This window comes from Cavia porcellus, unplaced genomic scaffold, assembly GCF_034190915.1.
Source record: "Cavia porcellus strain 051 isolate PalLab524CR breed Dunkin Hartley unplaced genomic scaffold, mCavPor4.1 scaffold_25, whole genome shotgun sequence".
NCBI lineage: Eukaryota > Metazoa > Chordata > Mammalia > Rodentia > Caviidae > Cavia > Cavia porcellus.
Genome location: NW_026947508.1, coordinates 40810280 through 40881979, shown reverse-complemented (window position 1 = coordinate 40881979; position 71700 = coordinate 40810280). Strand labels below are relative to the sequence as shown.

Genomic DNA, 71700 nt, shown 5'->3' with positions numbered 1-71700 from the left:
AATGCACCACTGTTATAGATTTGGGGAGCCAGACAATGGCTAACAAGTCCAGGATAAAAGGAGAATTCTTAATCTTTGAATTAGTAGAGGTTAGCAGTCCCCTTTCTTGGTAAATGACCCCATGCACATGAACAGTAGCAAACACGTAACAGCTATCTGTGTAGAGAGTTGCCCTTAGATCCTTAGCTAATTTTAGGGCCTCTGTAAGGGCAATGAACTTAGCTCTCTGAGTGGAGGTGCCTTGATCCAGGGTTGGGCCCAGAAGACCTGTGTATGTGTGGTCATGGTTGCCCCTGTCACCTGTTTACCTTCAGAGAGCTACTGTCATCATGAAAGTGTTTAACATCTGGACTTTCTAGTGGAAGATCAGTGAGGTCCTGATGAAGGCGGATAGTCACAGAGATCAGGTCCTGGCAATCATGAATAGGCACCTGCAGATCATCATCTGGCAATAGAGCTGTCGGATTTAAGATAGTAGCCATTTATCAGGTGGGGCCCTCAGAAGAATTTCAATCGCATGAGGCATTATAATCTGGAGTTTCTATACAAAGGTTAGCTTATTTGTCTTTTTTACTGTTAAGGCAGTAGTTACGATGGCTCTAAGGCAATTAGGCCAGCCCCAGGATTAAGTCTAGTCTTTTTGAGAGATATGCAACTGGGCAGCACCATGGTCCCAACATTTGAGTTAGTACTCCCTTAGCTATTCCTCGTTGTTCCGCAATGAACAGCAGGAGTGGGTGAACCCTGAAATTGTCAATCTTTTTCCGATAGGGCCCAAAGGGTCGTTTCCCCTTTCTTCAATTTGGCCTTTAACTTTGGACAATCCTTTTTCCAATGGCCCAATTCTTTGCACATTGTATTGCAATGTGCACAAAGTATGCACATTGATTCTTGTCTAGTGGCGCCCTCGTTTGTTGGTCTTTTCCCTTTTTGCCTTGAGTATAGCCTTCTGCTAGGATAGCCAAGATCTTAGTCAATTCCTTGCCTCGTGGGTCTTCCCTGTTGTCAAAGACCTTTTGAGCTATCTCTATCAACTGACCTACCATCATCCCTTTAAAACCCTCTAATTTTTGTAATTTTTGCTTAAGATCAGGGGCTGACTGAGAGACAAATGCTATATTAATAGCTCATTTATTTTCTGGTGCCTCTGGGTCTATAGGTGTATATATGATAGGCCTCTAGGAGGCACCCAAGGAAAGCTGACGGAGACTCAGAAGCCAATTATCTTACCTCAGTTACTTTTGATAGATTAGTCAGCTTCCAGGTGGCAACTCAGAGTGCCATAGGAAGGATCTGACAATACCATTTGAGAGCCTCCTTACCTCCATCTGTATTGGGGTTCCAGTTGGGGTGGGTGAAAGGGAAAACAGCTTCGAGCTTGTTAGATCCAAAGTGGGTTCCCTGTTAGTGTCAAGGACAGAACAGCGTGCCAAAGTGTGGATTCACTCTCATTCCTAAGTGAAGAGAGTCTGCAAAAGCTGTTGACAGTCATCCTAAGTCAGCCAATGGATGAGAGTACCGAAACCTAACCATTAGACCACTTGAGCAGGGTTCATAGCTGGCTTATGAGGGGGTCCGAAAATGACTTGACGGACCTGTTGAGAGACTTTTAAGTTAAAAGTTCCCTATGAAGGCCACCTGACACCAAAGGAAGGCCATTCCAGTTCACAGAAAGTTCTCAGCCTTTTAGTGTAGACAGAATCTCCATATCTGACAGCTCAATCCCTAAAATTCTTAAAATGATGAAGAACAAGTTATAAGGGTGACAAAGGGAAGGAAGCTGTCTGGCCCATAATAGTAGACATGCGAGACAAGGGTACAGGTGAATGAATACAGAATAGCAGAAGCCTGCCACAAAAACAAAGAATCACCCAAAGGGCTATGGAGACTGGAACAGGTCCTTGATTTTGCAACCAGGAGCTAGTTAAAATTGCCAGGTGGCCACTCTCCTGTTTGTAGATCATAGACCTGCTCCAGGAATTTAAAATAACCAATTTTTGCTAGCTGCAGTCTAGCCTAGGAAGAGCAAGCTTTTCAAATGAAATAACAAAAATCATCTAATTTAGTTAACGCAAGTTAATCAGCTGATATAAAAAAACCTCTAGGAGGTGGTTTACCTATAAGGTCCAGCTTAAATTGTAAGAATTCTCAGTAATGGATGAATCAGGGAAAGAACAAGAAGACAAAAGTATAGGAGAGCTAAGACAAGATCTCAGCGATGTCTTGCCAAGTGGGAGCAAGCCTGTAAACTTGACTCCCCAAGTGTGGTGCACCCAGCGGAGGTCAATTCCTCCCTCAAACGGCCCTAATTTTGGTGATGCCTCGCTGAAATGGGAGCAAGCCTGCAAACTTGACTCCCCAACTCATAGAAAGGAGAAAAATCATGGAGTGAAATGAAAGTAAGTACTTGCCGGTAGAAGGAAGCCACATTCAAAAAGATCCTAATGTCATCTGAAGAATAGGAGCCCCATAAAAGGTGGGATCCTGGACAGAGGAGCCCCCAAATAATATGGGCAGAAAAATGACGACTCCAAAAAATTTTAAAAAGTGCTTTATTAGCTGAACTCAGCTGCAACGCTGTCCCAGAAAAGCAGTCAGAGAACTGTGTGCCTGAGCCAGGGGCTGCAGGGAGTTATAAAGTAGCAAACTGCAAGAGAAGGGGTCAGGGTCTTAGGATCAGTTTGTCCCCATAAAAAGAACCAGGGAGGTGGAACAAGCAGTTACAGGAACCAGGGCGGGCAGGGAGGGGGTTACATGGTGGGTATGTTACAAGGTTGCAACTTAACTGGTGATTACACAAGTTTTATAGGAAGAGACCAAGTCATAATAACTATAGCACATTTTGGGTTTTTGAGTTTATAACATTAGAAAGTTGAGGGGCCATGATTCACTCCACCGTTTTCAAGCCCCTAAAACACAATCCATGTCCATTCATAAGACATATAAAAATAAAATAATAACTTTCTTATTTTTCTTTTAACCCCTTCCTCATACATTTACTTTTTTGTTGTTTTTTTTATTTTAAAGAAATTAAGACAAAAGAGAACATAACAAAGCGGATCAAAATACAACTATGTAAGCAACACAGCATTTCACCACAAGACAATCCGTAATTAACAGTAACTACTATAACGTCTCTTTCTTTGAAATAGTTGAGCATAACTTTATATCCATAGTATCAAACATAATAAAATAGGGTAAAACCATTCAACAGAATGAAAGTATTACAAAACATTCAGAAGGAAATAACAGAGAATGAGCAATGACTACTATATTATCTCATTTTCCATAGAAAATTTGTTTATAGGATCACACATAATAAAATCCAATAAAATATAATATAATAGAACCAATGGAAACAGAAGAACAAAATCATGGTAGGACTACAGAGTAAGATGATATTAAATCAGCACTGGCTATTATAATGTCTTGTTTTCTTCAAAATAGCTGTTCATACTATCACAGACAATAAAATCAAACAAACCAGGATAAAACCATTCCAAATAATAAATGCAAACAACATAAGGCTTCAAAGGAATGTAATGGGGAGTCATGATTACCATAAACTCATGTACACTTACCATTTCTAACACTAGGGAGACTATATGATATTTATACATGTTAGTTTGATTTATTTCACTTATGAGTATGATCTCCAGTTGCACCCATTCATTTATAAATATATCAATGTGATCATTCTTTATAGCTGAGTAGTACTCCATTGTATAAAAACACCACAACTTTTTTATCCATTCCTCAATTGATGGATATTTAGGTTGTTTCCAAGATCTGGCTATTACAAATTGTGCTGTTATAAACATGGGTGCACATATATCACTGTGGTATGATGGTTTCAGGTTTTCTGGGAATATGCCTAGAAATGGAATAGCTGGAACAAATGGGACTTCCAATCCCAGCTTTTTGAGAAATCTCCAGACTGATCTCCAGACTGATCTCCACAGTGGTTGCATCAGTCTACACTCGCACCAACAGTGCGGGAGAGTTCCTTTTTCCCCACAGCCTCTCCAGCATTTGTTGTTGGTATGCTTGATCCTGGCCATTTTTTCTGGAATGAGATGGAATCTCAGTGTTGTTTTAATTTGCATTTCTCTAATGAACAATGATGATGAACATTTTTTCATGTATTTACTTGCCATTTGTATTTCTTCTTCTGAGAACTGTGTATTCATCTCAGATACCCATTTTTGGACTGGATCTTTGAATTTCGGGGATCTGAATTTTTTTTAATGCTTTATATGTTTTAGACAGAAGTCCTTTGTCTGAGGAAGAGTTCACTAAGATTTTTTTCCCAGTTTGTGGGTTTTCTTTTCACTATGCTGGAGATTTCTTTTGACATGCAGAAACTTTTTTAAAAAATGTGATCCTAGTTATTGATTCTTGGAAGTATTTCCCATGTGGTTTGATTCCTATTCATGAGTTCTCAACCTACCCCTATGTCAAGATTTTTACCTAATTTGTCTTCCAACAGATTTAGTGTTTCTGTTTTAATATTCAGATCTTTGATCCATTTAGATTTTAGTTTAGAATATGAGGAGAAAGCATGGAAAAATGCATTATCATAACAAAACATACATAATATAAAACTTACCATCTCATTATTTTTGAGTGCATAGTTCTGTGGCACTAAGCACTTTCAAACTGTTGTGCATCCCATCACACCATCTATCCCTAGTGCTTTTACATCATCCTAAGTGGAAGTGGTACAGAAGACTACCAGTACTCGCTCCCCAACCCCCTAGTAGGTATTACTCTATTTACTGTCTAGAAATAAATGTCGTGCTTATCTTTTTTTATTATAAAAAGGAAAAATCAGAAGAAACAAAAAGCAAAAGAGATAAACAACAACAGAAAATGCAAAACAATAACAATATAGGTTTTCAAAACAGAATGAAAGAAATTTAACAAGGTTGTTGTATTGCACATTGTTTTTTAAAAGAAAGAAAAAACAGAAAAAAGGACAATACCGAATTTTTAAAAATTAACATCATAAAATAGCTAGTTGATACACTACTCACAGTCCTCTTATAAATGGTTGCCAAAGTCACAAAATGGAAGCATAAACAGTGACTAGACACTCAAACATTGACAGTGCAAACCCTTCTGTTCAGTGCTCCAACAGAAATTCATTAATATGGTCATCTATCTTACACACTATGCATACCATTATACCCTTTAGAGCACTTTCCTTCTCTTTCACTTTCACAATATCTATTTCACTTTTTAGATCCCATTTTTGTCAGTTCTTATTATTTTTTACACTAGGGAGACAGTATGCTATTTACTAATGTGAGTCTTGTTTATTTCACTAATGAGTATATTTTCAAGTTGCTTCCATTTACCTAGAAAGGCCTCAAGATCATCTTTTTGATAGCTGAGTAGTATTTCATTGTATAAAAATACTACATTTTTTTTCATCCACTCTGTGGTCAATGGGCATTTTGGTTATTTCCAAGATTTAACTATTACAAATTGTGCTGCTATGAACATGAGTACACACATATGTCTCTGACATGAACTTTTCAGTTTTTCTGAGAAAACACCCAGTAGTGGATAGCTGGATTGAATTGAACCTCCGATCCTATTTTTTTGAGGAATCTCCATACTGGTTTCCACAGTGGTTGCACCAGTCCTCACTCCCACCAACAGCAGAGCAGTGTTCCTTTTTCCCTGCAGCCTGGCCAACATTTGTTATCAGCTGTTTTCTTGATGGCAGCCATTCTTTCCGGGGTGAGGTGAAATCTCAAAGCTGTTTTAATTTGCATTTCTCGAATGGCCAGTGACGGTGAACATTTCTTCATGTATTTGTTTAATATTTGTATATATTCATCTGAGAACTGTGTGTTCATTTCCAATTTCCATTTTTGGAGAGGGTCTTTGAATTTGGGGTTTTTTCAGTATTTTATATATAGTTCTGGATATAAATCCTTTGAGGGATTGTTGGCTAAAATTTTTTCTCATTCCATAGGTTTCCTTTTCACTTTGTTGGTGATTTCTTTTGAAATGCAGAAACTTTTTAGTAATGTGAGATACAATTGTTGATTCTTTGAAGTATTTCCCCTGTGGTTTGCTTTTTATTCATGAATTCTCTGTCTACCCCTATGTCTCCAAGATTTGCGCCTACCTTGTCCTCCAGTAGACTTAGTGTTTCTGTTTTAATCTTTAGTCCCTTGATCCATATTTACTTTAGTTTAGTGTATGGTGATAGGCATGGGTCTATTTTCAGTCTTTGGCATCTGAAAATCCAATTTTTCCAATACTATTTAATAAAGAGGCGATCTTTTTTCCAGTGAACATGTTTAGCCCCTTTGTCAAATATAAGGTGGCTGATGTTTGTATCTTCTAATCTGTTCCATTGAACCTCAGGTCTACTTCTTTTCCAGCACCATGCTGATTTTATTATTGTGGCTTTGTAGTATAGTTTAAAGTCAGGAATTGAGATGCCTCCTGTCTTGCCTTTGTTGCCCAGAATTGCTTTTGCTATTTGAGGTTTCTTCTGTTTCCAAATGAGTTTTAAGAATATTTGCTCTAGATTTGGAATGTATGTTAATAGTATTTTGATTGGGATTGCATTAAATCTGTATAACAGTTTTGGGAGTATGGCCATTTTCACAATATTGGTTCTTCCTAACAAAGAACAAGGAATATCTTTCCACTTTATAATAACCCCTTCAATCTCTTTTTTAGGGTAGTATAGTTTTCAGCATATTTCCATATGGAAAGATGATATTTCTCTCTCAGTGAGTTTTTGTTTGTGTACAGGAATGCTATTGATTTTTTAGTGTTGACTTTGTATCCGGTTACTCTGCTGAATTTTTTTATTACCACTAGTAGTCTTTTAATGCAGTTTTTGGGGTCTTCTATGTAGAGTTTCGTATCATCTGCAAATAATGGTAATTTAACTTCTCCTACTTTTGTTCCTTTTATTTCTCCCTCTTGTCTGATTGCTCTAGCTAATATTTCTAGAACTATATTGAATAGAAGTGGGAATAGAGGACATCCTTGTCTGGTTCCTGATTTTAGAGCAAAGACTTTCAGTTTTTGTCCATTTAGTACAATGTTGGCTGTTGGTTTGTCATAAATGACCTTTATGAGATTGAGGTAAATACATCTATTCTGAGTTTCTGTAGGTTTCTTTTTATTATGAACAGATGTTGGACTTTATCAAAAGCTTTATCTCCATGTATTGAGATGATCATGTGACTTATTTTTGGCGCTATTAATGTGGTGTATTGCATTTATTGATTTGCGTATGTTGAACCTGCATTCCTGGAACAAGTCCCACTTGGTTGTGGTGTATAATCTTGATGATTTGCTGCATTCTATTTGCCAATATTTTACTGAGAATCTTTGCATCAATGTTCATTGGTGAGATTGCTCTATAGTTCTCCTTTTTGGTTGGGTCTTTCTCTGGCTTTAGTATCAGAGTGATATTTGCCTCCAAGGATGATTTAGGGAGGACTGCTTCTTTTTAAATTTCATTGAAGAGTTTAAGGAGTATTGACATTAAATCTTCTCTAAATTTCTTATAGATTTCAGCCATGAATCCATCAGGACCTTGGCATTTCTTTGTTGATACGTTTTTAATCATGTTTTTTATATCAGTAGCTGATATTGGGTTATTCAAAATTACTATATCTTCTTGATTGAGCTTTGATAGTTTGTATGTTTCTATAAATCTGTCCATTTCCTCTGTAATTTCCTCCTTATGGGAGTAGAGATTTTCAAAGTAGGTGTCTATGATTTTTTGCATTTCTGTGGGATCTGCAGTAATTTCCCTCTTTTTAGTCCTTCTTGCATGGATTTGAGATTTTTTTCTTTTTCTTGATGTTTGTCCAGAGGTTTATCAATTTTGTTTATTTTCTCACAAAACCAGCTCTTTGATTTGTTAATTCTTTGTATTATTTTTAGTTTCAATTGCATTAATTTCTGCTCTAATCTTAACAATTTCCTCTCTTCCATGAACTTTGGGTTTGACTTGCTTTTTCTTTTCTAGAAGCTTGAGATATAGCATTAGGTTGTTTGTTTGTGCTCATTCCATTTTCATTTTTTTATTTTAAAGAGATTAAGACAAAACATGACATAACAGATCAGATCAGAACAATGTAAGAAAAACAGTATTTCACCAGAAAACAACCCATAATTAACAGTAACTACCACGATGTCTCTTTGATATAGTTGAGTATAACTTCATATACAATAGTATCAAACATAACAAAATAGTATAAAAACATTCTAGAGTATGAGAGTATTACAAGGCTTTCAGAATCAAATAACAGAAAACAAACAATGGCTACTATATTATCCATAGGAAATTTGTTTATACTTTCACACATAATACAATCCAATAAGGCACAACATGATAGAGCTAATGGAAACAGAGAGCAAGAGCATGGTAGGACTTCAGAGTAAGATAATATTATATCAGTACTGGCTATTTATAATGACTTGTTTCCCTCAAATTAGCTCTTCGTACCATCACAGATAATAAAATCAAAAAAACCAGAACAAACACATTACAACTGCGATCATTATAAGGCTTCAAAACAATGTATTGGGGAATCATGATTACCCTAAATTCTTATGTAACCTTACTATTTCTTACACTAGGGATACTATATGGTATTTATACACGTGAGTTTGATTTATTTCACTTATGAGTATGGTCTCAACTTGTGCTCATTTATTACTAAATATTTCAATGTGATCATTCTTTTTTTAACAGAAAATGAACAATGGTTTCTATATTATCTCATCTATGAAAAATTTTGCTTATACTATCACATATAATAAAATTCAATAAGATGGAATATGATAAACCGATGGAGATAGAAGAACAAAAGCTTGGTGGGACTTCAAAACCAGATGATATTAAATCAGCACTAGCTATTATAATGTTTGTTTTCTTCAAAATAACAGTTCATACCATCACAGACAAAGTCAAACAACCCAGAATAAAACCATTCCTATTAGTGAATGAAAACATTATAAGGCTTCAAAGTAATATAATGGGGAATCATGTTTACCACATACTTTTATGTATTCTTACCATTACTTACACTAGGGAAACTATTCAGTAACTATACATGTGAGTTTAATTTATTTCGCTTATGAGTATGGTCTCAAGCTCCGTCCATTTATTTATAAGTATCTCAATTTGATCATTCTTTATAGCTGAGTAGTACTCCATTGTATAAAAATACCACAACTTTTTAATCCATTCCTCAGTTGATGGACACTTGGGTTATTTCCAAGATCTGGCTGTTACAAATTGTGCTGCTATAAACATGGGTGCACATATATCACTGTGGTGTGATGTTTTCAGTTCTTCTGGGATTATACCTAGAAGTGGAATAGCTGGGTGAAATAGGACCTCCAAATCCCTCCAAATTCCTCAGATTTTTGAGGAATGTCCAGACTGACCTCCATAGAGGTTGCACCAGTCTACACATGCACCAACAGTGCAGGAGAGTCCCTATTTCCTCACATCCTCTCTAGCACTTCTTGTTGGTAATTTTCTTCATCCTTCATTCTTTCATTCTTTCTGGAGTGAGATGGAATCTCAATGTTGTTTTAATTTGCATTTCTCTAATGACTAACGATGATGAACACTTTTTTCATTTATTTATTTTCCATTTGTATTTCTTCATCTCAGAACTGTGTATTCATCTCAGATGCCCACTTTTGAATTGGTTCCTTGAGTTTCAGGGATCTGATTTTTTAAAAATCTTTATAGGTTTTAGACAGAAGTCCTTTTTCTGAGGGAGAGTTCACTAAGATTTTTTTTCCCAGTTTCTGGATTTTCTTTTCACTATGCTGGAGACTTCTTTTGACATGCAGAACCTTTGTAGTAAGATGTGATACCAGTTATTAATTCTGGGAAGTAGTTCCTCTATGGCTTGTTTCCTGTTCATGAGTTCTCTACCTACCCCTATGTCTTCAAGATCTTTACCTATTTTGTCTTCCAACAGATTTAGTGTTTCCACTAATATCCAGATCTTTGATTCATTTAGATTTTAGTTTAGTATATGGTGATAGGCATGGGTCCAGTTTTAATTTTTGGCATACGGACAGCCAGTTTTTCCAGCACCATTTATTAAAGAGACTGTCATTTTTCAAGTGAACATGTTTGGTCCCTTTACCAAAGATAAGGTGGTTGAGTGTGTTGGTAGTTGTGGTTGTACCTTCTAGTCTTTTCTGTTGATCTTCAGATCTGTTTTTATTCCAGTACCATGTTGCTTTCATTACAGTAGCTTTGTAGTATAATTTCAAGTCAGGGATTGTGATGACTCCTGTCTTGCCTTTGCTACTTAGAATTGTCTTTCCTATTCTAGGTCTCTTCTGGTTCCAGATGAATTTTAGGAGTGATTTCTCTAGGTCTATGAGGTACGTTGATGGTATTTTCATTGGGATTGCATTGAATCTGTATAGCAATTTTGGGAGAATGGCAATTTTCACAATATTTATTCTTCCTATCCATGAACAGGGAGGTCTTTCCATTTTCTCAGATTTTCTTTGATTTCTTTTTCAGGGTATTATGTTTTTCCCTGTATAGACCTTTTACTTCTTTCATGAGATTAATTCCTAAGTATTTCAGTTTTTTGGATGCTAGTGTGAAGGGCATGGCTTCTCTTATTTCTCTCTCCATAATTTTGTTGTTAGTGTATAGAAATTTGCTATTGATTTTTGAGGATTGATTTTGTATCCAGCTACATTGTTGAATTTATTTATTATATCTACAAGTCTTTCAATGGAGTTTTGGTGGTCTTCTATGTAGAATATCATGTCATCTGCAGATAATGATAATTTAACTTCTGCTTTTCCTATCTTTACCCCTTTTTTTCTCTCTCTCTTGTCTAATTGCTCTGGCTACTATTTCCAGTCCTATATTGAACTGGAGCGGTGAGAAAAGACATCCTTGTCTTGTACCTGATTTTAAGGTAAATGATTTCAGTTTTGGGCCATTTAATATGATGCTGGTTGTTGGGTTTTCATAGATGGCCTTTATCATATTGAGGTAAAGACCATTCCAATTTTCTGTAAAGTTCTTATCATGGATGAGTGTTGGACCTTATCAAAAACTTTTTCTGCATCTATAGAAAAGATCATGTGATTCTTACTTTTGGTTTTATTGATATGATGGATTACATTTATTGATTTACATATGTTGAACCATCCCTGCATGCCTGGATGAATCCCACTTGGTCATGGTGTATTATCTTCTTGATGATTTGCTGCATCCTATTTGCCAATATTTTATTGAGGATTTTTGCATCTGTGTTCATTAGGGAGATTGGCCTGTAGTTCTCTTTTTGAGCTGGGTCTTTCTTAGGTTTTGGTCCTAGACTTATATTTGCTTCCAGGTTCATTTTCTTGATGTGACTATTTATTTTTATATATCTCCCTCATAGCACTGCTTTCATTGCATCCCAGAGGCTACAGTATGTTGTGTCTGCACATTCATTTTATTGTAGGTATTGTTTTATTTCTTCTTTGATTTCATCTGCAAACCACTGGTTGTTCTGAAGGTTGTTAGTTAATTTTCATGTATTTATGCAGGTTTTACAGGGGTTTTGCCTTTGACTTCCAATCTTAGTGCACTCTGCTCAGATATGATGCATGGGATAATTTCAGTCCCTTTGCATTTACTTAAGACTGTTTTATCAGTTACTATATGGTCTATTTTGGAGAATGTCCCGTGTGCAGCAGAGAAGAATGTATATTCTGATGTAATTGGGCGGAACACTCTGTAAACATCCACTAAGTCTATTTCTTCACAAGTATTATTCAGTTCTGTTATTTCTTTGCTGATGTTTTGTCTAGTTGATCTATCTCTTTGTGACAGTGGGATGTTAAAGACTCCTATTACAATTGTGTTCTTGTGTACTTGGTTTTTCATGTCTATTAGTGTTTGTCTTATATAATTGGGTGCTCCTGTGTTTGGTGTGTATATATTTATAATTGTTAATTCTTTTCTTGTAGTTTTCCACTTACAAGTATTTAGTGGCATTCTTTATCTCTTTTAATAATTTTAGACTTGAAGTTCACTTTGTCTGAAAACAGAATAATTACCCCTAATTTTTTTCTGGGTTCCTCCTGTTGCATGGAATACTATTTCCTTTTCTCTGACTTTTAATTTATGAGTTTCTTTAGAGTCAGATATGTTTCTTGTATACAGCACATTGTGGGATCCTGTTTCTTGATGCATTCTGTCAACCTGTTTCTTTTTAAAATTTTTATTTAAAGAGAAAAACAAAACTAAACGAAGTAAAACAGTAAAAGGCTAGAAGTAATACAGAATTTCTTTTTTTTAATTTTTTTTTATTTAAGAGGAAAAAGAGAAAAACACAAAACAAAATAAAGCGGTGTAAGGGTACACGTAATACAGAACTACAAAAAAAAATAACAGTGAGCTAATATATGGTCTGTTTTAGAAAATGATCCATGTACTGCTGAGAAGAATGTGTATTCTGATGTTGTTGGGTGAAACATTCTGTATATGTCTATCAAACCCATTTGTTCGCAGGTGTGATTCAGTTCTGTTATTTCTTTGCTCATTTTCTGTCTGGTTGATCTGTCCCTTGGTGTCAATGGCATATTAAGGTCTCCTGTTACAATTGTGTTACTGATAATTTGAGTTTTCATTTCTGTTAATAATTGTTTTATATAACTGGGTGCTCTGTAGTTTGGTACGTATATATTTAAGATAGTTATCTCTTCCTCTTGGAGTTTTCCCCTTGCGAGTATGTAGTGACCTTCTTTGTCCTTTATGGTCATTGTTGGTTTAAAGTTCACGTTGTCTGCAAACAGAATGGCTACTCCTGCCTTTTTTGGATTCCTGCTGCATGAAGAATTGTTTTCCATCCTTTGACTTTCAGTCTGTGAGTATCCTTCTGGGTTAGATGGGTTTCCTGTAAACAGCATATGATTGGATTTTGTTTCTTGATCCATTCTGCTAGTCTGTTTCTTTTGATTGGTGCATTGAGACCATTTACATTAATGGTTATTACTGTGAAATGCTGGTTAATTGTAGGAATGTTATCTCTCTGCTGTTGCATCTTTATCTTTCTGTTCTGTTTTATTATTTGCTTTAATTATTTGCGTTGCTTAGTGGTTTTTTCCTTTGTGTACCTAAACTGTCTTTCAATATTTTTTGCAGGGTTGGTTTGGTGTTCATGAAGTTCTTCAGCTGTTCTTTGTCATGGAAGTATCGTATTTCACCATCTATATTGAATGATAGTTTTGCAGGATATATCAGTCTTGGTTGGAAATCATTTTTCTTTAGGATCTGGAATACTTCACTCCATGCTCTTCTTGACTTTATCGTTTGTGCTGAGAAGTCTGCTGTGATTCTGATAGGTTTTCCTTTATAAGTGATCTGTCTTTTCTCTCTGACAGCTTTTAATAATCTATTCTTGTGTTGGATTTCTGGGATGGTGATTATTATATGTCTGGGTGTAGTTTCATTTTGGTTATTACTATTTGGAGTTCTATATGCTTCACTGATCCTGATGTCAGTTTCTGATCTCATGCTTGGGAAATTTTCAGCTATTACTTCTCTAAATATCCTCCTGACATCCTTCATGTTGCCTTCCTCTCTTTCATTAATCCCTATCATTCTTATGTTATTCTTCTTTGCATTGTCTTGCAGTTGTTGAATTATTGTTTCCTGATTCCTTGTTATTTTCAAAAGATCTTTTGTTTCCTGTTCACTAGCTGCAATCCTGTCTTCAAGGTGTGAAATTCTATCTTCACTTTCATTAAGGCAGTTTTTACAACTTTCAGTGGAGTTTTTTATTTCCTGTATATCTCTGTGCATCTGCATTATGTATTCTGTTTGTTTCTTATATTGCTCGTCTAGGGATTCTATCTTTTTGTTTAGTTCCTCCAATTTTTTATCTGTGATTTCTTTAGATATATTTAGAATCTCTTTCATTTCTTTTATCATTTCTTCTTTTATCTGGGAGATTATTTCGAGTTTGAATTTCTTTAAAGCTTCCTGGAGTTGCTTGTCAATTTCAGTAGCTATTGTGTCCGATATATGAGGTGGATGGGATATATTTTCTTCTATATACATCGCTCCTAGGGTTTCTTGAGATGGGCTGGAGGTTTGAGGTTGTAATTTGGTCTTTTGTTTTGTCATTTTCCTATATTTCTGTGTTTCAAGTGTTACTTGAAAGCTTTCTCAGGATCTGTTGAAGATCCCCTTCTATGTTTGCAGCTACTGAGACTCTGGCACCATGCTACCCCAAGCCATTGGGCCTGCAGAACCAGTGGCCCTCCTCTGCCTGCTCAGAACTCCACAGTTCCAGAGAAGCTGGTCCTCAGGGACACTGTGCGCCCACCTGCCCCTTGGAAGCTCCACAGTTCTTCAAGCACAGCCGGGTTAGTGTACTCACCACAGGCCATGGTGCCTCAGGAACCTGTGATCCCTCCCTGCTTGCAGAGATACCCACAGTCCTCCAGACACACGGAGAGGCTGATGCAGGCACCCCAGATCTGCCCAGCTGCTCCTCTGTACACTGATGGCTAGGCGTGGCTGCAAAACTGGCTGAGCTCGGCTGATAGTGTGGGCCCGCCCACCCGTCGGGAGCTCAGCAGTTCTCCAAGTGCAACCGGGATGGGGAGGCGGATGTATAAGCCTCAAACCCACCTCTCCCCTTCACTGCACCTGGAAGCCTGGAAGAACTCCAACAGTGAGGTGATCAATGACCTCAGTACAATTTTGGTGAGGCAATGAGTGGTCGTCCTCAGGCAGCAAAGTAGCCAAGTTTGAAGCCGCTGTTTCCAGAAATAGTGCCTGATTAATGTATGGCTTGGGAATTAGACATCCATCAGTCTGCTGGGGCCTTGATGAGAGAGTCTCAAGTGAATAGGAGGAAACAATTAAGAGTTTGTGTCCAAAAGTCAATTTTTAAGCCTCCTTTATGAAGGGGCCACTGAGAGAATCACCACAGACAGGGTGGCCATCTGGCTGCCACAGAACCAAGTCTCTTGGAAAGGTAGGCAACAGGCCTCTGCCAGGGTCCCAAACTCTGGATCAGTCCTGTGGCTCCTAGAAATTTTGCACTTGTCTTTTAGTCACAGGGACTGGAATCTGTTAGATGGCTCACAACAACCAGGGCAGTCTTTCTTTGTGTAGACTGGTTCTGACAAGGTCGGGGGCACTCGCATCAGAGCAGTTACTTTCTCAGCTGGCCCCTCTGATGTGATTCCTACTCTTTGAGTGGCCTGATCTGCCAAATTGTTTCCTCAGGTGAATAGCAGCAATCTGCTGACAGCCAGACTGCTGCCAGCAAATCCAGGATATGTGGAGCCCCCCCCCCTTTTTTTTAAATCTTAGCTCTGGCCGAGGTTAAGAGACCTCGCTCTTAATAGATGGCTCCGTGTACATGTATAGTAGCAAAAGCATAGCTACTATCAGTATAGTATAGATGTTTACCTTCTTTCCTGTGGCTAGTTTTAGTATATCAGTCAAAGCAATGAGCTCCGCCTTTTGGGCAGAGATGCCAGGCTCTAACCGTTTAACCCAGAGTACCTCCTTTTGGTGGTCACTGCTGCCCCAGCAACTCATCTGCCTCTGCCATTCTGGATGAAGCTGCTTCCATTTGTGAAAGTTCTTAGGTCATTGTCAGGCATAAGGGTGGCTGGGTTTAAAGTGAAGAAGTCTTGAAAACTACCAATTTTGGGTCTAGGAGCAGGGCCTAATTGTGTGAGATTCTAGCACTCACATTTTCGGGAGGGGTTTTGATAAGAGTCTCTAAACTGTGGGAGGTCACTACAGAAATCTTCTGTCCAAAAGTGAGTTTCTTAGCCTCTTTTAGTAGCATTGTCATAGCGGCCAGAATTTTTAGGCATGGAGGCCACCCTCTTGTTACTGGATCGAGCCTTTTGGAAAGATAGGCTATTGGCCTTTTCCAAGGGCCAATGTCCTGGGCTAGGACTCCTTTGGCAATGCCCCTGAGTTTATCTATGAACAAGGTGAATGGCTTGGTAACATCAGGGAGTCCCAGGGCTGGGGCCTCTGTCAAGGCCCACTTGAGCTGCTGCAAGGTCCGTTCACATTTATCAGTCCAGTTTAGTGAGTTTTTCCCTTAAGGGAGCCATATAGGGGGTGAGCTGTTTCAGTAAAATTTAGAATCCACAGCCTGGAATATCCAACAGCTCCCAGAAATTCGCACACCTGTTTCTTAGTTTCTGGGAATGGGGTCTGCAATATAGCCTGGACACTTTCTTTAGACAAAATCCCCTTTTTTTTTCACAATTTGTAGCCTAGATGAGTCACAGCCTGATGGCACAATTGGGCCCTTTTAGCTGAGACTTTATAGCCTAATTGCCCCAAAGTCCTTAACAGTTCCTCAGTTGTCTCTCAACAAGCTTACAAGCTTCTGTGGGGGTCCAGGTTATTAACAAGTCATCCATGAACTGGAGGAGCACTATCTCAGGGTGTTTTTCCCTAAATTCTAAAAGATTTCTTGCTAATGCCTCATCAAAAAGAGTGGGAGAGTTCTTGTAACCCTGAGGTAAACGTGTCTGGGTCAGCTGTTCTTTTACCCCTGTATCTGGGTCAGTCCATTCAAGGGCAAAAAGGGGTTGACTCACCAGAGTAAGAGGCAAAGTGAAGAAAGCACCTTTCAGGTCCAGAACAGAGTACCAGGTGTTCTCAGGATTTGGCACTGTTGGGTATAGACTCAGAACTCATCTATTAACCTCTCTGAGATCCTGTACAGGGCGATAGTTATTTGTTCCTGGCTTCAGTGACTGGAAGCAAGGGCATGTTCCAGGGAGAGACACAAGGAATGAGAATATCATTGTCTCTTAGCCTCTGCATGTGGACTTTAAATCCCTTCCTGGGCCTGCAGGCTTATCGGGTATTGCCACAAGCAGATGGGGCATGCTTGGGGTAAGAATTCCACCACAAGGGGAACTTGGTTAATTGCTAGCCTTGGAGGATTGTCTTCTTCCCAGACGTCTGGAATCTCCTGTTTCCATTTGCTCAACAGTTTTAACTCTAAGTCAGTTTGTTATGACTCAAGTACACCAGACAAATTTCCCAGTAGATGGTAATTTTTCCCTGTTTTAAAAGACCTTTTGTGCTATCTCTATCAACTGGCTGAGGGGCATTTCCTCAAAACTCTCAAACCTTTGTAATTTTTTTTTTTTTTTTTTTGTCTAACATGTGGGGCCGACTGAGTTGCAAAGAGAACAACTGGCGATACTAGGGAAACCTCCTTACCTCTGGATGTCCAATCGGGTTGGGACAAAAGGACAACATGGTTTTGGCATTCCAGATCAGAGAGCAGGCTTTATCTGGATGGCACACCACCTTTTGTCTCAGGGTGCCATGTGGCAGGCCATCATTTTACTGAAATTACATACTTAACAAAAAGAAGCTTTTTCATAGGTAACAAAATTGTGCCATATAATCTCCCAGATGTCCACAGCACATGCGAGAACTTATATCTTATCTCTATTATCATCTATAATCTCATATCAATGGAAACACTTTGCAGCAAAGGTTTAGAATCTTATAAATAAATCTATCAAAACTGATCTAATACTGCCAAATTTTGAACACATTTACTCCTTGTCAAACCTGTTGTTTTCAGTACTATAAAGCAAGACAAATAAAATTTACATCATCTCGAGCTTTCTATAACTTACAATATACCTCTAAGTTTTATCTTTTTTCATATTCTGGCACAGCCAGACATTTTTACTTGAAGACAAACCACATTCTTTGTCTCTCCTTTTTACTATCACCAGTCAATTACCTTTTCTCTTGCTTCTCAGACAACATTAAAACTCTCAACAAAACCCTTGAAGTCACCTTCTAGTGGTCTAAAACATATTTAATTATTTTATGTCTTTTTACCACATTAAAATGCTGTTTTTTTAAAAAAAAACTATAACCTTTTAACTGGCTCAATTACAGTATGACCTGGTTTTCACTTGGTAAAGTTGATAGGATTCTTAAAAATCGTAAATATACGCATATATGTGCACATATGTTTCCTTTTTAACCAGAAAGAAAAATACTCCTTTTAAAAGGCATGCTGAGGTTGCAAGCAATCAATTGAAGACTTACATATTAAACAAGGCACCACAACATTAAAGACACAAAGAAAGGGTGCTTCTTGCACAGTTTGGTGAGCTAAAGGAAATAATTTTTCTTATTATGAACCTTGAATCTAATAAGCCATATGGATCCTGCAAAAGAAATGGGCAACAAGCCCCTATGTTAGTAACAAATCCAAACAGGCAAACAATTTTAAAGAACAAAAAACACTGCATACCAATATCTAAATCCCTTTGTCCATTTTGGGCTCATAGAAGGGGTTCCTAGGAGAGAATGTTCGGTTAGATTTGGGGTAACCAAAAGGAGAACAATTAGAACAAATGGACAAACAAACAGACATACAAGACGAGACAAGCTGCAGCAAAATGGCCTTTGCTCAAAAATTAGTCAAATTTTGGGATCTGGAGGAATTAACAAATTAATCAACAGAGTGGTTCCCCACCCGGGGCAGAGTCACAAATGGCAAAAACCAATTGGCTCTCTCCTCAGGAGGTTTCACTCCCCAAATTAAGGGCGTCCCCTTCCAAACGGAGCAGTTCCCCACCCGGGGCAGAGTCACAAATGGACAGAATTTGTCCGGCAAACAACTGACTCTGTCCTCGGGTGGTCCCCGCTCCCAAATTGAGGTTGTCCCCTCAAAATTACAAATTGACCACGGCCCAAACAAATCCTCCAGAGCACTTACTTTCAGATGTTCAGAAATGAGTCTGGGGTCTTGCTTCCATCCAGGGCGAGCCCCCAAATGTTATAACTTGGGCCCCGGTATAAAATCCAAGGAGGTAAGAGACTGAAAATTTAGGTGGCAAAGGCTTTATTTCCAGGCCTGGCGACCAGTCTCCGGGAGCCAATTTAGAGACTGTGTGCCAGAGACTGAAGGGAGGACTTTAAAAAGAGGCTGGAGGAAAAGGGTGGCGGGAGAAACAAAGAAACCTGCAGAGCCATCAAACTTGTTGACCCGAGTCTGGAAACTGTATTACTGTCCACTTAGCTCTGACAATCTCGGGAGTTCCTGGTGTTTCTCAAATTACTCCCATCCTACAGACTGACAATATCTCGGAGTGGCACATCTGCAGCAATATTTGGAGAAGAAAGTGGGGAATTTAATTATCCCAGGACAGCTTGTTTTCGCTAGTGGGTGCAAAGGGGTCAAGAGTTACAAGAAGCTGAAACTTAAGTTTTACAAAGATCTGACATTTAACTCATTTGATGCATACAGAACAAAAGGAAAGCACCGATTGGGGTTTGGGCCATAGTATTTCTTGGTAATTTCTTTGAAGCTAAACAGTTGTTAAACTTTGGGGCAGGCTCATTTTTGACAGATCATCACTGGGTCGGGAGGAGGTCACCAGAAACCCAAATTCTTTATGGCCTAGATAGATAGGTGAGGGGAGAGGGAGGCAATAAGGCGCCATACAGAACAGTAAATGGCGGTTATGTGTCAAGGTCAGGATAAAGGGTTAAACTCATACACAAATCTCTGCACACAAGCAGGTTACTTTAAACAAGTATAAATTCATGGGCCATTCTAGTTTTCCTTAGCTCTTTAGTGGAGAATAGAGGTGCCCAACAGTGATTAACAACCCTTGTTAGCTTGTTTTAGCACAACTTCTGTAGTTTGGAGAGGGCAACAATGGTTAACATATCAATTAGGTGAGATTCTTGCCATTCTTTACAGAGGAGAGTATTGCTCAACATATCAATTAGGTCACTTAACATATCAGTTAGGGAAAAAGGATAAAAAAAAATTTAGTAAGCCACGTTTGCAGGTTTGCTATAATACACATATAACGAAGCTATTTTCTTAGAGTACAACAGTGTTGGCAGATTGTGAGTCAGAAAGAATCAGCAGAATATGTCATTTGCGTTCTCAGAAATGCAGCATATCTTCCCCTGCTAAAACCAAGCCCAGAACTCAAGGTCTATTTCTTAGAAGCAATACCAGTCTCTCTACTTACCAGCTAAAGCTTGGTAGCCACCTGTACTTCTAGAGCAAAGGATAGGCTGACCCTATCGGTAGCGCTAGAGACTGAGAAGCAGATGACTCCTCATTCCTACCTCACTGGCTATTCACACCCAGTCATCTTGACAGAGTGATTCTTAGAGCTAAAATGTGCCTCTCTGCAGTGTCCAACCAATGGTTTTAGTTTGGCCATCAAGAATAAAAAAAAAAAAGACTTCTGTTGAAAAAGAAAGCCATGGAGATAATTTCAATGTGTTACAGGCAAAGAAACTTGCATCTATTTTAGTAGTTGCTAATCTCATCTTTAGTTACTAGCTGCCCGGGTTTCGAGTAAATGATAAAAAGTTACAACTCACAAGAAGAAAATCACTCCCGGAAAACTTTTCAAATTAGAGGCCATAAAGAAGGCAATAAGGTGTAGTGACTTTCTTGAGTGTTAAACCTGGCCATTAAATCTTGTAGAAAACTAGTGTTTGCTTAAAGATCAAAATAGTACAGGGACTGCCAGCGGCAGCTGAGTGGAGCAGGAAAAGAACCAAGGAGTCACCCTGCCCTTCCTGCGAGCCAGCGGCAGCTGTGGGCCAGACAGAGAACCAACAGGTCAGCCTGCCCTTGGGCCACCTGCTGGTGATTTGGGATGCTGCTGCTTTTTGTATGGTGGTTTTGTATCCTTTTGCACTACAGAATTTGGGTATTACTTCTAAGAGTCTTTGGTAGAATTTTTTAGGTCATCTATGTAGAGAATCATTTCATCTGCAAATAATAACTTGATTTATTTCTTTACATATTCTTTGTGTTTCTTCTTGCTTGATTCTTCTGGCTACTGTTTCAAGGACTACACTGAACAGGAGCGGTGATAATGGACATCTTTGACTCTTTCCTAATTTTAAAGGGAAAGCTTTCACCTTTTCCCCATTTAATATGACGTTGACAGTAGGTTTGTCATAAATGGTTTTTGTCAGATTGAGAAAAAGTCCTCTATACCTATTTTCTTCAAGGGTTTTTTTCATGAAAGGATGTTGGACTTTGTCAAAGTGTATCTCTGCATCATTTGAGATGATGATGTGGTTTTTCTTCTTGTTTCAGTTTATATATTGTGCTTACCTGTTTATGTGTGCTGAGCCACTCTTGCATCCCTGGGATGAAAATTACCTGATGAAAAATGAGTTGCTGCATTCTATTTTCCAGGATCTTATTGAGGATTTGCATCTATGTTCGTTAATGAGAATGTCCTGTAGTTATTTTTTGGTTGGGCCTTGTTTTTGGAATCAGGGTAATGTTAGTTTTCAGGAATCACTTTGGGAGTACTTTATCCTCTTCTGTTTCATTAAAGAATTTGAGAGATATTGGCATTAGGTGCTCTTTGACATTCTCATCCTCTTTGTGTTTGCTGCTTCACAATATCTCAGGTATGTCCTCCACTTGAAAACTATGCTCCTCACTTCTACCATACCCAGATGATTGTTTGATCTTCTATTATGGAAGTTTTGCTTAAATTAGAATACAATGTAGGAATTTCATGGTTTCAGGCAACAGAAAACCCAAGCCAATTGGATCTGACATTACAGGGGTTAATTGAATCATGTAATTAAAAAGTTCAAAGGTAATATTAGCTGTAGGTGGTTGTACAGCAGGCTGTTTGTTATCATCAAAAGCTAAGATTCACCACTACTGGTCTAAGAGTTCAAACAATATACCTAGTTACTATGGTCTGGGTATGGTTTGAGTGGATTCCCCACAGGCTCAGGTGTTAGAAGATTAGTTCCCACTCTGGTGATATTAAGAGGTGACAGCGCCTTTAAAAGACGGGCCCCAGTGGGATGTAATTAGACCATTGAGGGCACTTTTTTTTAAAAGGAAGGAATTGGTGTAGTTCTTGCGAGACATTAGTTCTTGTTAGAGAGTTGTTACAAAGGAACAAACCTGATCCCTGAATCTCTCTTGGGCTTCCTATCTAGCCATATAATCTCTTCCTCTGGCAGGTGCTCCTGTCAATGAGGTCTTCAGCAAAACCAAGCCAAAACCAAGCCAAAGGGATAGCCCTTTCCATTTCCAGGTGAAGCTACACAATTCTTGCCAGGAGCCACAACTCCCTTATGAGACAGGAATTCCCTCAGGGGCTTTCCTAAATATTGCCTCATCCATCACACTACTGGCTGGGAAAATACTGATAAATGAATTCATTGTAAAGTGTGAAAGTCCGAAGGTAGCTAATCATGTCTACTTATTTTCTGACCTGAGTGACTTGCATTTTCAGTGGGGCACATAATATATTGATCCAAAAAAATGAAGCACGAATATGGAATTTCAGAACATGTGACAGACTGACAGAGAAGACATGTTTGAAGTTTTTCTCTCCCTGTGGGGGAGACTGGACGTGCTGTGCCTCTAACATTAGTCTCCCTTACTGCAAGGTAGAAAGAGGCCATGCTGACACTTTGTCACCTCTGAGTCAGCACCTACTATCTTAGTTCTGAGATCTGACTTTAAGTTCTACCTATGTCCTGGTTTTCTCCTTGTGCTGTCTCTTTGCCAGGCTCAATCATTTCTTTTCTCTCCCTGCTGGGTGGCTACCACAGACAGACTCTCTCAGCTCCCCTTTTTGTCTCATTTCTGGGTTTGGCTGATGGGAGAAAGCAGTAGAAGACTAGAAGGTGGAGGAAGGAATGGTCTGAAATATTTTCTTCTGTATTTGTTCCCTGTTCCAGTGTCATTTCTCAGCAATTAGATGTGTCCCCTGTAAATACATCTTTTCCCCTACTCTCTGAGAACATCATTCTTTCTCTTGATCCTCAGTCTGGGAACGTTGATGAACTTCCCGCTGGATACTGCATTTTAACTTGTTCATTACTGTACTTGCAGAAGGGAAGCTGCCTTCTTTCTGAGAGGAGCCTTAAATTCGTGTCTGTTCATCTGCAAAACTGTTGTGAACTCTGTGCCTTGCTGGGCATCTGACTGATACAATCCAACACTGCAGGAAGAAACAGCAAATACTCCCCTGGAAAGGCAAGCCCCTGGCCAAGCTTGTGCTTCAAGCTTTCTTTGTCTCTCACTGGGCTACAGTGACTTTATATTATATTATATCAATATCTCTCTAAAAATAACCTGCAAAAAAGGACTCAAAGCATCATGAACCTGAAAAAAGTTCAAGTTCTTCCGAAGGGGTCACACTGAAGAGGAGAGTGGAAGTATTTTATAAAAAAGAACAAGCTAGTGGAGCCTTAGTTTTATTATCTGGGAAACTGATACAAACAGTGATTTCCTCATTGTACCTGAACTCTGAGAGGCAAAGGTCCTGGGTTCAATCTCCAGTACTAGAAAACAAACAAAATAAAAAACTTCTTGAAACATGCAAGATGTGTGTAGGAAAAGGCAGTTATTGTGTCAATGATTATCTCAGGAATTCCTGTCTCTTACTCCTCCAAGAATCACGATGGGACGACATTTCTGATTTCTTTGAAGTTCTATTAGATTTCTCTTCAAGCAAATTTTGGGAGAAGTCTGCTAGGACCCCTCCTTTGGTTACTGTTTTTGAGATTATTGTCTCCTTGCTATGGAACTCTGCTCAGCCTGGGCTTCTGCTGGCTGCTGGGTGTGGCTAAGGGTGGAACTGGCAGGGTACCTGGGTCTAGTGTTTAAGAGAATATAAAAGGAAGCTGGAGGCTGGCAGAATTCAGGCATGGAAACTTTAGCCATGGCACCCACGTTTCTCTCCCCAAGCCTCTCCTACCTGAGCCTGTGGGCTTCTGGAGTGATCTTGGCCATAGTCTTCCTCAAGCTTTTTCACCTGCTGCTGCGGAGACACAAGTTGGCCAAGGCCATGGACAACTTCCCGGGACCCCCAACCCACTGGCTCTTTGGGCATGCCCTCGAGGTATGTGGGGAAGGGTGGAGAAAGGAGACGGCTTTCTTTCCTTAAAGAATCAGGCTTAATCCTTTGGGGGCTTTGGAGGGACATCATCAACCTGGGTAGAAGCCCACATCCTGGGAGCTGCGGTTTCTATCAGCGTTCTCTCTGGAACTGCTTCCTCACTCCTGCCTTTTGAGTTGATGCCAGAAGTAGCGAGCATGTCAAAGTAGGTGCCCAAACAGACCAGATTCCTTCCCATTATTCTGAAGCTCAATTTTCAGACAAGTTTGTACCAAAGGCTCCATGTCAACACAGGGGAGAACCCAAAGCCCTAATAATCACATAGGACTAGAAAATCATGTTTAGTGTCATAAGCATCCTCTTCCCCTCTGTAATGTAATATTTCCATTTCTCAGGCAGAAAATGAAAGTGAAGGCAGAGGTAAGTGCAGCCACACAGATCTCCCAGTGTCCAGGAGGCTGGTATTTCCCAAAGGAGGAGATTTTCTTTGCCATACTTCTGGTTGGTTCTGGAGTCATGGCATTTTCCTAGGTTGCAATTCAGGCTTGTCTTCCTGTTAGGGACCATCTTATCATCTACTCTGAGGCATGTCTTCAGTCATAGTGACCTAGATCAGTAGTTTCTGAACACAGGGCAAGGAATTGGAGTCCATGGAGAAACAAAATCCTGGGCCGCCAGCACCTGGAAATTCTAATTTGTCAGAATAGGACTAGGAGACTGAGTTTATTTTCTATTTTTAAACTTTATATATGTATCTATGTATGCATGTACTTACTTACTTTTTATCTTTTTTTGAAAAAAGTTCTCGCTATTCAGTTAATGTTGGCCTTGAGCTCACTTTGTAGCCCAGGCTGGTTGTTAACTCACAAGGATACTCCTACTTCAAGCCCCTACCCCCAAGTGCTGGGATTACAGGTGTGTGCTACCACACCCAGTTTAGGAGCCTGAGTTAAAAAAAAACCTCTCCACATGTTCAAATCTGAAGCCCGGTTTGGAAACCCAGATATAGATAGATCCCAAAAACTAAGCGTTCTTGCAAATCATGCTTCCTGCTCCTACCTCCTGAATCCTCTTTTCTCACTCTCGATTTGGGGAATTGCCCCCTTCTGTGATTGACATAGGATGTGGGACTGACCTTTAGGTTTATTCTGCTCCAAGGGATAATCCTTCATGGATAGGGAACCTATAAGCATCTAGGAATATTCAGGAAAAAACAGGTGAGCTGGGGGGAGAATCAGACCCTGCCTGGGCTCTCAAGGAGCTTGCTATCTGTGGGGGAAAGCATACATCAGAGCCTTCCCTGCCTTAGGCTGGGTGAAGTGGCTCTCAGGATTCCATATCAGCTCTGTTCTTTTCATCTCAGTACTTGTGCATCTTCTATACCAGTCTGTGACTTCTAGAGAATGGAGATCTGGTTTGATTTATTCCTGTGCCCTCCAGGTCCAGCATAAAGTCTGGCACAGAAGACATACTGCCAAAAGAACCAAAAAGGAATGCTGGAGAGTAAGGAGGGGTATCCACAGATGAGAAAGAAAGTGACAGACAAATAAATGAAGGGTCAAAAGGTTTGGGAAGAGTCTGCCAAACATGGAAGGAGAATCATAGTGAGGCTGAAGCCTGACCCTAATGGGTACAAGAAGCATTTGGGAGACTTTCAATTCCCTTCTTCTTGTACTCACTCCCACTACTACCTGCCTCAATCAGAGGTGGTTTTGTCTTCAGCCAGTGAGCTTCCCTAGTGCAGGGGTCTTGATCTCCCCACAATTCTGTGCTGGAGTATCCTACCCTCTTCCCTGCAGTGACCCCTGCACCTCTACTTTGGAACTATGTGTCAGGACTAAAACATAGCCTCACCTTGGCCTCTTGGCTCTAACAAAATTGTCTAAAGTGCTTTTTCTTGGCACCCAGAAGGCATGAAAAGATGAGAAGGGTGGCTGCGCTTAAGCATCATAAAAAGTTTCCTAGGGATCCTTCAAGCAAAATAGCACTGCATTCCTTCAGGACTTGGCACTTGTACTGAAGGTTGGGTGTACACCTGAACCTGAGAAATGGGGAGGGAAGCTTGAGGATTAGTGTCCTTAATGTAAATACGAGGAAGTTGGGGTTTAGAGGGGACAAAGTGTTGCCCAAATCCATTTAATGACTTAGTAATTGAATCAAGGCTGGTCTCAGGATGTCCACATTTTAATTCAGGACATGACCAGGCCATAACAAGTGGCAACAAATTTGATTCCTAGGCCCAGTGAGGGGAAAGAAGGAATTGGGAATTGGGAAAGAAGGAAGAAGGTTGGTGGGTAAAGGCCCTCAGGGTGAGGAAGAGCTGTCCATCAGGATTAATTTTTCTCTTTTTGGTCTACTTTTACCCCTGAAGCCCTGGTAGTATCTATTTGTCATCTTACTCAGCTTGCAGAATGTGGCCCCACGAGGCAGGGGCATGTTCTGTTCTTGCAGCATTCTCCTCATACCGCTCTGAGGTTGAAGGGGACTTGTGTGTATACAAGGTACTCATTGTTGGCCTAACATTGGGGCAGGCAAATTTGATCTGTTTCTGTCTGTGTCTCTGTCTCTGTTTCTGTCTCTGTCTCTGTATCTCTGTCTGTCTGTCTATCTCTGTCTCTTTTTCTCTGTGTCTCTTGTCTGTGTTTCTCTCTCTCTGTCTCTGCCTCTTTCTCTTTCCCAGTTTGTGTGTGTATGAAACGCCAGTTTCCAGCCCAAGGAAAAGCTATCCCCTGAGATCCTTGAGGCTTCCACAGCCTTACTCACCACTGGGATTGTCCTTCGCTCTTGTGTTGGATAGAAAGAACTTTGAATAATTTTATTCAGCAAACATTGATCATGACCTTTGCTGTGCCTTGTTTGATAGGTTATTTTCCCTACTCTATGCTTCTATTTCTTTGTTGATTAAGTGAAAATACAGCAATCATCTTTACCCTTGCTGGTTTAGAGTTACAAGAATAATCACTAGGCAAGGTGCTGGACAGATAAATATCAAATGCTAAACCATTGTGGAAAGAAATTCTTGAAGCAAAACACCCTGAGATATTTGCTCATTTTGTCCTTTTCTTTCTTCTCAAATCAGTTTAGTCTTTGACTTTTTGTTTTTCCACTTAATCTGGCCTTGCCTGATCAGCAAGTCCATGTCGACCTTGTACTGAGACCAGAGGAGGAAGAAACAAGGCAAAGAGTTCCCTAAAGGAACTGGACCTGAGAAAGGAGACACACAAAAAATCTGAAAGGAAGATATCATTGTCCTTTTGGAGGGGCTGCACCACAGAAGTGTGGTCAGTGAATCCTGGGAGCTATTCTTACTGTTCTTAGGTTCTTGGGGCAGCCAAGAACTCACAGGGCAAAATGGGAAACACAGGAGAAAGCTGGACCCAGGAAGACCATGGCAACCTGTAAGTGTCCAAGGTCAAGGTTAATGTGAAGTCAGGGTCTCTATAGTAGGGAAGTTTCAGAAGGGCACAGCATGGCCAGTAAGGAGGGAAGTGGGACTCAAATGAATGAGATAAGCTATAGGTTCTTTCCACCTTCAAGATCTTAGAGTCTGTTTTTTTTTTTTAAATTTAAAACATTACCTGCCATGGTATCTTAAGCTCCCTGGATGTGAGAGAGAAGGGGAGTGACCATGGTGATCAGAAAGTTGGTAAGGAAAACCCAGGAGACAGATGGAAAAATAGAAGAGACATAAGGGGAGGGAGCACTGCCAGGGCTATCAGCTAAAAAGGAGGCAGAGACATCAGAAGTTTCTCTTTGCCTGTGAGTGGAGATGATTTTTATTCCTATGTGTTCTTCCTGACATTGTGTGCTCAGGGTGATGAGAAACCTTACAACCATTTTGGGTTGATTTGGAGGGATGAATCTGTCTATGGGGAGATTATTCCAAACTGTACAAAGGGTCTGGGCAGAGAGGACTGCCCAGAGAAGGTACAACTAGTAGATGTGTTTCTAGGTTTTGGATGCTGGAGTCTTCTTCTAGAGGTAGTTTCTAAGTTCTTTCCTCCCTGAGCAAAGAATTAGTCAAAACAAGCACAAACCGTAGCAAAGTTTTATTAAAAGAAGGGAAAAAAACCAGAGTCTGTAGAGCAAGTTTGGGCTAAATAAAAGTAAGAAAAGAAGTACACCCTACAGCGTGAGGGTGGGCCACCACGCTAGAGCACAACGCAGCATGGAGCATCCTTTTTGTATCGTCCATTCCTCAGACTGATATCAGTTTTGGGCCATTGGATTGAAGTCTTCATGAGATGTTCTTACAAGAAGTTTATGAGCAGGGGTTTGGAAACTGTTCTGCAAATGTGACCTGGGTTCTTGTGCTACCTCCTTTCTCAGCCAAGTTTAGCCAGCCCTACCTTCTGCCTCAGCAGGGGACCAAAGAAAGCCAAATCCTGAAGGCCCTTAGGGCTAGTGAATGGGGGAAGACAAGGATTGGGGCTGGAGAGAAGGGGTACAGGAAGAAGGAGGAAAGCACTAGAGGCTGTCTAGGCAGCCTCCTCCTTTTCCCTGTCCAGGAACCAGGGACCTGGATGGTGACTCAGTTCCTCAGGGGTCCTGACCTTCTGTCATTTCAGATCCAGAAGACGGGAAGCTTGGACAAGATGGTGTCCTGGGCCCACCAGTTCCCTTATGCCTTCCCACTCTGGGTGGGACCATTTCTTGGCTTCCTGAACATCTATGAGCCTGACTATGCCAAAGCTGTGTACAGCCGAGGAGGTGAGATATCTCTGGAAGAGGGTGAGTCTTCCTGAGGGCAAAAGGCTCCGAACAACATGTGGGGAGGAGACCAGGGCATGTGTCCTATATCTGGGTAGAAAATGATCAAGAGCACCACCCCATTCATCAGTGAGCCACCTCTGGAAAGCCCCTGTCCTGACAGGTCCCCTTTTTAACTCACTTCTCCATCTCTTGCAGACCCAAAGGCTCCAGATGTTTATAGTTTCTTCCTCCAGTGGATTGGTGAGTGAGCATCTGTTTTCCTTTCCCTTTCTTTCCCTCCTCTCCCCTTTTCTCCCCTCCTGTCCCCTCCCCTCCCCTTCCCTTCCATTCCTTTCCCTTCCCAGCTTTGGTACTGGTGACCAGTATACTGGCTGGCCCAGCCATGCTCAGCTGGTCCTAAGCTCCTGGCTGGCAGGGGAAGAGAAACATGGTACTGTACTTTCCTGCTGGGGCTGTTACTTTCCTTTCTTTCCAGACAGGGGCAGACCTCTGGGGAATGTATGGATGTGAAGAAAGCTTCCTAGAGGAGTTGGCTTTAGAGCTGATCCTACAGGAAATTTTAAAAGGCAGTGCTGTCTAGGGCAAGGGCTGAGACCAGGACTGAGGCCACAGCTGTCTGGGTAGCTGGAGAGCCGCCCTCCCCTGGGAGTTGAGGTTGGGCGGGGAATGGCTGCCTTTCCTGTCAGAGTGAGTCCTGCAGATTGATGTTAATGTGAGTGAGAGTCATTGCATCTTCTTGAGCCAAGTTCAAGTGCTTTTTCAAAGCCCTTCATTTACTCGTAATCCCTAGTAATCTTCAGCAGCTTCCTGATCTGAGAAAAGTGAGGGAAGGAGTAAGAAAAACAGTCCCAAGGCTATGTACTCATAGAACAAACCAAGGAAGTCTTTTTGTGGACTTTAGTGATTCTTAGTCTCTCTTCAGCTACCAAAGGGGCAACAAAAGAAAAGATTAAAACCAAAAAGGCTTAGGAAATTCTGAGGCACTTTTGAAGAGAGGAACACATTTCCATGGCTGGATGTGTGGGGAGGGGAAGTCGATAGATTCCTGTTTGAGGACACAAAGGCCAGACTTGGCACATTATTTTTGAGTCCTAAAGCTGAAAGGACTTTCCAGTGTCTCAGCAACTTAAGAAACAAGGCCCAGCGGGCCTCCTTTCTGCCTGACTGTCCCAGGGAGCCCCATCTTCTTGGTCTTGGTCCAGTGCCACCTAATACAAGTTCCTAGAGCCCAAATTTTGTGGTGCAGTCAACAGGCAGAATTGAGTCATCCTGCCTTGAGCAAGAAGCTTGCTCAGTAGAGAATGACTGCCTGGGGTTCTGGAAGCCTAGGGGTGGAGGTGGAGGGGTAATATTGGATGTGGCGACCCAACCCTGGAGGCATACAGGCTTAGGGAGGGAAGATAATGCAATTTAGTCCCAACTGCTGGAGGTGGAGTAGGACTCATGATCCTCCCTTCTATCATTCCTTCCCAGGGAAAGGCCTGCTTGTTCTTGAGGGGAGCAAGTGGTTCCAGCACCGCAAGCTTCTCACACTTGGCTTCCATAATGATGTGCTAAAGCCCTATGTGGCTGTGTTCACAAGCTCTGCAAATGCCATGCTGGTGAGCTTCCTATGATCAGCTTCTGGAGCTGTGGGTTACTGGGCTAGTCCTTTGCTCCCTCATGGGGGAGAGCAGATGACATGGGAAAGATCCCTGTGGCCCTGAGTCCATAGTCTTCTGGTAACGGCAGTGCCAAATTCCTGCCCTGTGTTCCATTGCTGTATACCACCATAGGAGTGCTGCAGCTCCTAGAGTGTGGGCAGCCCTGGTCCTTGTTTCTACCAGGGCACCTGGCCCTCTGTCTTGCCAAACCAAAATGGTCCAAGAAGCCTCAGTAAGGTGCCCACTATTGCAAATGTGAGGACTGTCTACTTTTTAAGAGTATCGGAAAAGCTCTTTACATCTAAAATGTGTTTCTGTTCTACCACCACTGTAGCGTACCACTGTGGCATGTCAGGTCAGACTTAGAGTCTCAGGGCTGGAGAATTATCAGAGATACTCAGGCTAGTCTTTTCCATTGCAAGAATCTCCTGTCCAGTGTGACTGTAGGTACCCCCGCCCCCATGCTGTGCTGGGGAGCTCATTTCTCAGTCTTACTGCTTGTATATCTAGGTTGCCCTGACTAGGGAAAGGTGTCTGTCTTGTGGGAGATCTATCTCCAGGTCCTACTGTCTGAGTCTGATACCCAGAGGCTGCCAAATCCACATTCCAGCAGGATGCAGGGCAGGGTAGAGGCTGGGGTGGGTGTGGAGATGGATTTGGTGGTGGAGGACAGGATGTGCACCTGGAGGGCAGTGTGGGTGTTCATATTGTTTTCTATTCCTGGACTCTAGGACAAGTGGGAGGAAAAAGCTCGTGAGAATAAAAGCTTCGACATCTTCTGTGATGTGGGCCACATGGCACTGGACTCACTCATGAAGTGCACCTTTGGCAAAGGAGACAGTGGCCTGAGCTACAGGTCAGGGGGTGCCTTGTAGTTGACCACACTCCTTCCTCCCCAAGCTAGCTCAGAGGGGAGAGCTTTATGGTCCTGGTCAGAGGAGAGGTGCCTTAGTGAGGGAGCTTAAGCGGGGCAGGGGTCGCATGGTGGTTGGAAGAGGGTTGCACAGGGCTTCGCCCCTGGATGAGAGTCTGAGCAGTCTCTCACTCCACTCTTGCCACACAGGGATAGCAGCTACTACCAGACAGTGGCTGACCTCACACTGCTGGTGCAGCAGCGCATTGACTCCTTCCAGTACCACAATGACTTCATCTACTGGATCACACCCCACGGCCGTCGCTTCCTGCAGGCCTGCCAGGCAGCTCATGACCATACAGGTGCACCTTCCTGTGGGGCCTACTGATAGGAAGTCTGCATTTTTCTTCTTGGTCCCTCTGCATTTTGCCCATTGTAGATCCTTAGCTCCCTTTTGGGGACAGTCCCCAGGGAGTGATATCTGTGCTCCCGGCCTAGATCATGTCATCAGGAATCGGAAGGCAGTCTTACAAGATAAGAAGGAGCAGGAGAGGATCCAGCACCGGAGACACCTGGACCTCCTGGACATTCTTCTGGGTGCTCGGGCAAGTACCTACAGCCCTAGAGGGTCCTCAGACCATCTTGTGAGGGCAGAGAGTGCTGCCAATGAGAAGAGACCATTGAGTACTCCTCTCTTTCCCCAGCAAAAGCAACTTGCTTCTTGCCCCTCAACATACATCACTAAAGGCACAAAGATGCAGGGTATGTGGTGTTAGACTACGTATCTTGAAACTGGGGGCCTGAGTCACATGGTGGTGACCTGAAGACATTTTTAGACTTCTGAGATCCTCAAGAATCTTGACATTGTAGAATCTTAGAACTTAGATTTCATTCATTCATTCCTTCATTCAGTTCTTTATTCCTCCATTCCATAAACTCACTGAGTCAGTTCCTGTGTCAGGATGCTTAGATGGGAAAGACTTTGTCCTTGCCCTCCAGAGTCTTACAGTCTAGTGGAAGGAACTTATAGTTGGTGAATGTTGACGAGATGCCTTCCTCTAGTAGGTGGCAATCTGTGTGACAAGACAGTAGGACTGACAGTCAGGGCTGGGTAAGGTCATAGGTCATTTGGCCAGAGGGGTCAAGGAGGGAATCATGGAGTAGGAGGCATCCAAGGTGGGCTTAGAAGAAAGATATGACCCTGGAGAAGGCTTTTTTTCTCAGTCTGCTAAGCAGGTTTCACTGACCTTGTCAGACCTGCTTTTGATAGCTATTCTTCCAACTTCTTGGAACCTACCTCAAAGCCTTGAGCCTGTTATATCTTAACCCAGGATGAAAGTGGCATCAAGCTGTCTGATGCAGACCTCAGGGCTGAAGTGGACACGTTCATGCTCGAAGGTCATGACACCACTACCAGTGGCATCTCCTGGTTTCTCTACTGCATGGCTCTGTACCCGGAACACCAGCAGCGTTGCAGGGAGGAGGCCCGTGAGATCCTAGGGGACCAGGACTCCTTCAAGTGGTGAGTGAGGTTGAGAGGTATCTGACCTGTCCTGCTCCACCCAAGGAGCTCCGCACCATCCTGGAAATAAGGTGAGGATTCCGCTCCCTCCAGGTCTTCAGCTTTTGGAGTGCTGAATGTGGACATATCTTTTATCTCATTCCCTGTAAATGGAGCCTTTTCACTGTCATACAGAGAAAAGCTAAATAGGACCTCAACAGTCCCTAATGGTGGTTTCCATGTGGCAGTGAGAGACACAGAAGTGACCTTGTCTTTCATAGTTGGGTGCACATACATCTAGGGTCCTGTCCCTTTCCTTCCTCGCAGTGAAGATGGGGATGGGATAGAGGGGTGTAAAGCCAGATCACTGCGTCTGAGTGGCTACCTTCTGTCTAATCTGGCTCAGGTACTTGTAGCCCTTGGGCTCCTCTAATTCCTGGATGTAAGCTGGTGCTGAGGGGAAGGCAACATGGTGAGGTATGAAGTTGGAGGTGGGTCTCATCTTTCCTCAGGACCCCATTGCTCATCATTCCAAACTGTCTTGTGTTTCTGCCAGGGATGATCTGGGCAAGATGACATACCTGACTATGTGTATCAAGGAGTGCTTTCGCCTTTACCCACCTGTGCCTCAGGTGTACCGCCAGCTCAGCAAGCCTGTTGACTTTGTGGATGGCCGCTCTCTACCTGCAGGTGGGAGGAGGTGGGCTAGGGGGTTGATTCAGGGGCTCCTGGATGTTCCTTTGACACCTCCTGCAACGTTGCCTAACACTCGGCAAGCTTAGGCTTTGTGTTCGGAGAGTCCTGGGTACAAATCCTAGCTCCACAGCACATAAGTTAATTGTCTGCCTCTAAATCTTCATTTCCTCATCTATAAAATGAGGAAAAGAAGAGTACCCCCCTTTCAAGGGTGTTGTCAAGATGAAAGAGACACAGCTCACCAACGCTGCCCCATAGCACTATGCACTTTCAGGTTGTGTCTTGGATAACCTCAGGGCATGATTTGCATAATTTGAAGTTAATGCAGGGCTGCATACAACTTGTAAAATTGTATATAGTAGCTTCATACAGAGTGTTTAGAAGTATACCTGACATGGAGCAATTACCTAATGAAATGGTAGTGACTACTATTGATAGCATAATGTTATGAATAATAGCTTCTTGAGAGTTACTTAATGGACAGCAGAAAGGTTATAGTGGTTTCTGCCTGTCCTACTTTATGGTAGGGTGGGCTCGTATTTCCTTTTCTTTTTTCATGCCATAGATGTCTGTGTGGGTGTTGTGTTCTGTGCTGGTGCTACAGGAACTGGACAGGGTAATAATAAAAATACTTTGAAGAACAGTATTGCCAAGAACTTGAGGTTACTGGCAATGGTGAGGCAGGGCTAGTCACTAGGTAGACACTAGGGCATTCAGGTCCTATGTGGAGGCAAGACTAGCTGCTTCAGGCACATTTGGTCACCAAGTCTTTCTTCCACAGGCAGCCTGATCTCTCTGCACATCTATGCCCTCCATAGGAACAGTGCAGTGTGGCCTGACCCTGAGGTACCTTGTTTGTGCACTGAGATCAGACAGGGTGGGTGCTATGGGAATTCTCACATGCCAGGACTTGGTGGGTGTTTAAGCAAAGCCTGTGTCCTTAGGTCTTCGATCCTCTGCGTTTTTCTCCTGAGAATGCATCTGGACGCCATCCTTTTGCCTTCATACCCTTCTCTGCTGGGCCCAGGTAGGGAGAGGTCCAGAATCCCCAGTTCCCCAGAATTGAGAAAGAAGGTGGGAGATGCCATTAGGGAGATATTCTTATGGGATATCCTGTGATGAGGAGACTGTATTGAGCTTTTTAAATGCATGGAAAGCTTTTGGGATATTCTTCTTGCTATTATATTCTTTTCCCTGAGAAGTGGGTGGATGGTAGTCATTCCAAGAGAGACCACAAGCCAGAATCCCATCATGCAGCTACTCTGTTAAGGCTTTCGCTATGTTCCCAAGATCTCTTTCTTAAGCCCAGGTCAATCAGTGTATCAAGCAGTTATACATCCAAAAATAGTTACTGATTTTTTGTTAGCCACTAAGAGAACTGAAGTTCATCACTTTGGACATCTCACAGCCCATTGCCTCTCTGTACTGCTCACTGCAGGAACTGCATCGGACAATGTTTTGCCATGAGTGAGATTAAGGTGGTCACAGCTCTCTGTTTGCTTCGCTTTGAGTTCTCCCTGGACCCTTCACAGCTGCCCATCAAGATGTCCCAGCTGGTTCTGTGTTCAAAGAATGGGATCCACCTCCACCTGAAGTCACTGCGCCCTGAGTCTGGGAAGTAACTCTGTAGAGAGTAAAGCTCCAGTCAGCCCAAGCTCTTCCTTCTCCCTGAGCATTGCCCTCCCAGATGAATGTAGAATAGTTGTAGCTTTCTGCTTTCAGGAATCTTATTGTTTGGGAGGGGAGTAGGCACTGGCACAGACAACCTCCAGGAGGACAATGCCACTCAAATGTTGAGTGTCTACAAGTACTTGTTACCTATATATTCAAGATCTCATTCATTCACTTAGTTGGGGAGTACAGACTCATCTCAAGAAGTGTCATTTATCTCCTATAATTAACAGTCTTTGTAAAATGTAGGAGAAATGCGCATTGCAGCCTTAGTGACATAGTGAATACAGTAGAAGCTTTGCTGTGGATTCATGATTATGACCTGGTCGCATGTTTGCCCCTCATGGAGATGTGTTTTTATGTTTAATTGTGTATGTATAATATAATTAAAATGAAGAAAAATTATCTAAATCAAAACTATACAAAATAATGAGTAATTCTAAAGCAAATTCCCATTGCCAAAGTCAAAGAATATTCAGGATGGTTTTGTGGGGCTTCTTCCTTGGCTGGGTGATTCTCTGTGGCATCCTGCATTCTCAGCATTAAGGTCTCAGTCATGTAATGCTCTGGGAATTCAGTTAGGCCAGGGAAGTTTGGCAGAGTGTCATTAGAGGGGGACTTCCTGGAGAAAGAAAACCTTCCTTGAATCAGGTGTTGAGTCATGAGTGAGGTAGGAAGGTACAAAGAATTTTGGGGGAAAGCCTCAAGCATGGGGTTACATGATGACTTAGAGGTCTTTTCTGGCAGCTCCTGCAGCAACTGCATGACGGTTGTAAGCTCATACACTTCTGGGGTTGAAGGTGTAAGGCCACTAGGAGCCTGCAGTCCAGGAATTACCAAAGTTATAGAAGGAATAAAACTCAGGATTGGGGTTAGGGACAGGAGAGAAGAATTCCAATTTTGAACTTGGTGATGTCTCGATGGTGCTCTGAGGGTGCACCATGGCAGATAAATCCTTTAGGATACTACTTTTTTCACTCTCAGAAGAAAGTTTCACTCAGGCTGACCTGCCATACGCTATCTGCTGAAGATCCAAATCTCCTTGCCCAACTGAGTATAATTCAGAGGACCTAGCCAGGGTATAACTTTTGGCTGTCTGTTCTGCACCTCATGCTACCAACAGCCTGCTGTGTTCCCGTATCTCAATAGATTGCTCTCTGTACAAGTGAAGATGATCATCACAATCATCACAATTTTGTGGAATGGGAGCTATGCCTCCAGCAGTGATCACCTTATAGAAGATATAGACCTAGGTGGGAGTTAAGCCTTGAGGTCATAACCATCTTATACTCCGGGATGGCATCTGAGCACAACTGTATCCATTTCCTAAGTCTCTCCAGACCTTCAGCACCCATGCAGTCATTAAGTGTGGGCAGGGTCAACATCCCCTGATGCGAGTAGACTGTGATCCTATTTCAGTATTAACAGAAGGAGCCTGTGAGACACTCATCTGGGAGGAGCTTGAACTGACTGTATTCCAAGGTTAGTACTGACAGTCTCCTGAGGATGGATGCTGATGGAAAAATAGAGCTGAAAGCTCTGGAATCAGAGTGGAGAGAGGCTCCCTGGAGGAGAGAGGATGGAGGCTGTGAGTGATAGGTGCCACAGATGAGTTCTCTTTAACCCCTCTAGATCTTCAAACACACACACTGCTGGCTCCTGTGACCCTAGAAATGAATGTGTGTGCATGTGTGTGTCGGTAGTGTGGTGTCTGCAAAGGGTGTACACAGGAGTGGCTTATGTGTCTATTTATGTGTCTGAGGGGGTTGTGTATATGAATGGAACTCAACCTGGGTCTTGCCTATTGCTTGGAGGCAGCAAGGACACTTTTGAGTCACACTTCTCTATCCCGTGGAATCCTGTAGTTGCACCACATGTTCATGGCTGGTCATCCAGAATTCTGAGCTTCTATTGTCCTGTGTGCTCTGAACATGCCCTGCACCACTTTTTGCACCTCCTGATGCTGGGCCTGCTGCTGGACATGCTGTTTGTGATATTCCCAGATAACTCTTTTTCCCAACTCTCCCTTTCCTCTTGGTTTAGAATCCAGTCTGGTCTCTCCTGCCCCTCTTCAGAGCAAGACCAAATGAGCCCAGTGACTTAGGAGGCCAGAAGGATGGGACAGAAGTCTTGGCAGCAGGTTTCAACTTAGAGAGAAGATATAGACCATAACATGCTGGGGACATCAGATAGGACTGCAGGAAGTTCTGTCTATAGCATCTACAGCTATTGAGGCAACTGGGGAATCTGTGCTCAGAACCAGCAAAACAAGCAGAGGCTTATTTAATGCAGACTCACAGAAGCAAGAACAGAAGGGAATCTGGTGGTAGTACCTAGAGGGATGAAAGTAGGGAGCAGGACCAGGGTCAGAAGTACCAGGAACCAGGAAGCCTCCATCTGTGGGCAGAGTTGTTGATGCCCCTCATCCTTCAGGGTAGCCAGCCAGGGAGACTTCATGGGGCAGGACGAGCTGCTTGGGTTCTGACATCCCCTCCGGTCAGATGAGGAGACTCTTGCCAGCTCTTGACTGACAGTTGTCCATTCTCTGAGCCTCCTGAGGAGTATTAAGGTCCTATATGTGAAGGAGGCTGACAGGTGACTTGGTGACACGGCCAGGCCGGGTTCTCTTCTCACATCTCATTGGATCTGTGAATAGCAAGGTCCTGAGGCTCTCATGCCAGATCAGGTTGGAAGGCTTTCCTGCTCAGATGGGCTTTAGCTGGAGCTTCTGAAAAGTCTAGGGCAAGTAACGTTAGTCCTTGAATATAATAGAGGCTTTTGTCTCCTTCCTTGACAGATGTGAGTTTCTCTGAGATCCCAGAGAAAAGACCTTTGTCTAAACTCAGCTACTGGAGCCTCAGCAGCTGGATTGGTATGGGGCATGAGGAGTCACATGTGTGAGGCCACTCAAAGAGGGTGGGCTCCCATAAGGCCAAGAAGAAGTTCTGGCACCACAGGCCACATGTCATTTTCTTCTTCCTCAGAAGGGACTTGTCTCCTTTCCTTCGATCTCTTTTTTCCTGCCATAGTCTTACAAGAGGCCAAGACACTCAATGTGACATTAGGAACCTTATTGCAAGGAAGACGGAGATGGAGAGGCTCGAGTGAGAGAAATACAGGTAGATAGACACCTTGCAGGCGAAATCCGGTGACAGTTCAGGAGGGACAGTGGCAGACTGCATAATGTTTTCCCAGGATGTCCAATGCCTCAGCTTTGAAGCTCAGGATTATGTTATCTCATATGGCAAACAGAACTCTGAAAGTTGAAAGGTTGATTAAGTAAAAGACTTTGAGATGGGTAAATTATTCTTTAAAGAAAGAGGAACTAGTTCCAAGGAATACAAGAAATGAATCTGTAAAGTGGAAGGGCAATTAAAATTATTTTCTCCAAAACTCTGCAGAAGATGGCTACACTAACAACTAGATCTTCTCCTAGTAATACCTTTTTTTTTTAAAAAATCAGTACAGGGGTTCGAACTCATGACCGCACCCTTGCAAGGCAAACGCGTATGCCACTGAGCTAAATCTCCAGCCCCAGTTGTACCTATTTTTGACTTCTGATCTCCAGAACTATAAGAAAGATTTTCATTACTTCAAATCACAAAGGTTGTGGTAGTTGATTATAACATCAGCAGGAACTCATACAGATTAAAATCAGCAAGCAGAAAAGGAAAGAACAGGTAGAGAGGTAGGTAGGCTGAAGGATAGGCAGGTGATCAGGGCCTAGATAAACAGAGATGCAAGCAGAAAGGAGACAGGTATCAGACAAGCAAATAGGGAGTTTGAAAAAAAAGAAGGACACATAGGAAGGAGGCAGGACAGCAGGAAGATGAGAAGATAGAAAGCAGGAGATGAATAGACGGCCTGGGGACCTGAAGACAGGATGGTAGGCAGCAGACCCTCAGAACGTGTTGTTGACTCACCAAGGTTAGTGGACCTTCCTGAGATACACGTGGATCCCATTTTTGGACTTCAACACAAGTTGTGGTATGGGGATGGGGACCCTGGTGGGGTCTGGCAGTAGCTCAAAACGGAGCAGGGTCAGGGCCACAGCCACCTTCAGTTCATTCATGGCAAATTGTTTCCCAATGCAGTTCCTAGGCCAGACAGGAACAGTGAAACAAGATATAGCCTCAGAAGCTATGCTGAGCTGGTCAGGAACTAGTGCCTGAGTTCCAGCCCAGAGCTGGGCATTCAGGCTATTTATATGCCCGGTTAGACTCACGCAAAGCTCTGCCCTAGGTCTTGGGTCACTCTCTCTTGAACTTTGACAAAGTCTTCTAGTTGTGCATGGCTACCCCTGGCCCACTGTTGCTCTCACAGGCATGGAATCACTCTTTTAGGACAGAGCCAGAGGGGCAGTCTGATCCCTTGAGTCATTTAAAGCGTTAACTGTTGGTTAGTTCATTGCATTTAGAGATTCAAGAAAGTTCACTGACAGGAGCCAAGTGTTAATAAGGAACCAAAGGGGGGTCAGGTTGGGGATCCCACTCAGTGGTCAGGCACCTACTTCCCTCTCCCACCCCAGGCCACCAATCTGTATCCTTCTAAATTCATCTCAGAAATGTCCCTGCTTGTTTCTTCAGTGTTTTTGTCCCAGATTTCTCTTGTGTCTGTGCTTTCCCTTCTTCCACACTGATACTTCCATGTCTTTCCTTAAGCAGGATGGTGCATCCACATCTTCTATGTCTGCTGTCTCTCTCACCTCCTACCTATGTGATCCCATGTTCTAGCTCACATCACAAACATGTTCTTCTTCCATCTCTGCCTGTAATTCCTTAAGGCCCAGACAAATGACCAGCTGGTCCTCATCCCTGCTCCACTGTCCCTTTCCTTCCTGGGGTCGCAGTGATACCACTGGTACTTTACTCAACCCAGAGACTGAGACAGTGCTGGGAATGTGGACCATCCCACTGAGAGTGAAAGAATAAAGGAAGGAAGGATGTCTTCCTTAAGCATGGCTACTTCTTTCTGTAGAGCACATATTTGCCCTTGACTGAACACTTGGAGAGAGGAATGATATCTTTAATTTTATAACCCAGTATAGGACTTGGCACATAGAGGCTGATGTAAGGCCTTACTTTATAGTTGAGTTAAGTTAATTAACTTCACAAGAGTTAAGAAATTCAATTTAATTGATTTTAAAATAATATAAGAAATTTACCTAAAAATTGAGCTACCTCGTATTCTCCTGTCCTCTAGTGGCAGCAATATGACTTATAGTCAGTGTACAAGGAGGTACTGTCTTAGAACAAAAATCAAATTCTAGAAAGTCTATTTTTGCAAAGGCAAGTTCCTTGAAGCTGGTTCTAGGAAAGTTGTTTTACTTTGAATTTGAAGAATTCATAAAAATACTGACTGAGAAAAGCCTGTTTCTACCACTTCTTTATAAACATTATAGTAAGTTACATCCTACTGGGCAAGTCTCATGGGCTTTGAGGGTAAAAGAAGCCCTTTTGGGGTGTTCTTGTCCAGCTCAGCAGCTACTTCAATTGTGTTTTATATTTTACACACCAGGAACCTGTCCAGTGACATGCAGTATATACAAAATAGTAGATTTCTCTCAAAGGAAGTTTACTGTTCTCATTTTAATGCTTTTTTTTTAAAAATCCAAAGTGGAACTATGTTGGATCTAAGCGTAATTTCAAAGTATTTACACTGGACTTCATCTATCCCATTTTGACAACTGGAAAAGTAAGAAGAATGTGAACATTGAAACGCAGTCAAAAATTACTTTGGGAGAGACTGAAAATGTGCTGTGAAACTTTCTTTGATGGCTTACTGTAAATTTTCAAAATATGACTAAAGAGGTGGCAGATAGCAGGCACCCAGAAAGTGAATCCAGGCAAACTAATCACTTGCTGCAGTGACTTGAGAAAAAATGAATCAATAGAAAGAGTGGTGGCTGGATTGCAAATGTGTGAGAAAAATCTACCCTTGGAGATTCCTGGCAGTCAAAAAGCACGTCATCTGAAGTCAGACATACACAAACATTTCTAATTCCTAACATCATACTTCTAAATTGAGGAAAGCAGCAGGACACACTGGAATGTGTAATGTCTACTGACACTGGGATTTGACCTGGCCATTGGGCCAAGGTCTCTGTGGTGTGCCCCGAAATGTTCTATTTCTTATGTGCAGAGATGTATCCGCACAAGGCTTCTTTCCATAACACCAACAAAGAAGGGTATATTAGAAGAGGCCCTATGTGAGCATAGGAGGTAGCAGGGTTTGCTACAGGAAAGTAGCCTCATCCCCTATTACCAAATTACCAACACAGGACACCTCACCTTGGTCCTCCTGAGAAGGGCAGGAATGAGTGGCTGTGTCTGGAAGAATCAGGTGCAAATCGGGAAGGGTCAAATATCTGCAGAAAGAGAACCAGTGTCTGCACAGGTAGGGGCTAAGTCCCTTGTTCCAAACCAAGAGGGGACAGGAAGCCCAGAGGAAAGAGAAGGAGGAGGGGTTCCTGAGGAATCACCTCCTTCCCTTCCCTCTTTTCCTCTCAGGGACATCATACCTCAGGATTTGGCCACACCTTCGGGTTATGGTGAAGGCCATGAAAAGAGAGTATGACGTTAATACCTGGGGGACAGAGGAAGACAGAGAAAAGACTGATTATGCACATGATGTCAGTTCCTGGTCCCTCTGCCAGTAGGAGATAGACATGCACAAAAGGTCCGAATGCCACAAATCATCATTTTGAGCAAAGTGATCTTGTTGCTAAAGATATGGGTGGACTTGGTAAATAAACTACCTGAACACAGGTGAAGAACAGAAAACTATGACTTTAAGAGAGATGCAAGAAAGAATTGGACTTTCCTTTTTGTTATAAATCAAATGAGAACTTTTGTTGATAAAGGATTTTCACTGAGGAGCATACATTAATTCATTTAGTCCTCATAACAACCCTCCAGAGAAAGCACTGATATAGCCCCATTTTTCAGATAAGGTAACTACATTTCAGAGAGGAATTGTCAGCTATTGCGCAGGTAGGATGTGGCAGGACTGGGACTCACGTTTAGTGGAGGGTGAACCAACAAGTCGTTTGCTACCATAGCAGGGTTCTTAGATCTGGCTATCAGCTGCTTTCTGCCTTCAACATGAGTGCTCCTCAAGGACTGGACCATAGCTGACCAATGGCATAGAATTCACTGCTCATTTGTCTTGACTCCGCATAAGAACCACGTCTCCTTAGCCCCTATCTGTTTCTCTCATCATCCTCTACATTTTAGGGTGTTAGAATTTTAGAGGCCAAAATCTAAAAGTTAATATTTCTCTGTGGGGAAATTCCCACAGGATAAATCGCATTACATTTATTAATACATATAGTTTTTTACTCAATTATGCAATATATTATATCAAATATAGAAGATGTAAAAAAGATGTGAGAAAAATCTACCCTTTGAGATTCCTGGCAATCAAAGGGACAAATATGGTCATACATGTCATCTAGAATTGGAGCCTAGAGTGTTAGAATCAAAGAATGTCACTATCACCAAACTGCAATTAACTGCAACATTGCAAGACTGTGCATTCTAAAGAAGAACGAATGTCAGCTGAAGAACAGGAGTAGTGTAGGGTGGTAACCATGTGAATAGACAGTATTAGAAGGAGCTGTATAGTTCATGTAGGCTTATGTTCTACATAAGAAAAATGTACTCTATAAGTAAGAAGCATTCATTTATTGACAATAAAGAAAGACCCAGCCAGATTCAGAACTGCTGAACCACACATGAATTTCCTAATTCTTCCCTATCCTTGAGGAGAACTTAGGTGATCCTGGAAAGGTTATACCTTTGGGTAAAGATTTTCCATCAGGGAAGGTAACAGGTTTGCTGAGCTCTCTGCCAACCAATGGAACTGGTGGATAGAGCCTCAGGGCCTCCTTGATGCACATGGTGGTATAGGACATCTGGTCAAGGTGTTCCCTGAAATGAAGCCCATCCTGAAGGGCAGAAAGAGTCTGGAAAGACCGAGGTCTCCCCTGGCAAAAGAGGCTGTGCTCTCCCACCTCTTCAGCACTTACTCACCAAGTAATGGAGCCTTTATCTCCCAGGAGGTTCTGGACCTCTTCCCTGCACCTCTGTTGATGGCTGGGGTGTGTAGCAAGAGCATACAAGGTCCAGCAGATACCACTGGCTGTGGTGTCATGGCCCTCAAACATGAAGGTGTCCACCTCAGCACGCAGGTCCTCGTCTGATAAGCTGCTCCCATTTTCTGTCTGAGGTGCAACACAAACAACCAAAGAGGATTTGTCCCTGCTCTGTGAGTTTGATCAAAGCCTTAGGCTCTCCCACACAGTCTTACTTTGGCAAACAGGAGGATGTCCAGGAAATCCAAGTGTCTCTTTTTTCTGATGTTCTCCAACTCTTTGTCATCCTTCAGCTGAGCCTTCCTCTGCTTTATTATTTGGTCTATCCCAGAACAAAAGTTCCTAGGTAGAACCAAGAACTACAGAAACCTACAGCAACCCAACCTGTATCTCCCTCCCTGGACCCAATATGGAAGTGTTGTGGAGCTCAGGATGAGAGTGCAGTGTGTGGGTCAGGAGTGGGAATTCAGCACTATTTGATACAGGTCAAGTTTTCCCCAGGAGTACAGCTCTTCAGTGTTGCTCAGAATCACCAATGTGAGAGCACCTTACCTAACACCTTCACATCTCAGCTCCCTTGCACTAGGGAAGACCAGCATGAGCCTCAGGTTTTGCAAGGGCACCAGAGGGCTTGGTTCTATCTGAAGGGCTGACGCCATTTCTACTGGGTTAAGTCTGGTAAAGATGGGACACAGGAGGGGGAGAAAGTACCTGTGTGGTGATGGGCAATCTGAGTGGCACATTTGCAGCGTTGGCCATTTGACGACAAACTGTAGATGGTGTCATTCTGGTGAAACATATTCCTTACACGGGAAAAAAACATGTTGTTCATCTCCTCAATGGCTTGGAGGTAGGGCCGGGATTTCCTGAGGGAGAAGATACAGAACAGATTGAACTGAAAGGAGATCTGACCTGGAGGTAGAGGGGCTATTCCCTCAAAGGTGGGGGCACAAAACACTGAGTCATGTGTTACTTCTATCTTATAGTCTTTGTGACTCTCTGGCCTTTAGAAAATGGGGAGCAGCTGGGCTTTCAATCTTGCTAGGAATCAGGGGTGTATGGCTGAGGCAGGTTTGGATCTAGACTGGAATTACAGGTGGTTTGGGGCTTAAAACAGAATCTTGTTTTGTAGCAGAAATAGTGCAAACCAAATATGGCTGGATGCACTAGGTGGGCTGCCCCACTTGCTTCTCAAATGAGTCTATATCAGTAGCAAGAATAAGGACTTCTCAGCTGAAAGGCTGTCACTGACCGGTCCAGCTGGACACTGCCCTGCTAGCTGAAGGCACACTTCATGATCGAGTCGAGTGTCATCAAGGAAACAGGTTGAAAGATCTCCATAGAGGCATCTTGACTGATGAGCTTTTCCCATTTGTCCTATGGTGGGAGGATAACATTTACCTTCTTACTTTCTCCAGAATTCTTCAGTTAAATAGACTAGAATTCCCCCACCGCCCCATATTCCAGATTCTCTCGACTTATTTAAGAATTAAGCATAGCATTCTGTAAGACCTGAAATAAATTTGAAAGTTTTGGCAACCAGCTATGTTTTTCATTTCTTTTTTTTTTCAACCAACAAAATAGATTTTTCAGGGGATAAAAGGGAAGATGATTCTTCAATATTCTGAGAATTGGGCTTGATCTGAGGGAATAGTGGGACTCCAATTTTAGAAGGCAAATGTGTCAACTAAAAGAAAACCTAAGCTTTTACTGTGGGCTCTTCTAATGAGGGCCATAAGAGACTTTGATTCTTGTTTACTCATTTTTTTGTCTTTTTTGTTTTTATCGGTACCAGGGATCAAACTCACGACTGCCTGCTTGCAAGGCAGGTGCTTATGCCGCTGAGCTAAATCCCTAGCCTCTAATTCTTGTTTACTCATTAAAACGTTTGCTGAGACCAGCTGGATCAGAACCAGTCTTGTTGAAACATGATGGGATGGCAGGTTGGCTGTAAGAATGTGCTCCTATTGTCCATTTTACTGCATGTATTACTCAAAACCCACGAAGAAAATGTGTGCCTGAGGCAATTAAATGATATGCTGTGAGATTCCCTGAGCCACTGCAGCTGCTGCTGTTCCTCAGGCCAGCCGGGGACAAGCAGTCCTGGTGTTGAGCAGGTCTGACTCCTCCACTAATCCACTGTGCTAAAGACCTGAAAGTGCAAGGCGGGTCCTGTATCCACCATGACACTCTGTCATGGGTGATGAGCACAATGTGGCTTGACCCTGATGCTTGGATCCTCTGTGTCCTGTGTACTGTCACAGGGTTAACTTAAAGAATGTTATTCCATATGACTGTCTGAGGTCACATGTGTTGAAGACCAGCATCTGAGTGTTTGCTGTGAGTGTACATTCGTGAAAGACAGACTCACCAGCATCACTCGAACAGAGTTAGCCATGATTTCCACATAGGGCTTCAGGATGTCATAGTGGAAGGCTGGGGTCAACATTCGCCTGTGCTGGAACCATGTTGGTCCGTTCAACAGGAGCAAACCATACCCTGCATCAGAGATAGGTGTACGTAATCTGTGTGTGTGTGTGTGTGTGTGTGTGTGTGTGTGGTATGTATGTATGTGACAGAATCAGATCCCTGGGATAATTTGGGAGGAACTCTAATGTGGAACTGGGGAAGACAACCCTTGAGGGTAGAATTTCTTGGACAAAGGCAGGAAGGTCACGTATATTCATGAACATAGACTTTTCCAATTGGGATGGTCCATCTGCTGTGATTATGACAACTCTTCTTAGATAAAGATTTTTAAAAAGTGTTGGTGTTAGGTCAAGGAGGGGCATAAAAAATGCCAGGTAGGAATGCTTGAAGAGATAGGGCAGGAGCTGATCTTCAGGAGGGCTCATTTCAGCAGTAGGAAGGGATAAGTGTCTAATGAGAAGAAAAATGAGGGTCGATTTAGGGATGGTTCACGACAGTCTTGACTAGGTACTTGTTCTCTGTAAACCAGAGAAGTAGCACTAGGGAAACTTTATTGGACAATAATTGTGCTCTCAATTTAAACATACATACCAATCCAGGGTGCCAGGAATCTGTAGAAAGAAATGGCCTTTGGATCTGAAAGGTAAGCAAGGGCATTAAAGGAAACTGAAGGCCAAATAATGTGGCCCTAAGGAAACTGTTGTTCAAACTATGGCACGTTAAAATTCTTGATGACTGCCAGGTGGCAGCTGATGTTATGTCACCTGCTGTTGCTTCTAATCCCTTAAACCTGACAGTCAGTTTGTCTCAGGAAGGTAGGCTCCTTATACTAGAAGCTGACCACTCCCAGGACTGTGATGAGGAACTGGGGAGAAACAATGGCTACAGCCTCAATGCCAAGGAATAAAACAGAGCTTATTGCTTTGCTAGTGTGGGTCCTGGCTCAGTCATTTCATGACATCAAACAGGTGACAATTAGTGGTTTTGAACCCAAATTGGTGTACATAGTTTGCTTTTCAGATTTAGATCACTTTATACAATGCATTCCTTACTTAGATTTAAAGAAAGAAAGTTTAAAAAGAAAGAAAACAGAAAATTGGCCCCATGCAGTTTGTTATTTTTAAAACTTCAGTAATGAATAAGAGTTCTTGGCCATGTACTGAATTGTGGCTTGGGTAAATGATGGGTAGCATTTTGAGTTGATGCCTGAAGTGTTGCTCTGCTTTGAAATTTGATGGGTCAGATGTGTATACTACAGAGGAAGGAGCTCCTGTTGCTAGAATGAGGCTTTAGTCTCACCTGATCTCCCCAGAATCACTTTCATGTAGTCAGGGTCGTAGATGACCAGGTGAGCTTCACTCCCCCAGAACCAGCGAGGATAGGCACTTGGGAATTCCTTTACCCATTTCAGCATCTGCTGCAGCTCGTCTTCTGGCAGGATCTGTCACCAAGGGAAAGACAAATCAGTAAGTACTTTTGTTTAGTTCTAGTCCTTGCAGTGAAGTGAAGGGTAGGACTACCAGAGGGACATAGTTGTGGATCATTCAGCAAAAATTAGAAATTTGGAGTTGGATGCATAACCTATCTATGCTGTCAACCAGAATTTGCTGTCTCCCAGGACTTTCCCTAAGTCAGATTCTGTGCCCCACGAAATGAAGTTGTGTGCATGAGAGAAGCAATGGGAATCAGCAACTCAGGTGTCTTTCTGAGCTCCTTATTTCTCTTTTCTTAAGTGGATTCAGTGCGCAATCTCTTGCTGAGCTCCTCTTCTTGCAGTCCCTCATCAAGCCACGGGGTGGCATTGCAGGGAGTCATTGCTGTCTCTCTTCAGCTTGTACATTGTTCCTTTCTCTCCTTCCTGGAAGACTTGTTGAGGGGGACTCCACAGACCTGTGCCAACTCCAGTGAGCTCATAGCATGGGGAGAGTGGAGGCTGAGCTGGCAAATAAAAAGGCTGTTTCATAAGTGACTCTAATGTCAGTCCCCTTCATCAGCAGAATTGTGCTGTTGTCTCACTCTGTGTGTCCATAATTTTCAATATGTTAGCCTCCATGATCACCCATTTTGGAGATTCCCCCAGTCTCAGGCAAATCTAGTTAGTTGGTTCCTCCACCTGATGTCATCGCCCTCCCTGTTAGTCTTTGCCTGTGGCCCCACACCTCCTGAGATTCATGTTTACCATGTGCTCCCCTCAGAGCAGGGATTCTATCACACTCATATCATTATCTCCAGACAAGCTCAGGCCCAAGCACAGAGGTTGGCATCAAGTGACTGGAGTAGGTGGTATCCTGGCTGGTTCTAGCACTCTAGGATCCTAAGGCTGGACTTGCAAGTTTGAGCCCAGCCTGGGCAACTCAGAGACTAAGCAAGACCCCATCTCAAAATAGAAAATAAACAAGGTCTGGTTTGTTGCACACAGTTGAGAGAGCCAGGGGTGCTCAGCTTGGAGGAGACAGAACTCAGGAAGGGTCAACCACAGTGTCTCCAAGTGCAAGGCTGCCAGGTCAAGTGACAGATATTCAAAAAAAAAGGAGTGTATGATAGAGCTGAGTCACAGCCGGACCAGCTTCTTGTAGAGTGAGCTCCCTGAGGCTGAGATAAGCACAGCCTGAGAGGGTCACTGGGTGCTTCTTGAAGATCACATGCTTGCTACATGGTAGTTTTGTCATGTGGATTGCTGGCTAGACTCTGAAAGCGCCAGCTTCCCTGCTGTCCCCTTCTTGCTTTTTCTTACCTTGTGCCCTAAAAGCCAGTGGGAGGGTGCACCCGGGAACTGCTGGAAAGCTTTGAGCAGCCATTGTCTGCACAGGTAGAAGTGGGCTGCTTTGAACAGCAGCAGAAGCAGGCTGAGCAGGGAGACCACTTGGAGGAGTCCAGAGATGCTGTCTGGGAATCTGGTGGGGCTGAAGGCAGAGACGCTCATGGTGCAGTGGCTTCGGGATCTCTGACTAGTCTCACCACCTGGCCTGTTTTGTGGAAGATTGCCTGCCCACTAGTGGGAGGGAGCAGCATGAGGGCAGAACTTTATTAGTCGTTTATTTACATGGATAATCTACTTTGGAAGACAGAAAATGCTTTGTCAGCTGACAGTGGCAATCATCATGCACACACCCACTTCCCCCCTCCATATCAGACACAAATATTTATTTATTCATCTATCTGTTTATTTTCCTTTTCCTTTTAAAATTGAATGTCATTTATTATTACTTTTATTTCTTCATATATACAAGATACAGTGTGATATTTAGATACAGTATGTTCTAATCAAATCAGGTTAACACTTTCACATCTTTAAACATTTATCATTTCTTTCTGTTTTACTATTGTAAAAGTTTTATGTTGTAATTATTAAGCATGATTATCACAAAAAATAGCTATGCTGCTAAAGCAGTATCTTAAGTGAAGTTCCCAGGCTTTGAGCCTTTCTCCACACGTCTATTAAGGCCACCACTTTATTCACCTTTGTGGGAAGCTCCTTAAATTCCCTCAATAAATCTGACACCTGCACATTTTCCTCTGAATTGCCAATGCTGAGTTCTCCCAGTAGATGGTAAATGATTGTCAATTCAGACATCTAAGCACTGGTGTCTGTCTTCCTCCAGGAGAGACAAGTGGATCACTCTCATAGGCAGTTAGTGCTTTTTGGTGACCAGGGTGTGGGGGCGAGTCTCGTATTGCTCCTTAAAGCATTTAGTCATTGCCTGATGGCAGCTCTGCTTTCCTCTGCGGGCATTGAGCATGTGTTCCAGTTTTTGATTCTTACAAATTTTCACTTCAGTCCATAAGACTTTTCCTGTAGCTTCTCTTTTCTTTTGGATAGTATTAATAAATTCTTTTCTGTCTTTTGTTTGGACTGAGTGAAACTGTTCTCCATCTTTGTGGTTAGCAGGGTCAGCCACTAATGTTTGGAATTCCATCATTTCCATCATGCCAGATAAATGTGGGCGCTTTCTGCAAGGCAACAAGTGATGCAGACTTGGCATTATCTTGTCTGACTGTGGAGTTCTTTCTGATTATGCTTCTGTTATTAATTCAGAGAGATCTAGCTCATGTGGGGCCAGCCTGGCAACATGGACTGCAAGTTTTCCTTCCTGACTTCACTGCTATCTTTCCTTTTATCTTTAGGCATTTTCTCACTGGTTTTTAACCCTTTTCCTTTAGGAGACATTTTGATTGTTTTTCTTTCATACTTGAAGCATGAGGGACTTGAGCACTCCTCCACTTTTTGTCTTGGTGTCACTAGATGTGTTGTGTTGGAACCAGTGGTAGAAACCTTCTCAGCGCTGTGTCTGTCCTTTTCCTGCCTTCTACTTAAAGGCTGGCCCCATCTTCCTCCCTCCCTTCCTTCCTTTCTTTCTTCCTTCCTCCTTTTGTCCTCCTTCCTTTCCTCCCTCTTTCCCTCCCTTCCTTTTTAATCACAACTCATAAAGACACAAAAGAGGACTTCCAGAACTGTTTCAGAAAATGTGAAGAATTATGGCATAAATGTGTTTGAAGTGAGGGGGATTATTTTGAGAAAGGATTAGTGGTATGTGTCTTTTATTATAATAAATTTTAAAAAATTGAAACGTTCACCATATTTTGATTATACTTGATACACTTAGGTCTGGTTTATTTTGACTCAGTTTCTGTAACTGATGAGAGACACATGGGTCTAATTTCATTCTTATGGTTATGCTGTTTTCTACAAACTGCTGGTGTCCTTTCTTCAATGTGTGTTTTTGATACCTTGTCCAAGATGAGTTGATTATAGATATGTGGACTTGCTGATGAGTTTTCTCTTCTATTTGTTTATGTGTTTGTCTTTATGTTAGTACCATGCTGTTTTTGCTACTATAATTTGTAATGTAGTTTTGGTTGGGTATTATAATGCCTTCAACTTTGCTCTTTTTGCTCAATATTGCTTTGGCTATTTTGCGTCATTTGTTTTTCTTTTTTTTTTTATTTAAAGAAAAGGAAATGAAAAAAAAATACATGGAGATAAAAAAAAGGGTAGAAATAATACTAAATTACAGACAAACAAAAGGTAAGAAATTGCCGGTTGATAAGTTACAAATTGTCATCTTGGAAATGGCTGTTCATGTTATAGAATTAAAGTATTTAGAATGACATTCCAAAAAGTGACCCTACAAACCATTCTGCTCTATGATCGAACAAAAGCTCCGTAATATGATTATCAGTCCCACCTATTTGTTTTACATCTCAAAGAGGGTAAGGTTAACCATATCAAATCAGAACAGAACATTAAAAAAAAAATAAAAGACAATTTAAAGAAATACAGATTTCAAAGCAAGTCCACTGGAATCTTCCTTATCTAACTGTCTCTAGCTTCTTACAAATAGTTGTCCCTAACTTCACCCACTTTATATACTTATTGCATATTATAGAACTAATCAAATCATTACAGGATGATGAAGTCTTTTTAGGTCCTCAAGTTCCAAATTAGGGAAGACAATAGCAACTACCATTGCATCTCTCATTCTCTCTGTGATAGCCGTCCCCATCTCTGCATATGCTGAAGTTGAGCTGAAGAAACCAGTCCAATGTCATTCTACTCAGCAAACAATAGATTGCTAGAATTTATATTATAATGCTACAAAATAAGCCTCGGGTTTTTCAGGTCTCTTCCTCAGAGTATTTGTTCCTATCCTCTTTGTATTATAGGGAAAACCAAGTCATAACAAGACAGCGAAACAATTTCCTAGAAAAACATGCAATGGATAAGACATATAAAACTATAATATAAATGATCTTCCGTAGCTACTATGTTTTCTCTTGTTATTTTCAATAGATTTGTCCACAACACTGGCTTATTATAGTTTTTTTTTTTTTATTTAAGAGGAAAAAGAGAAAAACACAAAACAAACCAAAGCGGCATAAGGGTACACGCAATACAGAACTACAAAACAAAACAAAACAAAACAAAACAAAACAAAACAAAACAAATAACAGTAAGAAATCACCTGCTAGTAGATTACACACTATCTTCTTGAAAATAGTTCCTCAAATCACAGTATCAAAGAACACAAGGTGGACATTCAAACAGGGAGACTGGAAACAGCTGTGTTCAATGTTCCAAAAACATTGATAAAGTCAGCTATTTAACACCCCCAAACACACTTGCTGTTATATCCGTTAGAGCTCTTTTTCTTTTTTTTTTCCCTCTCTTTTTTACAACAAAATTTACACATCTTGGATTTTATTACTCCTTAGTGCTTATTACTTTCTTTGGGGGGGGGGGAAGAATACAGTCAAATATGGCAAAACAAAGCTGTCAGTCAATACCAAGGATAGACATAGTACATGGTGTAGAACAGAGTACAAGTTTATCAACAATGGTTATCAACGTTGTCCCTTGTTTCCTTAAAAAGAATTGTCTATCTTATCAGATATTATAAAGTTGAACAAAACAGTAGAGAACAAGACCAATAAAACTTAGGCATTGTAAACATTACAGGACTTCCAAAGAAGACAATAGTCAAACCAGAATGAGTATCTTAGTGAATCTTATTGTCTTCAAAGTAGTTGCCTATGTCTTCAAACTTGATATTATCATATAGAATGGAACAGAGTCTAATCAGTCAAAACAAGATCGTGGGAGTACTACAGGACTTCAAAACAAGTTAATAGGAAATCGAAAAGAGTTACTATTTATATATCCTAATTTTTTTTGAATTTTTTCTTTAATTAAGACAAACATAAGAAATGACTAAATAATTTTTTTGAAACAATAAGGGGAGATTGAGATAAAACAGGACATAACAATATAACAATAGAGGTCACAGCATGACTGTTTCAACAACCTAGTACTTCACCACCTTATAACCTGACTTAATAGTAGTTACCATAGTGTCTTTTTCCTTGAAATATTTGGATAAAACTTCATATACTCTAGCTTCAAATATTTTCATATCAAGAAGCCCAGAATAAAGCCTTTCTAATTAATGAGTGAAAACTTTATAAGGCTTCAAGGCCACCTAATGGGGAATCATGATTACCACATATTTTTATATATTTGAATCATTACTTACATTAGGGAAACTATTCGGTATTCACACATGCGAGATTGATTTATTTCACTAATGAGTATGGTCTCAAGCTGCGCCCATTTATTGATAAATATCTCAATGTGATCCTTCTTTATAGCTGAATAATACTCCATTGTATAGAAATACCACAACTTTTTTATCCATTCCTCAGTTGATGGGCACTTGGGTTGTTTCCAAGATCTGGCGATTACAAATTGTGCTGCTATAAACATAGGTGCACATATATCACTGTGGTATGATGCTTTCAGTTCTTCTGGGAATATGCCTAGAAGTGGAATAGCTGGAATAAATGGGATTTCCAGTCCCAACTTTTTGAGAAATCTCCAGACAGATCTCCACAAAGGCTGTACCAGTCTACACTTCCACCAGCAGTGCAGGAGAGTTCCTTTTTCCCCACAGCCTCTCCAGCATTTGTTGTCGGTTTTCTTGATCCTGGCCATTCTTTCAGGAGTGAGATGGTATCTCAGTGTGGTTTTAATTTGCATTTCTCTAATGACCAATGATGATGAGCATTTTTTCATGTATTTATTTGCCATTTGCATTTCTTCATCTGAGAATTGCATATTCATCTCAGATGCCCATTTTTGGATTGGATCTTTGAATTTCGGAGGTCTGAGTTTCTTTAATTCTTTATATGTTTTAGACAAGAGGCCCTTGTCTGAGAGAGAGTTCACTAAAATCTTTTCCCAGTTTGTGGGTTTTCTTTTCACTATGCTGGAGATTTCTTTTGACATGCAGAAACTTTTTAATAAGAAGTGGTCCCAGTTATTGATTCTGGGAAGTATTTCCCGTGCGGTTTGAGTCCTGTTCATGAATTCTTTACCTACTCCTATGTCTCCAAGGTTTCTACCTATTTTGTCTTCCAATAGATTTAGTGTTTCTGTTTTAATATTCAGATCTTTGACCCATTTAGATTTTAATTTAGTTCATGGTGATAGACATGGGTCTAGCTTTAGTTTTCGGCAAATGGAGAGCCAGTTTTTCCAGCACCATTTATTAAAGAGACTGTCGTTCTTCCAGTGAACCTGCTTGGCTCCTTTATCAAAAATAAGGTGGTTGAGTGTGTTCGTAGTTGTGGTTGTATCTTCTAATCTATTCCACTGATCTTCAGCTCTGTTTTGATTCCAATACCATGTTGATTTTACTACTGTTGCTTTGTAGTATAACTTCAAGTCAGGGATTGTGATGCCTCCTGCTTTGTCTTTGCTGCTTAGAATTGCCTTTGCGATTCTAGGTCTCTTCTGGTTCCAGATGAAATTTAGGAGTGATTTCTCTAGATCTATAAGGTATGTTGATGGTATTTCTATTGGGATTGCATTGAATCTGTATAAGAGTTTTGGGAGAATGGCCATCTTCACAATGTTTGTTCTTCCTATCCATGAGCAAGGGATGTCTTTCCATTTTCTGAGATCATCTTCAATTTCCTTTTTCAGTGTATTATAATTTTCACTGTATAAGTCTTTCACTTCTTTCGTAAGAGTAATTCCTAAATATTTCATTTTTTTGCTTGCTAATGTGAATAGTCCAGTTTCTCTTATTTCCTTCTCTGTGATTTTGTTGTTCATGTATAGAAATGCTATTGATTTCTGAGTATTGATTTTGTATCCAGTCACATTACTGAATTTATTTATTGTATCTAAGAGTCTTTCAATGGAGTTTAGGGGGTCTTCTATGTAGAGTATCATGTCATCTGCAAACAATGATAATTTAACTTCTTCTTTTCCTATCTTTACCCCTTTTATTTCTCTTTCTTGCCTAATTGCTCTGGCTAGTACTTCCAGTACTATATTAAATAGGAGTGGTGATAAAGGATATCCTTGTCTTGTACCCGATTTTAAAGTAAAGGCTTTCAATTTTTGGCCATTTAGTATGATGCTGGCTGTTGGTTTGTCATAAATGGCCTTTATTATATTGAGGTAAAGACCATTTATTCCAATTTTCTGTAAAGTTCTTATCATGAATAAGTGTTGGACCTTATCGAAGGCTTTTTCTGCATCTATAGAGATGATCATGTGATTCTTATTTTTGGCTTTATTGATATGGTGGATTACATTTATTGATTTGCATATGTTGAACCATCCTTGCATTCCTGGGATGAATCCCACCTGGTCATGGTGTATAATCTTCTTGATGATTTGCTGGATCCTATTTGCCAATATTTTATTGAGGATTTTTGTATCTGTGTTCATTAGGGAGATCGGTCTATAGTTCTCTTTTATAGTTGGGTCTTTCTCAGGTTTTGGTACTAGAGTAATATTTGCTTCCAGGAATGACTTAGGAAGGATTGCTTCCCTTTCAATTTCATTGAATAGTTTGAGGAGTGTCGGCATTAGGTCTTCTTTATATTGCTTGTAGAATTCTGCAGTGAATCCATCTGGGCCTGGGCTCTTCTTGGTGGGCAAGGACCCAAATACATTCTCAATTTCATTAGCAGAGATTGGGTTATTCAACAGTTTTATATCCTCTTGATCTAGCTTTGGTACTTCATATGCTTCTAAGAATCTGTCTATTTCTTCTGTGTTATCAAACATTTGATAGTAGAGGTTTTCGAAATAGGTGTTGATGATCCTCTGTATTTCTATTGGGTCTGTAGTGATTTCTCCTTTTTCATTTCTTATTGCATGAATTTGAGCTTTTTCTTTCCTTTTTTAAATAAGGTTGGCTAGGGGCTTATCAATTTTATTTATTCTTTCAAAGAACCAACTCTTTGATTCGTTGATTCTTTGGATTGTTTTCTTAGTCTCTATTGCATTGATTTCTGCTCTGATTTTTTCATTTCCTCTCTTCTTTTGGCTTTGGGCTTGACTTGCTCTTCTTTTTCTAGCTGTTTGAGGTGTAGCATCAAGTTATTTATTTGTATTCGTTCTGTTTTCCTGATGTGGGAACTCAGTGCAATAAATTTTCCTCTCAGAACGGCTTTCATTGCATCCCACAGATTCCGGTAAGTTGTATCTGCATTTTCATTTTCTTTTAGGTATTGTTTAATTTCTTCTTTAATTTCTTCTGTGACCCACTGATTACTCAAGAGTGTGTTATTTAGTTTCCACGTGTTTGCGGAATTTTTGCAGTATCCTTTGTCATTAATTTCTAATTTCAGAGCGGTATGATCCGATAATATGCAAGGGATGATTTCAACTCTTTTGCATTTGCTTAAATATGTTCTGTGAGCTAATATATGGTCTATTTTAGAAAATGATCCATGTACTGCTGAGAAGAATGTGTATTCTGATGTTGTTGGGTGGAACATTCTTTATATGTCTATCAAACCCATTTGTTCACAGGTGTGATTCAGTTCTGTTATTTCTTTGCTCATTTTCTGTCTGGTTGATCTGTCCCTTGGTGTCAGTGGCGTATTAAGGTCTCCTGTTACAATTGTGTTACTGATAATTTGAGTTTTCATTTCTGTTAATAATTGTTTTATATAACTGGGTGCTCTGGAGTTTGGTGCGTATATATTTAAGATAGTTATCTCTTCCTCTTGGAGTTTTCCCCTTACGAGTATGTAGTGACCTTCTTTGTCCTTTATGGTCATTGTTGATTTAAAGTTCACGTTGTCTGCAAACAGAATGGCTACTCCTGCCATTTTTTGGATTCCTGCTGCATCAAGAATTGTTTTCCATCCTTTGACTTTCAGTCTGTGAGTATCTTTCTGGGTTAGATGGGTTTCCTGTAAACAGCATATGGTTGGATTTTGTTTCTTGATCCATTCTGCTAGTCTGTTTCTTTTGATTGGTGCATTGAGACCATTTACATTAATGGTTATTACTGTTAAATGCTGGTTAATTGTAGGAATGTTATCTCTCTGCTGTTGCATCTTTATCTTTCTGTTCTGTTTAATTATTTGCTTTGCTTAGTGCTTTTTTCCTTTGTGTATCTAAACTGTCTTTCAATATTTTTTGCAGGGTTGGTTTGGTGTTCATGAAGTTCTTCAGGTGTTCTTTGTCATGGAAGTATCGTATTGCACCATCTATTTTGAATGATAGTTTTGCAGGATATATCAGTCTTGGTTGGAAATCATTTTGCTTTAGGATCTGGAATACTTCACTCCATGCTCTTCTTGACTTTATCGTTTGTGCTGAGAAGTCTGCTGTGATTCTGATAGGTTTTCCTTTATAAGTGATTTGTCTTTTCTCTCTGACAGCTTTTAATAATCTATTCTTGTGTTGGATTTCTGGGATGGTGATTATTATATGTCTGGGTGTAGTTTTATTTTGCTTATGACTGTTTGGAGTTCTATATGCTTCACTGATCCTGATGTCAGTTTCTGATCTCATGCTTGGGAAATTTTCAGCTATTACTTCTCTAAATATCCTCCTGACATCCTTCATGTTGTCTCCCTCTCTTTCATTAATCCCTATCATTCTTATGTTATTCTTCTTTGCATCATCTTGCAGTTGTTGAATTGTTGTTTCCTGGTTCCTTGTTATTTTCAAAAGATCTTTCCTTTCCTGTTCACTAGCTGCAATCCTGTCTTCAAGGTCTGAAATTCTATCTTCACTTTCATTAAGGCGGTTTTTACAACTTTCTTTTTTTTTTATTTAAGAGGAAAAAGAGAAAAACACAAAACAAAACAAAGCAGTGTAAGGTTACATATAATACAGAACTACAAAAAAAAGCATAACAGTAAGAAATCACCTGTTAATAGATTACATATTATCATCTTGGAAATAGTTGCTCAAATCACAGTATCAAAGAATACAAAGTAGACATTCAAACAGAGAGACTACAAACAGCTGTGTTCAATGATCCAAAAACATTAATATAGTCAGCTATTCAACATCCCTATACACACTTGCTGTTATATCCGTTAGAGCTCTTTTTTCCCCTTCCTCTCTTTTTACAACAAAATTTACACATTTTAGATTTTATTACTCCTTAGTTCTTATTACTTTTTGGGGGGGGAGAATAAAGTCAAATATGGCAGAACAAAGCTGTTAGTGAAAACCAAGGATAGACTTAGCACATGATGTAGAACAGAGTATACGGTTATTAACAATAGTTATCAACGTTGTCTCTTGTTTCCTTAAAAAGATTTGTCTATCTCATTAGATATTATAAAGTTGGACAAAACAGTAGAGAACAAGACCAATAAAACTTAGACATTGTAAACATTACAGGACTTCCAAAGGAGACAATAGTCAAACCAGAATGGGCATCTTAGTGAATCTTACTGCCTTCAAAGTAGTTGCCTATACCCTCGGACCTGATACTATCCCACAGAATGGAACAGTCTAATCAGTCAAAACAAGATCATGGGAGCATTACAGGACTTCAAAACAAGTTAATAGGAAATCGAAAAGAGTTACTATTATATATCCTAATTTTTTAAATTTTTCCCTTAATTAAAATAAACATAAGAAATAACTAAATAATTTTTTTAAAGAATAATAGTTACCATAGTGTCTGTCTTTTTCCTTGAGATATTTGGATAAAACTTCATATACTATAGCTTCAAATATTTCCATATCAAGAAGCCCGGAATAAAGCCTTTCTAATTAATAAGTGAAAATTTTATAAGGCTTCAAGGCCACATAATGGGGAATCATGATTGCCACATATTTTCATATATTTGAATCATTACTTACATTAGGGAAACTATTCGGTATTCATACATGCGAGATTGATTTATTTCACTTATGAGTATGGTCTCAAGCTGCGCCCATTTATTGATAAATATCTCAATGTGATCCTTCTTTATAGCTGAATAATATTCCATTGTATAGAAATACCACAACTTTTTTATCCATTCCTCAGTTGATGGACACTTGGGTTGTTTCCAAGATCTGGCGATTACAAATTGTGCTGCTATATACATAGGTGCACATAAATCACTGTGGTATGATGCTTTCAGTTCTTCTGGGAATATGCCTAGAAGTGGAATAGCTGGAATAAATGGGATTTCCAATCCCAACTTTTTGAGAAACCTCCAGACAGACCTCCACAAAGGCTGTACCAGTCTACACTCCCACCAACAGTGCAGGAGAGTTCCTTTTTCCCCACATCCTCTCCAGCATTTGTTGTTGTTGGTTTTCTTGATCCTGGCCATTCTTTCAGGAGTGAGATGGTATCTCAGTGTGGTTTTAATTTGCATTTCTCTGATGACCAATGATGATGAGCATGTTTTCATATATTTATTTGCCATTTGCATTTCTTCATCTGAGAATTGCGTATTCATCTCAGATGCCCATTTTTGGATTGGATCTTTGAATTTTGGAGGTCTGAGTTTTTTTAATTCTTTATATGTTTTAGACAAGAGTCCCTTGTCTGAGAGAGAGTTCACTAAAATCTTTTCCCAGTTTGTGGGTTTTCTTTTCACTATGCTGGAGATTTCTTTTGACATGCAGAACCTTTTTAATAAGATGTGGTCCCAGTTATTGATTCTGGGAAGTGTTTCCCGTGCGGTTTGAGTCCTGTTCATGAATTCTCTACCTACTCCTATGTCTCCAAGGTTTCTACCCACTTTGTCTTCCAATAGATTTAGTGTTTCTGTTTTAATATTCAGATCTTTGACCCATTTAGATTTTAATTTAGTACATGGTGATAGACATGGGTCTAGCTTTAGTTTTCGGCAAATGGAGAGCCAGTTTTTCCAGCACCATTTATTAAAGAGACTGTCGTTCTTCCAGTGAACCTGCTTGGCTCCTTTATCAAAGATAAGGTGGTTGAGTGTGTTTGTAGTTGTGGTTGTATCTTCTAATCTATTCCATTGATCTTCGCCTCTGTTTTGATTCCAATACCATGTTGATTTTACTACTGTTGCTTTGTAGTATAATTTCAAGTCAGGGATTGTGATGCCTCCTGCTTTGCCTTTGCTGCTTAGAATTGCCTTTGCGATTCTAGGTCTCTTCTGGTTCCAGATGAAATTTAGGAGTGATTTCTCTAGATCTATAAGGTATGTTGATGGTATTTCTATTGGGATTGCATTGAATCTGTATAAGAGTTTTGGGAGAATGGCCATCTTCACAATGTTTGTTCTTCCTATCCATGAGCAAGGGATGTCTTTCCATTTTCTGAGATCATCTTCAATTTCCTTTTTCAGTGTATTATAGTTTTCACTGTATAAGTCTTTCACTTCTTTCGTAAGAGTAATTCCTAAATATTTCATTTTTTTGCTTGCTAATGTGAATAGTCCAGTTTCTCTTATTTCCCTCTCTGTAATTTTGTTGTTCGTGTATAGGAATGCTATTGATTTCTGAGTATTGATTTTGTATCCAGCCACATTACTGAATTTATTTATTGTATCTAAGAGTATTTCAATGGAGTTTAGGGGGTCTTCTATGTAGAGTATCATGTCATCTGCAAACAATGATAACTTAACTTCTTCTTTTCCTATCTTTACCCCTTTTATTTCTCTTTCTTGCCTAATTGCTCTGGCTAGTACTTCCAGTACTATATTAAATAGGAGTGGTGATAAAGGACATCCTTGTCTTGTGCCTGATTTTAAAGTAAAGGCTTTCAATTTTTGGCCATTTAGAATGATGCTGGCTGTTGGTTTGTCATAAATGGCCTTTATTATATTGAGGTAAAGACCATCTATTCCAATTTTCTGTAGAGTTTTTATCATGAATAAATGTTGGACCTTATCGAAGGCTTTTTCTGCATCTATAGAAATGATCATGTGATTCTTATTTTTGGCTTTATTGATATGGTGGATTACATTTATTGATTTGCGTATGTTGAACCATCCTTGCATTCCTGTGATGAATCCCACTTGGTCATGGTGTATAATCTTCTTGATGATTTGCTGGATCCTATTTGCCAATATTTTATTGAGGATTTTTGCATCTGTGTTCATTAGGGAGATCGGTCTATAGTTCTCTTTTTTAGTTGGGTCTTTCTCAGGTTTTGGTACTAGAGTAATATTTGCTTCCAGGAACGACTTAGGAAGGATTGCTTCCCTTTCAATTTCATTGAACAGTTTGAGGAGTGTCGGCATTAGGTCTTCTTTGTATTTCTTGTAGAATTCTGCAGTGAATCCATCTGGGCCTGGGCTCTTCTTGGTGGGTAAGGACTTAATTACATTTTCAATTTCAGTAACAGAGATTGGGTTATTCAACAGTTTTACATCCTCTTGATGTAGCGTTGGCACTTCATATGCTTCTAAGAATCTGTCTATTTCTTCTGTGTTATCAAACTTTTGAGAGTAGAGGTTTTCGAAGTAGGTGTTGATGATCTTCTGTATTTCTATTGGGTCTGTAGTGATTTCTCCTTTTTCATTTCTTATTGCATGAATTTGAGCTTTTTCTTCCCTTTTTTAAATAAGGTTGGCTAGGGGCTTATCGATTTTATTTATTCTTTCAAAGAACCAACTCTTTGATTTGTTGATTCTTTGGATTGTTTTCTTAGTCTCTATTGCATTGATTTCTGCTCTGATTTTTATAATTTCCTCTCTTCTTTTGGCTTTGGGCTTGACTTGCTCTTCTTTTTCTAGCTGTTTGAGGTGTAGCATCAAGTTATTTATTTGTATCGTTCTGTTTTCCTGATGTGGGAACTCAGTGCAATAAATTTTCCTCTCAGGACGGCTTTCATTGCATCCCACAGGTTCCGGTAAGTTGTATCTGTATTTTCATTTTCTTTTAGGTATTGTTTGATTTCTTCTTTAATTTCCTCTGTGACCCACTGATTACTCAAGAGTGTGTTATTCAGTTTCCATGTGTTTGTGGGATTTTTGGAGTATCTTTTATCATTAATTTCTAATTTCAGAGCGCTATGATCCGATAACATGCAAGGGATGATTTCAGCTCTTTTGCACTTGTTTAAATATGTTCTGTGAACTAATATATGGTCTATTTTAGAAAATGATCCATGTACTGCTGAGAAGAATGTGTATTCTGATGTTGTTGGGTGGAACATCCTGTATATGTCTATCAAACCCATTTGTTCACAGGTATGATTCAGTTCTGTTATTTCTTTGCTCATTTTCTGTCTGGTTGATCTGTCCCTTGGTGTCAATGGCGTATTAAGGTCTCCTGTTACAATTGTGTTACTGATAATTTGAGTTTTCATTTCTGTTAATAATTGTTTTATATAACTTGGTGCTCTGGAGTTTGGTGCGTATATATTTAAGATAGTTATCTCTTCCTCTTGGAGTTTTCCCCTTACAAGTATGTAGTGACCTTCTTTGTCCTTTATGGTCATTGTTGGTTTAAAGTTCACGTTGTCTGCAAACAGAATGGCTACTCCTGCCTTTTTCTGGATTCCTGCTGCATGAGGAATTGTTTTCCATCCTTTGACTTTCAGTCTGTGAGTATCCTTCTGGGTTAGATGGGTTTCCTGTAAACAGCATATGGTTGGATTTTGTTTCTTGATCCATTCTGCTAGTCTGTTTCTTTTGATTGGTGCATTGAGACCATTTACATTAATGGTTATTACTGTTAAATGCTGGTTAATTGTAGGAATGTTATCTCTCTGCTGTTGCATCTTTATCTTTCTGTCCTGTTTAATTATTTGCTTTGCTTAGTGGTTTTTTCCTTTGTGTATCTAAACTGTCTTTCAATATTTTTTGCAGGGTCGGTTTGGTGTTCATGAAGTTCTTCAGGTGTTCTTTGTCATGGAAGTATCGTATTGCACCATCTATTTTGAATGATAGTTTTGCAGGATATATCAGTCTTGGTTGGAAATCATTTTGCTTTAGGATCTGGAATATTTCACTCCATGCTCTTCTTGACTTTATCGTTTGTGCTGAGAAGTCTGCTGTGATTCTGATAGGTTTTCCTTTATAAGTGATCTGTCTTTTCTCTCTGACAGCTTTTAGTAATCTATTCTTGTGTTGGATTTCTGGGATGGTGATTATTATATGTCTGGGTGTAGTTTTATTTTGGTTATGAGTGTTTGGAGTTCTATATGCTTCACTGATCTTGATGTCAGTTTCTGATCTCATGCTTGGGAAATTTTCAGCTATTACTTCTCTAAATATCCACTTGACATCCTTTATGTTGTCTCCCTCTCTTTCATTAATCCCTATCATTCTTATGTTATTCTTCTTTGCATCGTCTTGCAGTTGTTGAATTGTTGTTTCCTGATTCCTTGTTATTTTCAAAAGATCTTTCCTTTCCTGTTCACTAGCTGCAATCATGTCTTCAAGGTCTGAAATTCTATCTTCACTTTCATTAAGGCGGTTTTTACAACTTTCAGTGGAGTTTTTTATTTCCTGTATATCTCTGTGCATCTGCATTATGTATTCTGTTTGTTTCTTATATTGCTCGTCTAGGGATTCTATCTTTTTGTTTAGTTCCTCCAATTTTTTATCTGTGTTTTCTTTAGATATATTTAGAATCTCTTTCATTTCTTTTATCATTTCTTCTTTTATCTGGGAGATTATTTCGAGTTTGAATTTCTTTAAAGCTTCCTGGAGTTGCTTGTCAATTTCAGTGGCTATTGTGTCCGATATATGAGGTGGATGGGATATATTTTCTTCTATATACATCACTCCTAGGGTTTCTTGAGATGGGCTGGAGGTTTGAGGTTGTAATTTGGTCTTTCGTTTTGTCATTTTCCTATATTTCTGTGTTTCAAGTGTTATTTGAAAGCTTCCTCAGGATCTGTTGAAAATCCCCTTCTATGTTTGGAGCTACTGAGACTCTGGCGCCGCGCTACCCCAAGCCATTAGGCCTACAGAACCAGTGGCCCTCCTCTGCCTGCTCAGAACTCCGCAGTTCCAGACAAGCTGGGCCTCAGGGACACTGTGCGCCCACCTGCCCCTTGGAAGCTCCACAGTTCTTCAATCGCAGCCGGGTTAGGGTACTCACCACAGGCCGCAGTGCTTCAGGAACCTGTGGACCCTCCCTGGTTGCAGAGATATCCACAGTCCTCCAGATACATGGAGAGGCCGATGCAGGCACCCCAAATCTGCCCAGCTCCTCCTCTGCAGACCTATGGCCAGGCGCGGCAGCTAAACAGGCTGGGCTAGGCTGGTAGTGTGGGCCAGCCCACCTATCGGGAGCTCAGCAGGTCTCCAAGTGAAGCCGGAATGGGGAGGCTGATGTGGAAGCCTCAAACCCACCTCTCTCCTTCACTGCACCTGGAAGCCTGAGGGAACTCCAGCAGTCTGGGCGCAGATATCCAGAGTCCTCCAGACACGCAGAGAGGCCGGTGAGGGCACCCCAGATCTGCCCAGCTCCTCCTCTGCAGACCTATGGCCAGGCGCGGCAGCTAAACAGGCTGGGCTAGGCTGAAAGTGTGGGCCAGCCCACCTATGGGGAGCTCAGCAGGTCTCCAAGTGAAGCCAGGAATGGGGAGGTTGATGTGGAAGCCTCAAACCCACCTCTCTCCTTCACTTCACCTGGAAGCCTGAGGGAACTCCAGCAGTCTGGGCGCAGATATCCAGAGTCCTCCAGACACGCAGAGAGGCCAGTGAGGGCACCCCAGATCTGCCCAGCTCCTCCTCTGCAGACCTATGGCCAGGTGCTGGCTTATTATAGTTAAACATACTATCACCTATTTTTATAAAAACTTATCTTTTACTGCATTGTAGTATTTGAGAGCTGTTACTGATTCATACCAGTATGGATATCCTTTACATCTTGTCATGCTCAGAGTAGTTTCCTCTACTTTTAGGGTTGATTCTAACACGCATACCGATTTCAAATAGGATCAGTCAAGGCCAACCAATAGTCTTATGATTCAGATACAATTAAGATCAGTCATAGTAAGACAATGTAAGTAATACAGGATTTCAGCCTAAGTCAATAGGAAAGTAAGGATAGTTACCATGGTATAACCTGCTATTTTTGGTTCTAGAGGTCTGTGTCCTCAAATCTGACATGAGTGGACAGACCAGAACAAATTTAATTCAATCTAAATATGGCACTAGGACTACTGTGTCTTTTAAATCGTTATACACCATTAGCAATGACCTCTGCTTTTTTTTTAAATATAGTTTCAGAGCTGTCTCTACTAAAGACTAGCTTACTGTCTCTGCCTCATGTCTGCTACTCCACTTTTCTGCTATAATTTGTCCACCTTATTCCCTCATGCCATTGTCTGCCCCGTTCACTGAGGCCTCTCTGCCACTGTAGCTGTAATCCTGATATCTCTTCCTCTCTTTCTCTGTAATGTCCTTCAGCACTCTCTGTAGGGTTGGATTGGTGGCCACGAACTCCCACAGTTCCTCCTTGTCTTGAAAGTATCTTATTTCTTCATTAATTTTTAGAGAGAGTTTTGATGGCTATATGAACTTCGGTTGCATATTTTTTTCTTCAGGACTTGGAATATTTCTCCCCACTCCCATCTTGACTTAAGAGTTTGTGTTGATAAGTCTGCTGTTATTTTGATAGATTTCCCGTTATAGGTAACCTGCATCTTTTCTCTGGCTGCTTTTAATATTCTGTTTTTTTGGTGGATTTCTGGGATCTCGATTATTATATGCCTAGGCGTAGATCTGTTTTGGTTGTAGGTAGCTGGCGTTCTGTATGCTTCTTTTATCTGGATATCATTTCTTTTTGCTATATGTGGGAAATTTTGCTTTAATATATCTGTGAATATTTTTTGTATTTCATTTTTGGATGTTCCTGCTTCCTCACTCACATTCTTTATTCTTAGGTTATGTATCTTTTTATCATCTTCCAGTTTTAGAATTGCTTCTTTCTGGTTCCTTGTTATTTTTAAGAGGCTTTTTCTTTCACGTTCATAAGCCCTAAATCTCTCTTCAAGTTTCAGAAGGTTGTCTTTAGTTTCTGTCAAGGCATTTTGCCAGTGTTCAATGGAGTTTTTAGATTCCTGATATTCTCTTTGGATCTGTTTCATGTATTCTAAATTATGCTTAAATTCTTCTTCAGATGCTTCTCTTTCATTTCTGATTTCCTCAGTTCTTCCATCTGTGTTCTCTTGGGCAGGGCTTGTCATTTCTTTAATTAATCTCTTTATATCTTGCCTCACTTGGATCAGGAGTACATCTTTAAATTCCTCTATGAGATCATGTAAGTACTTTTTAATTTCGGCTGATGCTGTGTCGAGTAGAGGATGGTTACTGTGTTTGTTCTCTTCAGTGTTTAGTTCTCTTGGGTTTATTTTGTCCTGTTGAACAGCTGGAGATTTTTTTTTATTTTTATCTCTTGTCATGTTTCTGGTTTCTTTCAGACTGTCCTGGACTGTCCAGGACTGTCCAGACTGTCTCTGGCCCTCTCCGAATTGCCTAGGGCCTCTCAGAAGCATGCTGGCTTGAGTTTTTGCTGTCCTCCCCAATTTGCTGTTATCTTGGGTAGGCTGGGATGCAGGGGCGGTACAGTCTAGTCTCTAGCCTCTGTGTCAGTTAGTTCATAAATTAGGCTGTACTTTCTGGTTGTCACTGAGTTGTGACTATTTTGTATCCGCTTATTGGGCCCCAACCAGAGGCTTGGTTTAGCCCCAGTAGCTCCTGACAGTTCTCTTTGAATCAGAAGCAGCTGAGTAATGGCACAGGATTCTGCCCAAGTCCCAGCCGTTCTCTTCCAAACCTCTCTGTGACAGGAGCACCAGAAAAGCAGATCTGCCCAAAACTAAGATGGCTCCCACTAAGTTCTCTGTGTGGAGCTGAAGCTAGCAAGTAATCAGGCTCTGCCAGGACTCAAGATGTCTTCCACCAGCCCTCCCTACAAGGGGACCTGGTGATGTCACCAAGCTGTGGTTTCTGCCGCCAGGCTAATATGTCTGCACCAGACTCTGTTATTGATTTCCCCGTGGTGGCGGGCCAGCTGTTCTCTGGCCAAACCCAGCAGCCACGGGGTTCTCTGTACTCACCAGAGTCCGGTGCAAGTCCTCGTTCCGGGACCGCCGCACACCAAGCTGTCCACTTTTCCCGCACTCCCAGCACAATGCTGACCAGTCAGATATCTGTGAGCCGTTTAGATTTGAAATGCCAGAGCTTTGTGCATCCGCTCTGGTGCAGCGGTGCAGAACCGGCTGCTACTTGGAGTCTCGGTCCGGGTCTCCGTTTCCCGCAGTCCCCAAAAGCAACTCAGCTTTTCGTGCTGGGTCCACAAGTCTGTTTGTTGATTTAAGGGCGCGGGATTTGCAGCCTCCAGATATTGGCATTGAAGGTCTCAGCACGACTTTAAATCCTCCAGCTGTACTGTCTTGGTTAATAAGAATTGCTATCAATTTGTCTGGCCCTCTCCATGCTGTCTTTTTTTAGCTTCGAGTTTGAATTCTCTGGTGAGACTCTTCGCTCGATCCCCTAGCCCGCCGCCATTTTCAGAATCCGTCATTTGTTTTTCTATATGAATGTTTGGGTTTTTCTTCTATTTCTGTGAAGACACTATTAGTATTTCGATGAGGATTGTACTGAATACATGAATTACTTTAGATATTATGGACTAATATTCTTTCATTATTTATTCTTCCAATCCATAAATATGGAATGTTTTCACAATTTTTGCATTCTTAATTTCTTTCACTAGTGCTTTGCAATTTTCATTTTAGAGAACATTTCTCTTCCTTGTTAAACATATTCTTAGATATTTTATTTTTATAGCTACTGTGAGATTCCTTTATTTTTGAAAAAATCATTATTGGTGTGCAAAAATGCTACAACCTTTTGTATGAGATTTTATGTTCTTCGAATTTACTGAATTTATCAGTTCTAACTTTTTAATGAAGTCTGTAGGTTTTTCTAGATATAAAATTATGTCATCTTTGAAAAAAAATAAATTGATCCCCTCCTTTCTTATTGGATGTCCTTTATTTCTTTCTCTTGCCTGATGGTCTAAGGTTTCTATCATTATGTTGAATATGAGTGGTGAAATGAACAACCTTATCTTTCTCCAGATCTCAGCAGAAATAATTCCACCTTTTCCCATTCAATATGATGTTGCTTGTGGGTTTGTCACATGTAGCCCTCACTGTGTTGAGGTAACTTTTTTTCTATAATTAATTTGTTGAGGACTTTTAAAATAAAAGGCTATTTAATTTAAAAAAATTTTTTTGCTTCTATTGCAGTGATTATATGGTTTTACCTTTTGTTGATGTACTACATATATTGATTTGCATATGATAAACCATCCTTGCATCATTTGCATAAATTCCTCTTGATCATTACATATATATATGACCTTAATATGCCTTTATATTTAATTTTCTCATATTTTGTTGAAAATATTTGAATTTATGTTCATCAAGACTATTGGTCTCGGACTCTGGAGAACATGGCAGACAGACAACAGCAACTACTGAACGCTCTCTAAAGGCTCGGCTCAGAGGCCAGGAATGATGCGGACTAAGGAGATACGAACCAGTAGAGATATGCTCTGCTGACTCAGGAACGAACTGGGCTGAGAGAATCCAACTTGGAATACAGTCCTGGCGCTAAAATAGGAACAGAAAAATCTCGGTGTGGAGGCTCGACTCCGCGCCATTGGAAACCGCGGCTTGGATTTCCCGCCGCGCGGCGGCCGGCTACCTCCTAGCGGCTCAGCAAGGAGAGACGCGACCCCCGAGCTCTGGGAACGGGCGTCTGGGAACGGTCTCGGAAACGCGACGGGCAGGAAGGAAGGCTGACTGGTGGCGAGGTGAGCGAGGAACTGACTCCCTACCGCAGTCTGACTCCAGCGGAGTATTTTCTGGGCGCGGACAGTCCTGTAAGAGCAGGGCGCGGTGGCAACTCCAGCTGCGCATTTCCCTCTCGGACGGGATTGGTGAAAGGTGCCATTGCCGGAGGGACGCTGCTCGCGGACTCCCTAGGCTGGCCTAACCCAGATCCCAGAGCCTGACGGTGGCCCGGAGGAGCGACCGACTTCCGCGTAGGCTGCCTCCTCCGCAACTCCCTGGGGCGCAGCGGTGAGCTGGAACAACTAGCCAGCGCAATTCGATCAAGCTGTAGCTGACAGGCAGGGAAGCCGGGCCTCCTGTGTAAGATTACATTTTATAAGGAACAGAAAATATGGGGAAGGGAAGCAACAAAGAAGGCTCCTCGACCCCCAATCCTGAGAATCAGGCAATAGTGGACACTGTACCAATATACATTAAGCGCCATTTAGAGAGCCTCATAGACCAATTCAGGAATGAAGTTATCAATGACCTGAAGCTAGAAGTATGCAGAATAGTTAGAGAAATGCTAAGCACCACCCAGGAAAAAGCAGATGGTGGAGTGGAAGAACAGAAAAAGAGGGGAGAATTGCTTGATGGAGAAAACAGAGAAAGCATTGAGTATGTGAAGCAGGTGCAAAGGGACTATCAAGAAATCAAGAAGTCTACCCAAGACTGGCATAACAGCTTGAAAGAAACTAAGGACAGACTATCTGAATTGGAGGGCAGACTTGAAACATGGGAGAATGAAATGAAAAACTTCTTAAAAATAACAAAGAAACACACAGCAATAATACAAAGACAAGAAGATGATAAGAGGAGCCATAACTTAAGGATTAAGAACATAAAAGAAGAAGTAGGGACACAAACAAGTGAACTACAAAAGCTACTCACAGAAATAATCCAGGAGAATTTTCCTAATTTAGCAAAAGGTAAAGATACTCAAATGTATGAGGCATACAGGACCCCAGCTACCTACAACCCTAACAGAGAAACACCCAGGCATATAATAATAAAAATTCCAGAAATTCAATACAAGAACAGAATATTAAAAGCTGTAAGAGACAAGAAACAGATCACTTACAAGGGAAGACCCATCAAAATTACAGCAGATTTCTCTTCACAAACCATCAAATCATGAAGAGCATGGGGAGAAATAATTCAAGCTTTGAAAGATAATAATCTACAGCCAAGATTGAGATATCCTGCACAACTGTCCCTGGAAATTGATGGAAAAACGAGGTGCTTCCAAGATAAAGAGGAACTGGGGGAATTTGCAACCACCAATCCAACCCTACAGAAAGTATTGCAGGATATTCTAAAAAAAGAAAAATACAAAGAACCCAGAAATAGGGGCGGGGAGGCCACAACGAATAGAGCAGAGACCAAAACGAAGAAGACAAACTGACAGCTACTGACAGAAAAAGAGCTCAACAGAAATGAGACAGAGAAGATTGGATGATAGGAACAGCTTTTTTTGGAGAAAATGACATCTTAATAGGTAATGCTGATTTAGTACCATCTTGTTTTGAAGTCTCATCTAGCTTTTGTTCTTCTGTCTCCAATGGTCTAAACAGGTTGTATCTTATTGGATTTTACTATGTACGATAGTATAAGAAAAAACCTTTTAAAGACAAGGAGATTATACAGAGACCATTGTTCATTTTCTGTTAGTCGATTCTAAATACTCTATAATGCTGTTATTCTCTTAAATGGATTTACATTGTTTTGATATACTTAATGCTACAGTATATGAAGTTGTACTCAAGGACTTCAGGGAGGGAGTCAATATGGTAACTATTTTTGGGTCAGGATTAGCTGGTGGTGAAACACTATTCTGCTTAAATGGTTATGTTTTGATCTGCCCTGTTTCGCTGTTATGCCCTCTTTTTTTCTCAATCTCCACTCCATTATTTACTTTTTTATTTTTACCCATTTAATTACAGGGAAAAATATAGCAGGATATAATATAGTAACCCACTTTGACTTTCTATTATCTCGATTTGAAGCCCTGTATTACTCTCACCATCTTGTTTTTGACTGAGGTTCCTATATTCTGTTTTGCTGGATAGTATCAGGTTCGAAAGTTTAGGCATCAGCTGAGAAGATAATGAGATTCATTATAACGCCCATTCTCGTTGACTTTTATCTACTTTTGAAGACCTACAATGTCTCCAGTGTTTTGGTTTTGTCGGTTTTATTCTTTACGGTTTTGTTCAATTGTAGTACAACTAATGATATAGGCAATTCTATTAGAAATAGCGGGAGGCATTAGGGTAACCATTGTTGATCACCTTGTATTATGTTTTTATATTATCTATTATGTCCACCCTTTTGACTTGACCGATTCTGTTCTGTTATGTCACATTTGGTTTTACTCTCTTCCAAAAAAGCAACAAGAACCGTGGGAGCAATGAAACCCAAAATGTGTAATAGTCACTGTACAAAAGAGAGGAAAAGAAAGTGCTCTAAACTATATAACTGCATGTATATTTAAAAGTATAAGATAGAAAATGATATCACAGAGTTTTATTGGATCATTGAACAGAACTGTTTGCAGTATCATTGGTGGAATGTCCACTCTACAAGCTTTAATTTTGTGACTTGAACAATTATTTCTAAGATGGCAATATGTAATCCATTAACTAGTGATTTCCTACTGCGCATTTTTTTATTCTGTAAATCTGTAAAACTTGTACCCCTTCACTGTTTTTTTTTCTTTCTTTTCTTTTCTCCTTAAATAAAAATTAAAAAAAAAAGACTATTGGTCTATATTCTGTTTGTATGTTCTTGTCTGGTTTTGGTATCAGAAAAATGCTAGGTTTATAGAATCTATTTGAAGCAATTCCTGCTGTTTAAGTTTTTTGAAATAGTTTGAGAAGAATTTGGTTTTAATTCTTCAAAACTTTGGTGAAATTCAGCAATGAGACCTTCTGGTAGTAATATACTCTTTCTTGGGAGATAATTACTAACTCAGTTGTTTGTTTGTAGTCTGCTCAAGTTTTCTATGTCTTCATGATTCAATTTTGTAGATACATGTGCCTAGAAGCTTAAACATTTCTTCTAGGTTTTCTAGTTGGCACATAGTTGTTCATAATTATCCCTAAATGATACTTTTTGTGATAGTGATTGTGATGGTTCCTCTTTTTCTTGCTCTTGTTTACTGTTTTTATTTCATTTTTTTCTTGGCTAATGTAACTAAAGGTTTGCCAACTTTATTTTTTGGAGAAACCACTTCTTTACTTTGCTGAGGTTTTGTATTTTTAAAAATCTTGATTGTATTTATTTCTTCCCCAATCTTTGTTTTTCTTTGTATCATTTTGAATTTCCTATGATTTGTTCATGGCCTAATATATGGCCTATCCTAGAAACTGTTTCATGTGCTGATGAAAAGAACGTGCAATCTGCAGCTTTTGCTTGTCATGTCCTATCAATATCTGTTAGGTGCATTTGGTGTGTGATTCCATATAAATCCAGTGTTTCTTGGTGATTTTTTTTTTGTTCTGGATGACCTTACCATTGATGGAAAGGAAGGGATGAAATCCCTTGCTCTTATTGTATTGAGTCTACCTCCCTTTGTAGGTCTAAAAGTGGTTTTAAAAAATGTAATTGAGTACTCTGGC

At 40.9% G+C, this 71700-nt stretch overlaps 1 protein-coding gene, 1 long non-coding RNA gene and 2 pseudogenes across 2 annotated transcripts; 2 read left to right on the top strand and 2 right to left on the bottom strand.

Annotated features, from left to right (window-relative positions):
- LOC100724508 (ubiquitin-associated protein 1-like) overlaps positions 1-482 on the bottom strand; it is a 21123-nt pseudogene extending 20641 nt beyond the window's left edge.
- A 23228-nt stretch (positions 483-23710) lies between these two features.
- Positions 23711-35157, top strand: LOC100724787 (cytochrome P450 4B1-like). Its single transcript, XM_063236418.1, has 12 exons — positions 23711-23931; positions 28497-28638; positions 28837-28881; positions 30115-30242; positions 31016-31140; positions 31348-31499; positions 31636-31742; positions 32469-32659; positions 33195-33328; positions 34116-34180; positions 34279-34361; positions 34773-35157. Exons 1-12 carry the CDS (start codon positions 23737-23739, stop codon positions 34954-34956), a joined length of 1551 nt encoding a protein of 516 aa, XP_063092488.1. The 5' UTR covers positions 23711-23736; the 3' UTR covers positions 34957-35157.
- A 1019-nt stretch (positions 35158-36176) lies between these two features.
- LOC134473060 (uncharacterized) lies at positions 36177-37929 on the top strand. The gene is made up of 2 exons (XR_010043158.1): positions 36177-36487; positions 37803-37929. It is a non-coding gene; the product is annotated as an uncharacterized LOC134473060 (long non-coding RNA).
- Positions 37298-48502, bottom strand: LOC100723958 (cytochrome P450 4A12B-like; annotated as a pseudogene).
- Between the last annotated feature and the right edge of the window lie 23198 nt (positions 48503-71700).

Excerpts from the sequence above, each read along its gene's own strand:
- LOC100724787 (XM_063236418.1), top strand. The coding sequence starts at position 23,737 with ATGGAAACTTTAGCCATGGCACCCACGTTTCTCTCCCCAAGCCTCTCC. Across the intron at positions 34,181-34,278 it reads CAGTGTGGCCTGACCCTGAG|GTCTTCGATCCTCTGCGTTT; the intron begins GTACCTTGTTTG and ends CTGTGTCCTTAG. Across the intron at positions 34,362-34,772 it reads CCCTTCTCTGCTGGGCCCAG|GAACTGCATCGGACAATGTT; the intron begins GTAGGGAGAGGT and ends TGCTCACTGCAG.